This window comes from Pipistrellus hanaki, assembly GCF_964339955.1.
Source record: "Pipistrellus hanaki genome assembly, chromosome: 10".
NCBI classification, from domain to species: domain Eukaryota; kingdom Metazoa; phylum Chordata; class Mammalia; order Chiroptera; family Vespertilionidae; genus Pipistrellus; species Pipistrellus hanaki.
This window is the reverse complement of record NC_140512.1, coordinates 71677638-71748151: the sequence shown is the minus strand read 5'-3', so window position 1 is coordinate 71748151 and position 70514 is coordinate 71677638.

The following is a 70514-nucleotide window of genomic DNA, read 5'->3' as shown; positions in this document are numbered from 1 at the left end:
GCGAGTCTGCCGTGCTGCCACCTCCTAAGTGACTTCCAACAGCACCGAACGGCTCTCCTCTCCCCACTCCGCTCAGCAGCGGCTGTTCTGTGCGGGTTTCTATGAACACCTTGGATTGCAGCGAACCTGGGCGTAGCAGAGAATGGTCCCTGGGACTCACAGACCGGGACCTCCGCCCAAGAGTCCTTCCCCGTGGAGGTCAGTCCTTCCCCGGGAGACCAGCACTGCACAGCAGGCACGGCCACGCTCCGCCCCTCAGGGCGGCTCCGCATTCACGGCCCTTGCCCAGGCCTCCTCCTCTCCAGAGCTTCCAGGGACGTTGAAGAAAGGAAGAGCTTGATCATCTTTTAAAAAGAGATAAGGCAAAATAAATAAATAGGTAAACAATGAAAAGGAGAACTGGACTGAACACCTGGGCCTGCTGTGAAGCTGCTTTTTCCTCAGGGAGTGAGGCTGCTGGTGAGTGGCTGTAGCACAGGCGCGCTGGCGGCTCCAGCGGCTCTGCTCGCACAGCTGTGTGTCTCAGATCCTCCACTCGAACCCTGCAAGTGAGCAAGCAAAAGCCTTGTCGTCACTATTGTTTCTGTATTATTATTCTATAAAAATATTTTTATTGATTTCAGAAAGGAAGGAGAGGGAGTGAGGGATAGAAACATCAATGGTGAGAGAATCATTGATCGGCCGCCTCCTGCATGCCCCCCACTGGGGATCCAGCCTGCAACCTGGGCACGTGCCCTGACTGGGAATCGAACCGAGACCTCCTGGTTCATAGGTCAACACTCAACCACTGAGCCACACCAGCTGGGTCTCTGCATTATTTTTAAGCTGACTTCTCAGAACTAACTATGAGTAGCCTGAAGGTTCATGACAGGTAGGAGGAAATCAGTGGGAGTGCCGGGCTGTTGGCCACCTCCTGCTCCAGCACCTGCCCCTGGCTGGGGCCCTTCTGCCGTCGCGCTGGCCCAGGGGGGCTTTGGCACTGGAACCCTGGCTTAGGAAATGGAAGTGCTTTCAAGATTGCAGGCAGGCCCTGAGAACTCAGGGGCGGCCTGCTCCGTGGTGCTCTCCCGCTCCCCTCTGTGCCTGCTTCAGCATCGACTCCTGTCTGCCTTCCCCTGTCTGCCGCTTCATTGTGTACCACTGACCAATGTTTCCCCAAAACTCTACGTAAACACCCAGCCTTGTCAGAATGCCCCATGGACACAGATTTGAGCTGAGCGTCTCCTAGCTGTGACTTTGCGGGTATGAATAAGATGCAGAGCATCTATTTGCAATAGCAGGCAAAACACAGGATTTCGAGAAATTGAGTGAGCGCTAGGCTGCATATCCAGCACTGTCTTCAAAGTACAGAAGATTCATTCAATAGCCCACTCCCCATACGGTAGAAGAGAAATGTCTGGTTTCAGCACGGACAGTCTCCTCTTTGTGGAGATAAGACCGGATATTTGATATTTACCACTGAGTACATTGCTCTGTGTCTAGAAGATTCTTCCTCTGAGAAATAATTGTGTTGGAAATGCAGAGATGGGTTATAGGTACAACTTTTCATTAATCTGAGGGATTAGTCATCTGTTAGTACTTGAGGAGTTACCAGGCACTTCATGGCTTGGGAAGAGTGACTGTTACCTTGCAGTTTCCGTGGGTCAGGGATACTCAGCTGTATTGTCTTCTCTGGGTTTTCCAGGCTGCAGGTGGGGCATTGACTGGGACTGTGTCTCATCTGAAGGCTTGAGTGGAGACAGACTCATGCCCAGCTCACTCACATGCTGCTTGTTGGTGTGATTCAGTTAAAGGGAAGTCGTGGCTGGACGCATCTCTCAGTTCTTGGCCATGCAGCCTGCTTCATCTTGGAGCACACCAGGTCAGGGGGAGGGCTGGTGACCAGGTCAGGGGGAGGGCTGGTCAGCAGGTCACAGGGGAGGGCTGTTCACCAGCTCAGGGGGAAGGAGCCACCCGATGGCAGTCACTGTCCTTTGTACCCTAAGCACAGAAGTGACTTTATTTTATTTATTAAGGTGCAATCACAGGATGCAGCCTCACACAAGAGCGCAGACCCCACGAGGGTGTTGGAAGGAGGCTGGCCAATGTAGTCCACCTTTGGGAGCAGCTGCCCGCCCTGGCCTGCCTGCCCCCACCCTCAGCAGGAAACACCCTGCGCTCACCTGGGGCTCGGCAGCTCCCCTGGCCAAGAAGGGAGGGGCTGCCTATGCCTGTGTTTGCACCTGAGCCTCCACCGGAGAGCGGAGCACTTCGAGCTGACCAGTCGGATACCAAAGGTCTCAAGCAAGCGCTGTCCTCGGGCCAAGGAGCCCGGGAGCCTCCCGCTGTGCTTGTCCAGCGGAGCAGCTCTTCAGGCCGGTGGTTAGTGGGACTGAACCAGTCTCCACGCAGCCTGCACATTGCCATCGGAAAGATGCTCAAGGCAGAGGGGCTGCGCCCTAACCTTCAGGAGGCTTGGGGACCTCCTTTGCTGAGACCCCCAGGCAGCTTCCCCCCTCCTCCAGGCCAGTCCTCTCCCCCCACGCCAGACTTGGCCCCTGCTGGGCTCTGCCGGTTGGCTCTCCCACAATCCAGGGCTGACACAGTCACTGCTCAGTCCCCAAGCTCAACGTGTTACTGGGCTACATGCTCACACACACACACACACACACACACACACACACAGGCAAAGGCCAGTCAGAGGTCTGGGGGCTTGTCTGGGGGCCTAGACCCCCACAGCCTGGGAAATGCCGAAAGGCAGTATTTTCCCTGATAATAGCATTTTGCTTTAGGCTTTGAGAGGGAGCTTTAATTCTCTGCTTGTCAGCTAACTGAAACACCTGTGTGTGTGTGTGTGTGTGTGTGTGTGTGTGTGTGAGAGAGAGAGAGAGAGAGAGAGAGAGAGAGAGAGAGAGAGAGAGAGGAGAGATGGAGGGGAGGAAAAGGTGAGTCAGCCACCTGAGCTGCCTGGTCAGTTTGCACTTGATAATCAATGATGCTCAGGTGACCCCGAGGCTGAATGTTCACATACATGTGACGAGCAGACAGATCACACATTGACAAGCACGCCTGGCTGAAGGCGCCCGTCTGGCTCAGGACACTCCCTGGCCAGCTCTGCCGCTCCGGTTCCTTGGGGACAGTCAGGCCTGCGGGCATCGGTGGTGATGGCATTTTTTGGAAGGTACCTCAGTCAGGCTTGGCTCCCAGCCTTCATTCTGGCTGAGGAAGTCCCTCTGCCTGCAGCCGGCTGCCCTTGCCCTGCAGAGAAACTGGCCGGCACCCCCTACCGGTGCCCACACTGCCAGAGGCGGGCCTTCCTGGTCAGGGGCGGGCTGGGAGGGGAGGCTGGGAGGAGAGCTGCTCTTCTCTGGGACAGACGTCTGATTCTTTCCTGCTTCGCTCTCCACCCTGTGGGTCAGCGGGAAGAATTCTGCCTTCCCAGCGGCCCGGCATCAAACCTCCGTGGCCAGCACAGGGGAGCCGTGTGCACAGCGAGGCCATGGAACGCAGAGGACGCTGGGAATCCGGTCCCTGCACCGCCCCCTCCTGTCCCAGCTGCCTGCTGCAGACCCCGGTGGTCCCTCTGGTATCAGTCCTCAGCTCCTCTCTGTAAGGACCGGTCACCCCGGACCAGGGCCCAGATTATGACCTGCTTTCCCCTCTGTGATGCCCTCCCTCCAAAGCAGCCACATGCTGAGTGGCGGGAGCTATGTCTCCAGCATAGAGATCTGGGGGATATAATCCAGCTGTGACCTCAGGCTTTTAAGAACAGTAGATTTTATAGGGAGGCAGGGGAAATGGGTGTTTCTGAAGCCTGATGGGCCAATATCACTGCATGTGGGGGACCAGAGGGGTGGAGAGTGAGGCCGCCTGGCTCAGAACCCAAACCCCACACCCACAGAGCCCTGCCATCTCCAGGAGGGCCTCGCTGGGCCTCTGAATAGGGGAGCAGGTTTCTTCTGCAACCAAAACACCTCGGAGGGAAGCCTTAATGAGCAGGCGCAGCCTGGCCTGACACCCATTATGAGGAGATACTAAAACAGAAATTAAAGGTAAAGTCTATTATATCAACATATAATCTGTTTGCAGTTTGGAGTAATGACAGTGTAAAACCTGTCATTTTGGGGCCAAAGGCAATAGCAGCATTAAAAGGGGAAGGCGATCAATCCAGGCATTTCCTGTGGAGGCCGGCCCAGCCCCCGATGGGTGGCAGGTGTCAGTGTGCAGCCTCCAGAACGTTTCCGAAGCACGGTGGCTCCACACCCGTGTGCATGTGTGTCTGGTCACACGCATCCCATGTGCCTTCATGCAGCCGTGGCCCGTGCGGCTCCGTGCTGGTTCCCACCATCGTCAGCTGTAACAGCGACCTCACGAAGGCCTCACAGAACTGGAAGTATTTGCAGCAAAGAGCCCAGCACGTGACGATGTTAGCACGTAGGTCCCAGGGAAGCATTGCAGATCCCGATTCTGCTAACATTGTCGTCAGGCCCGTGGCATTGGGGTTCGCGGGGAGGACTGGTCCTGCAGTGCAGGAGGGTGGAGCTGGAGCCCAAGGCCAGTCCTGTGGCCCCTGTGCACCTGCAGATGTCAGCACAGACAGCAGGCTGGGTGGGGCAGGCTGGGAGGAGGGTAGGCTGGGAGGAGGGTAGGCTGAGGGAGGGCAGGCTGAGGGGGGGCAATGAATTACACACTGAGGGCTGCTTAACAATTTAACAAGCTTGCTCCTAAGAAATATGGAACTGTTTGTGCAAAGTAGCAGCGTTTTGAGGATGTGAAGCATGGGCGGACTGGGCCAGAGAAACCGGGGTAGCCTCTTGCATTACAGCAGGGAGGCGGCCAATAGCTCACTGCCTAAAGCTAAGGGACCAAGGAGATCTGAATGAGACCGGATATGGCCGATAAAGCGGAAAGCTGTCGTTTTCTAACGACCTTTTGAAGGCTGAAAAGTAAATGAAGGAGTTCCTCCGAATTAGTGCGCCCTATAGTAGCGTTCCAATGATGTTGGCCATACTCACCACACAGGCACTGTCACTATAGGGTGATGGGCTCCGCGGCAAAGCAGGCAGGCATAGGTCAGAGCTTGTGTTCCTACCCATTGTGCTGAAATGCACGGGTTTTGAGGAACTTTGCCCCCCCTGCTGCAGCGTATCCAGAACTGGGTCCACCTGTAACAATGGTTAGCGCCTGAAGGTAAAGGTAGTGACTGAGAGAAACTGTAAATCCTTTTCTGCCGGGTAATGGTCACCAACCTGTCCGGAGAAGTTAGCAAGTGCACCTTGCCAACTCGTTGGTCGTTGCCAGACCCGGTCTTGCTGAATAGCAGTAAATGGCACTACAATAAGGTCCGGGTCTCGGCCCACTAACTGGCCTGATCGTAGGCAGGCTCGGGCTATTAGCTGGGAAACTGAATCATGGAAAGAAGTTAAAATCTCAGAAGGAGAATGAGCCAAATACAGCCATTCAACAACTCCAGGAGCTGGCCAATGACCCAGTGGTGTGTGTGTCATGGGGAAAATTAAAGCTGTAAAGGGTTTCCCCCTGGATCTTCCCATCGGAGGAGGTGCGCGCTCTGCCAGGGAGAGCACCGGCCCCGCTCCTGCAGTGCGGAGCCTGGTTTAGAGGCCAGGCTGCGGCCGTGTCCAAGAGCAATGACTAACACATGGGCTCCAGCACTACAGCCCTCCACAGGCCTCCCGCTGACCCTCAGTGCTGGCTCAGGCCAGCCCTGCTTGACGAATGGTGCCCAGTATTCCCCATCGCCGGACCCGAAGCCTGCTGCACCAAGGGCTGACCGGCTAAAAGTCCCTTTCTGGACAGGAGGGCAGAAGGAGAATTTGTGCTGTTTTTGCTTCTGGTAAGACCTGAATTATAGTTTTGTTTGTGCCATTACTTTAATTTCTCCAGTATAGTCCTGATCTATCTCCCCAGAGAGAACTTGAAACCCTTTCAATGTTGAAACCCCTCTCCCTAAAATTAGTCCCATCATGCCCGCAGGCAGGGGACCAGGCCTCCCGTGGCGTTCTCTCAATGCTTTTCTCTCCTGCACCTTGGCCCATTCCCTGGACATAGGCCGGTCCAATATCAGCACAAACATGAATAAAATACATCAATAATAAGTAATCTCCAGGTGAGAGACAAGCCTCTGCAACACCATTAAACCCTGGTGACCTTCCAGTATCCTCTAGTTCCCCCGCCACAGGTCAGTCCTAGGCTTAATCCTATAGCCGCTCCCCATAGGGGGCATCTCCTGGGGCTGGGACGGCTCTGAGCCACCAACCCAGGCACCTGGGGGTCTGCTGAGGCGAGGTTGGCACAAGGGCCACCGGAAGAAACCAGAACCCCTCAGCGCTGCTGACCTGCTGGCCCCCGGGAAGGGCTCAGCGGGGCGAGTGCAAGTCACAGGAGGCTGCACTGAGCTCAGCACGAGCGCCTCTGCCCGAAGACGGTCCCCCCGCAGCCCCGCCCTGACCTTGAGCCCTGTGCGGGAGGACGTCTTCCCCCTGAAATGAAAAAAGCTTGCCGGCACCCACAGCGTCCATGGCAGGTGAAGCATCACATAGGCCCATGCAGAGCGTTGCTCAACACACACTACCTGAAATTTGAGGATAAAAGAGACAAAATACCAGATAAGATGGTAAAATCAGCTCTCCTGGTTTGCTTCAAGAACCCAGCCTTTCGAACACTTAGCTTAAGTCGGAGAGTACTCATTGAATATGCAAATGAACATGTGGCATGTTTAATCTCATTTCAACACGACTGCAAGAGCTTTAAAGAGCCCGTGACATGTCCAGCGGCGGCTCCCTCACAGAGCCTGCAGTCCATCCCCAAACAGAATGACGTCTGTTCGTCTGAACGCAGAGCGGGTGAGGTGGGGGATGCCGAGCACATTAACACGTGAGTAACATACTGTACAGGTGCTGTCATTTTGTGTGTCAAAGAGAAAGAATAAGAGGCAGAGAGAAGTCTAGAAAAATATGCCACAGAATGGAGAGAGCTACATTGAGGGTCCTGTTTATTTTCCTGCTAATGCTGGTCTTATTTCTCACATTCCTGTTAGGAACAGAGGAACACTCATAACTATGACAAACATGTACCAAGAAAACATGGGATATGAGTCCATACTGTATTGTGCTGTTGGGTCCAAAAACCTAAGTCAATAAAAGTAAAAAAAAAAAAAAAAATTAGCTAAAAATGGATTTTGCCAGAGATTTTTCTGTCCACCGTCTGTGACCTCAACACAAGTTACCAATGGAATTTAACCCTCCAAATGGGTTCACAGCCTGTTTTCTGGGATCCGTTTTGGAAGGCCGTTCGGAACCTCAGTATGGAGCTGGTTCTGGCTGCCAGCCCTTCGGTGAGCGTTGAAGAGTGACTGACTAAACGGGGCCAGGAGGGTGGAGTCGGGACCGCGGTGGGACGGAGGAAGCCGTGTAGGGAGGTTTGCAGAACGTCTGAACAGCCTGCAGGGGTGGAGGGCAGACACTGGCAGAGGGTGAGGGAGGTGAAGCCAGTGTTCTCAGGGGACCAGTGGGGCAGATGGGGTGTGGGCAGCTGGATACCTGCCCTGCCTGGAGCGGGGCTTGGGTGCCTATCCAAGAAATGTGTGTGGTTCCCCTCCCGGCAGGTGTGTGTGGTTCCCGGCAGGTGTGTGCGGTTCCCGTCCCGGCAGGTGTGTGCGGTTCCTGTCCCGGCAGGTGTGTGCGGTTCCCGGCAGGTGTGCATGGTTCCCATCCCGGCAGGTGTGTGTGGTTCCCATCCCGGCAGGTGTGCATGGTTCCTGTCCCGGCAGGTGTGTGCGGTTCCTGTCCCGGCAGGTGTGTGCGGTTCCCGTCCCGGCAGGTGTGTGCGGTTCCCGTCCCGGCAGGTGTGTGCGGTTCCTGTCCCGGCAGGTGTGTGCGGTTCCTGTCCCGGCAGGTGTGTGCGGTTCCCGTCCCGGCAGGTGTGTGTGGTTCCCGTCCCGGCAGGTGTGTGCAGTTCCCATCCCGGCAGGTGTGTGCGGTTCCTGTCCCGGCAGGTGTGTGTGGTTCCCGGCAGGTGTGTGCGGTGTCCGTCCCGGCAGGTGTGTGTGGTTCCCGTCCCGGCTGGTGTGTGTGGTCCCCATCCCGGCAGGTGTATGTGGTTCCCATCCCGGCAGGTGTGCATGGTTCCTGTCCCGGCAGGTGTGTGCGGTTCCCGGCAGGTGTGTGCGGTGTCCGTCCCGGCAGGTGTGTGTGGTTCCTGTCCCGGCAGGTGTGTGCGGTTCCCGGCAGGTGTGTGCGGTTCCTGTCCCGGCAGGTGTGTGTGGTTCTCGGCAGGTGTGTGTGGTTCCCATCCCGGCTGGTGTGTGTGGTCCCCATCCCGGCAGGTGTATGTGGTTCCCATCCCGGCAGGTGTGCATGGTTCCTGTCCCGGCAGGTGTGTGCGGTTCCCGTCCCGGCAGGTGTGTGCGGTTCCCTTCCCAGTTAAGCTCTCCTTACTCCCCATGCCAATCAAGATCTAGACTGAGTACATCAAACTGATGATCCACAGGCCACATTAGCCCACAAGAAATATTTTTGCGGCCCAACCAATATAACGGTATGTGAGAAACGTTTTAATGAAAATGTCATAACTTAATTTTTACAATATGCTGATATACATAATTATTAACAACGAACTACAATGTTCGCTAATGACTAATGATTATAATAGTGTTGCATTTCCCTTACACGTCTTATGTGCTGGCACACCATTTCTCTCCACTAATACCGGCAGCGAATATTTCAGTAGCTGATCGATGGCCACGTCATTAGTCTTGTACTGACTTGTTTGGTGTGCACAACAGGAAATATTTCACTTTCAGAGAACAAGAAAAATAGATTTATTTGCATTATGCTTATTAATTTATTCAGTGTCTGGTAAGTTAATGTTCAAGAAAAAATATTAATTTTTATTAAAGTATTCTATTATTTTATGTTAATGGTTGCTCACTTATTTCAGCCCTTTGTATTCAGCATGTCTCTATAGAAATAAACCTATGCTTCTATGAAAATTGAAGCCTTTGTTGCTTTTTTTGGCCCACATACACTTAAACCTTGTTTATTTGACAGTGTTAGCCTGTGAGTCTGACATGCTAGATCAAGATGTTTTTTATCATCTTCGCCACACACACACACACACACACACACACACACACGTTTCCTGGGCTCCGGGCTCAGCGGACAGGGCTTAACCGTCAGCAACAGGCACCAGCGGAGAGGAAAGTTGAAAAAGTCAGGCCTGATTTAGCATCCAGACAGGCATGTCCTTACTGTCCCCTCAGCCAGCCCTGGGACCCCCAGCTTAGAATGAGTTCAGTTAAGACAGAAAGCAAAGTTGCGTGGTAAACAGAGAAAAAGAAAAAATAGTTGGTAGGCAGTCTGTAATCTGTTCATATGAAACTCTTTTTGTAATCCTCAGCTGAGGATATTTTTATTGGCTTTTTACAGAGAGTGAGAGAGAGGGGAATGGGGAGGGGACGAGAAATATCGATTGATTGCCTCCCACCCTCATCCGACCAGGGTTGGGAGTGAGCCTGAGACCCGGGCATGTGGCCGTGGCTGGGATTGAACTCTTTACCCTTTGGTGCTTGGGCCAACACGCTAACCACTGAGATACACTGGCCAGGGGAATCTATGAAAGTCTTAATGTGAAAAAACATAGTCTTCTTTTCTAGTTAGTAAAACATGATATTAGTATGGTGAACAAGAATTCCCTGTTTTTAAGGCTTTTTAAAAATATACAAAGGGGTTTGGGTCAGACCCTGACGTCTGCTTCTCAGAAGGGCTTTCTTAGACTCCAGACCTAGGAACTAGGAAACAAGCATCTTGTGTCCAAGGAGCATTCCCCCCACACCCAGGGGTCCTCAGGCACCTTCTCTGCCCTCACAACCTCACCGTGGGCGGCTGGGGCCAGGAGGGCGGGGATGGGGTGGAAGGACTCTTATCTGTCTCCTCTGTCGAGGTCCTTGGTGTGAGTAGCGCCGCCCCCATCCCCACAGGTACGAAGCTGCTGATGGGCACAGCCTGCTGGCACACTCCTGCTGTGGGCGCTCTGCTCCTCCACGCGGGCACCGGAGAGCGTGGTCCCAGGAGGTGAGCAGCCGCAGCCGCCGGCTCCGTGAGGCACAGTCACGACTGAGCTGCCGGCATCTGCTCCCACAGAAGCGACCTGCTGCTGCCTGCAGAGGCCACTGAACAGACGCCTGCTGAGGACAGGAGCGAGCAGACAGCGGCAGCGGCCGGCGCCCCTTCTGTACACTTAAAACGCTTCTGAGGCTCCGGATGGCGCACACCTGCCGGCTAGGGGAACGCCGCTGGAGAGGAGCCGGCAGGAAGGGAAGGACTGGGAGCTGAGCGCATGGAGCTGGCCATCCTGTCAGGCATGGGTCCGTCTCCCAGTTCCCGCCTGCCCGTGGCCCGGCAAGGCTCTACGGCTGCGTGTCCCTGAGTTTTAAGCAGAAAACACCTTTGACTTTCAGAGCAAATGCTTGAAGATGTTCCGGAGAGTGGCTTCCCGAACACGTGGTGGATTCAGCTGCCGAACCCGCGTCGCATTTCCAGACCCAATGTTCGGTGTCACGTGTGTGTCCCCCTCCCGCCCTTCTCGTAGGGAGGAGGACCCCATCCACAGCTCCCAGCTCCTCGGATGACCTCTGGCCCCGCTCACATTCCCAGCCCCGCAGCAGGGAGAGGGGAGGGGCGCCCAAACCTCAGCCCTGGGAACCCCCTTCCCTGCCCACACATCCCTTTCAGGCCGGACAGCCGCCCTGGCACTCCTCAGCAGCCTCCGGTCTGCCCACACGGCAGCCTGGCCCTCGCTCGGAGCCATAGTGTGGGCGAGGCGGGGTTAGAAACGCTTGTTGTCGGGGGGATTGGGAGGTGCAATGACTGTTTGATTCTTAAAACTCACCGTGGGGACCAGACTCCGAGCTCGGGCCGGTCTGCGGACAGCGTGGGTCTCCGTGCCCTGCTTCTGAGGAGCAGGTGCCTCTCAGAGCTCCCTGAGGCCGCGAGGGGGGGCACGGGGGTCCCGTCCCGCGGAGTGCCCAGTCCGGAGGCACGGCCGGTGGGGAAGGCTGCAGGTGGAAGGGGCAGCTGCCCAGCTATCTTTCCTGGGAGCCGTGAGTTCAGGAAACGAAGGCGGTGGGACCCAGAGGCCTTAGGTGCCACCGTGTGCTGGCGGCGGGGGGAGCGCGTGGCTCTGGGTTGTCAGCCGGGGTCACCAGCCTGGATCCTGCTAGGCGGCCTGGGCCGCGGAGTCTAAAGCCCTTTCCTACGGCGGTGGAGCCAGCCAGGGGAGGTGTGCGTTCATGCAGGTTTTTGCCTGTCCTGTTATTCTCAAGGTGGGCTTGATAGGAAAACAGCCATGGGTGCAGTAACGGGGGAAGTAACTTCCCGAAGCCATGGAAGCAGGCGTGGAGGCTGGGGTTCCCGTCTGGCTGCCTGTCTCTCTCCTCCTGGGGAGCAGACACCTGAGACAGGTGTGAACCGGGAGTGAGCACATGCACTGAGCAGGTTCCCACCGGCTAACCCTGTCACTGTGGGCTCTGCCTGTACACATGGGCTCCGAGATGGTCATTACATTTCTGATTAAAACTTGTAACTCCAGCCCGGCCGGCGTGGCACAGGGCTGAGCATCCACCTATGGACCAGGAGGTCACGGTTTGATTCCCGGTCAGGGCACATGCTCGAGTTGTGGGCTCGATCCCCAATGTGGGGCGTGCAGAAGGTAGCCAATTAATAGTTCTTTCTCATCATTGATGTTGCTACTTCCCTCTCCCTTCCTCCCTTTATTAAATATGTTTAATAGAAATATATTAAAACAAACAAATTAAAGAAAAACGTCTTGTAATTCCTTGGGTGTGTAGGCTCATTGTAACTCTCACCAGATGTTCTGTTCCTTTTTTAAATCCTTACCCAATCCATGTGTCTCTCTCGAATCGATGTTTCTCTCTCTCCCTCCCCCTCATCTCTTCCCCCTTCCACTCTTTCTAAAAATCAAAGGAGAAACATCCTCAGGTGAGGCTTAACAGGTGTGCATTTTTTGGGTGAGGATGGGCACGTTCCTCCCGGGGGAGCGGTGAGGGTAAAGCACAGGACACCGCAGGCCCAGTGCTGCGGGCTCTGCAGCATCCTCATGGCCCGGCCCGTGGGCAGGCGTGGCAGGCGGCTGTTCCCTGCGTGACGTGGCAGGAAGACGGGCCATTCAGGTGTGATTGGGCTGAGATGGCTCACTGTGGGCGGCTGACAAGCTACTTCATGAAGGATTTGTCTTCATTATGTCAACGCCCTCAGGGCTGGTGGTCAGGCAGAGGGACTTGGGCCAGGCCTGGCTGTGCCATGGATCCGGCGGCGTCGGGGTTTCCCCCGCCTGCTCGCTCACTGTGCCCGGGCCGTGGAGGGAGGGTGCTGTGCTGCGGCTCAGAGTCATCTCTCGCACGTGTCTGTGCGGTGTCACTGTCAGACCTCTCCCTCCGGGAGGCCTGGAGGGGACGTCCACGGGCAGGCCACCGTGTGCTGACCTGGCACACTGACGGCGAAGGCCACGGTGCCGGACCGCACGCCGGCGGCTGTGGAGCCGGCCGGGAGATAACGTGCCCACACCAACCCACGGGCCTGCAGCCTGGAGCCGCCTCGCGGCTGAGGTCAGGAACCCTGTCCTGGCAGCCCCGGCACAGGGCGCGCACCTCACTCACCGTAACCGTTCGGTTACTCACTCACTGGCTGTGTTATGATTGGGTTTGACTATGTGCAATGGCCAGAATCGGTAAGCAATCGCTTCTTGTCTTCTTTCTTTGTGAGTGCAAAGAGTCCAAAGCTAACTTAGGAGTGAAATAATGCTTTTTTGATATTTGAAAATGGAAATGCTTTGTGGATCTGCAGGTTCCTCGATGTTTCTGGGTAAAATGTGTCGTGCAGGTTAATGAGTGGGGCTCGGTCTGGGCCCAGATTACCAAGAACTGGACCCTGGATGCAAAGACTGAAACTCATTCCTGAGAGCACACTCCTACTCACCTTTTGGATCATGAAGGCTTCCTGGTGCCAGATGCTCTCCACCTGCCTCCAGGGAATAAATTGCTTCTTCAGAAATCTTAAGATCTTACAGAAAAGAATCCAAAGTTTCTGTGATTTTAAATACCCGTATTTTCCAGTGTATAAGACGACCTCCTAATTTTACAGTTAAAACATAGGTTTAGGCCTATATTCGCTGTATAAGACCACCCCCCACTTCAAAGAAAAGACTTACTTTGCCGTCAAGATCTGCAGGTAATTTTTGTGCAATTTTGGTCTTTTGCCCCCGATTTTCGGTTGACTTTTTTTCGTTTCAAAAGTCGTCTTATAGGCCGGAAAATATGGTAGATGTTACGGATTTGTTCAAATGAGTTCCTTATGCCCTGAGATGAGCTCACTCGGTGACGTGGCTGCGTGCTGCCCCCTCGCAGGACAGGGCGGGTGAGCCGTCGCTGACCGGTGGTTTCCAGGGCCAGCGGGACACTCCCCTCTGAACGCCCTTGGCACGCTCCGGTCCCTCACGGGTTAACTGCGGTCCCATAAATAAATGATGAGTGCGTTTTTAGAGCACTTTGCTGAGAACGAGGATGGCAGAAATATCACAGGCCTGTCACATCGCATACAGCTCAACCACTCCCGGCCCTCTGCGGGGAACGCTGCGGGCCCCCCTGGGCCGCGTGAGACGGGCCCCGCCGATTGGCTGCCGGGAGGAAACGCGCGGCCGCTGCTTCTCGGAGGGAAGGGCCTTCATCTCCCGATGGCTTGTTCTCTGCACGCCGAGGCTGGTCCGGCCGGGAACACACTTCGCAGACAGAGATCATCCATTAGGGCCTTTAAAAGTGGAGATAATATCATTTTTAATGCGGGTTCCATTATGGAGAAAGCCGCCCGGACGGGAGCTGCGTCTCCGCGCCATCTGCTCGCTCTTCGGCCGGAGGCCTCGTGGGCTAATGCGGAACCCCACCCGGCCTTAGCCGGCGCGGTTCGGGAGATTGCACAAAGGAAGTGATTCAGGACATTACGGTCCAAGAGGAGGGGGAAATCAATACCATCGCCCTCAGACGGCAGCCTGGTCACTGCTGGGAGCCAGCGGCGTCCCGGCTCCGTCACCGCGGCCCATCAGGACGCAGCCCTTTCCTGACCCGCGTGCGCCGGCCTCCGGGAGCACAAAGCCCAGCATCAGGGTTCACAGCTCTCTGCGGCCGCCGCCTGGAGCCCTCAGCGAGCTCCGCCCGAGCCAGGCTGCTCTCCGAGCCTCACTCTGTCATTGATGAAAGCGAAGCTCCTACCTGGTGGCCTGGACTCTCTGGCCCTGCGGAGAGGGTGTGAGGCGGTAACACACAGGGTACAATTCCAACGTGTCCACACGGCCTACGTCAGCCCCTTTCTTCAGCAATGTGTATGAGGCCTCGCCTCGAAAGGCCTTTGTGCAGAGCACCTCCCTTCGGTCATGCTCTCTTGCAAGTTAGAATGTCACCCAGGTCCCGGCGGGTACAGGACAGAAGCCTGTGAGCCATAGGAGTGCTAGTCCAGGGTGCTCGGGCAGGAGGGGTCATGGCCAACCATTTGCACCCACCAGGCCAATGGGGTCCCACAGGAAGAGTCTGGACAGGCTGAGTGTCCCAGGGTTCTGCTCAGGTTGGGTGCGCGGGGCTCCCTGCCTCACCCCTTGTCTGGGGAGCAGAGCCCTGGGGGTGAGAACAGGAGCAGGGATCAGAACTCAGGTCCAGGGTCCTGGGACACCCGACCCCGACCTGGGGTCTAGGTCAAGTGGAGAAAATTTCCCCAGAACTTGGACAACAGGGTCCAGGCAGCCAGCGCCAGAGCACGAACTGCAGTGACAGGGCAGCTCCCCGCTCCCCTGGGGGCAGCTCCCCCCCCCCAAACCCGAGGCCCCTGCTTCCTGCTCCTCAGCCATGGACAGCCAGGCGCTGAGCCCAGAAAATGTCGAGAGAGTGGAAGTGTGGGGACATCTCGGAAACTTGCTCTGGGACCTGGCCTTTCTCCAGGGTGAGGAGGAGCAGCTGTCCAGGTGCGATCCTCCCGCAGGCGAGCCGAGGGGTCCCAGTCGCCTGGTAACTTGGGCACCTGGCCTGTTCCCTTCACAGGCCACAGAGGGGGCAGAGCACTGCCTGGGAGACGTGCTGGAAACCTGGGCATCATCGGTCTACGTGCTTGGAACCAGGAAGAGGCGGAAGGTCCTCCTGGGGTCTGCTCCCAGCCCCCTGTGAGCCACCCCTCCCCCCGGCCCCCTGTGAGCCACCGCCCCCCCCCCCCCCCCCGGCTCCCTGTGAGCCACCCCCCCCTCCCCCCAGCCCCCTGTGAGCCACCCCTCCCCCCAGCCCCCTGTGAGCCACCCCTCCCCCCAGCCCTCTGTGAGCCACCCCTCCCCCCGGCCCCCTGTGAGCCCCTCCCCCGGCCCCCTGTGAGCCACCCCTCCCCTCCCCTCGGCCCCCTGTGAGCCACCCCTCCCCCCCGGCCCCCTGTGAGCCCCCCCCCCCCCCCCCCGGCTCCCTGGCAGCGGCAAGGAGCTGGGAGCCTGGCTGCATGGAAGCTTCTCTCCGGAACCCGCCCGCCGTCCCCTGGTGACCAGGAAGTGGGCTGGCCACTCCAGACTCAGCGCTAGAGGCCGGGTCCTCGGGGAGCCTCCTTCTCGCTCTTCCCCAAGAGGCCGGGGTGCCTGGCCAGTGTGCTCTGTGGTTGGAGTGCCGGCCAGGGCACCTTACATCTATGTCCCCCCCACCCCCACCCCACTTCTTTCCTCCCCTCCACTCTTTCCACAAATCAGTAAAAATGTCCTGGGGAAAGGTTAGCAACAACAGCAAAGGCGGTGTGAGCCTGGTGTCGGGAGGTGCCCCATGTTGGCTCAGGCTTCCTTCTGCCACAAAGATGGAGGCGGGGAGGCGGCCGTGCGACTCACCAACTTCTCTCCGGGAGCCCCCTCAACACCTGGGCTCCAGACCAACACCCCACTGTCAGGTGTGCGCAGCCTCCACGGTCCACCTTGTGCCCCGCCATGGGTGCCCAAGGACTGAAGGCACTACCGGTGACCGGTGCCTGCCCTGGGCCCGGAGACCAATCTGCCGAAGCAAAGCCAGGACCACTTGCTGGTGGACTGGACTAGTGTCCCCTGAGTGGTCCCCTCATCCACGGGGCACAGTCTGCTCTCTCTTCCTCCCGCTGGCGCCACCCTAACGTGACCAAGCTCCTGCTGACAGCCCCGATGTGTCACTTCCTCAGGAGCGACAAGAAGCCAGCGTCCCACCCAGCGTCCCTCCCAGCCTGACACTCTCCCCCAGGCCAGGGCCCCTGGCTCCTGGTGTCCCAGCAGGACCCAGCCCAGTCCTCCCTGACTGAAGTCACAGGCTCCGCCCTGCTGCGGCCGCGGCGGGCTGGAGCGAGGGGCGGGGGAGCCGGCCATCCTGTCACCCACCCCACGTCTCCCTCTCCAGGCCGTGGTTGCTCTGCTGGGCGGTGGCCCACGCTTCGGTTCCCTGGGAGGTGGTTCTCGGTGACTCTCCCATCAACTTGCCCGCTGACTGTGTGACAAGGACCTCCTGGGACCCCCTATTCCACCACGTCTTTCCCTTCTATTTGGAGGCAGAAATCTTCCCCCAACAGGGGTGAAATCAGCCCTGTTAGTCTTCAGCGGGAACATCTGTGCCCGGCCCTGGTGGGAGGTCAGTGAACTAAAATGTCGTCCTGATACACCCAGGTTTGGCTTCAATCCTGGTCAAAACACATCAAGAATCAACCAATGAAATGCATCCATAAGTGGAACAACAAGTTGATGTTTCTCTCTCTCTCTAAAATCAGTAAGAAATAAATAACAAATAAAGTTTTTCGTACCCAAAAGAAAACTCCTTTCTTGAGCATGACACTCTCTGGGACTGGAGCCCTCACTGCAGGAACAGGACACCAAGCCCCAGAACTTTCCGGCAGGTTTCAGCGGGAGGCAGCCACCTCCCCACGCCACGGTGTGACCCTGGGGGCCACTGTGTCACATCCGTCTCCAGTGCCTGGTGACCTGGTGTGAGGTGGTGGAGGGCGGGACATAACGAGCAGCCTTGTCCCATGAGATGGCGGAAAAGGCCGCAGTCGGAGGTGACGCCCCAGGTGGAGGTCCCAGGAGGCGCTGCCACAGCCGTGCTTCAGCGCCACGAAGGGAGGCCAGGCCCGGTCGGGAGGCGGGACACGACCTGCAGATGGACCTGCCGGTGCCTCACGCAGCGACCCTGAGTGAGGGCAGCGCTGGGTCAGCCTGCCTGGGGTGAGGAGAGTCCAGCGGACCTTGGCACGGTGGGTCTGCACGATCCGGCTCTCCTGAGGGAAGAGTGTGAACGTGGAGCTGGGTTATTGCAGCCAACCCCCTGGGCCCGCCGGTGCGTGTGGTGCTGTCGGTCCCCGGGTGCTGCCCGCACCACTATCTGAGATTCAACAGAGCCGACTGCCAGCAGCGCGGGCACCAGAACGCCCCCCTCCTTCCCCCGCCCTGTCCGAGGTCACCGGAGGGTCTCCAGTGCGGCCCCTGTCCTCTGAGCGGCACTGGCCTGGCGGCTGCTCACTGGGTCAGCTCCGGAGTCACGCTGCCCTTTCTCGGAGCCCCGGGAACTCGGCTGCCCTCCTGATCCATGACGCCCAGGACTGAGGGCTCTTCCTCAGCTGCGATCCACAGCTTCCTGAGGACGGAAGCAACTGGAACCGCGTTCTAGGTCTGACCGGTGTGCAGCGTCAGGAACCGTGAAGCAGGGGCCGCAGCCTGGTGCGCGTGCACAGAGGCTCTCTGTGCAGGGGCCTCGCCGGGGCCGAAGCGACCCTGGGGCAGGGTCCCCTCTGGGCGTGGAAGGGTCCCCGGCAAGGAGAATGGGACGGGCACTGAGAGCAGGCCCTTAGCACACACCCTGTGCTCCGGATTCCGAGTGCACCTGGGGCTGTTGGCAAGACATGGGCATCCTGGGGAGTGAGCTCTGAGGCCAGGCCCCCTGGCGTCCCCTGGCGTCCCCAGTGCACAGGCCTCTCCAGCCCTGGCACGGAGTCTGGACCCACCTTTGCGTGTCCCCGGGGGATGTGTGTGTCTGTCCCCGAAAACAATTTGGTGCTCTCTGCTCCCTGTCAGGTTCAGGGGGTGGGGAGCAGGAGGCGCCTGTGGCCCGCCCTGGGCGGCGGGGGGACTCACAGACCTGGGGGGGGGGGGGTGTCTCACAGGCCGGGGTGGGGGGGACTCACAGACGGGGTGGGGGGGGACTCACAGGCCGAGGGGGACTCATAGGCCAGGGGGGGCGACTCACAGACGGGGGGGGTGTCTCACAGGCCGGGGTGGGGGGGACTCACAGGCCGAGGGGGACTCACAGGCGGGGGGGGGGGGACTCACAGGCCGAGGGGGACTCACAGGCCGGGGGGGACTCACAGGCGGGGTGGGGGACTCACAGGCTGGGGTGGGTGGGGGACTCACAGGCCGGGAGGGACTCACAGGCGGGGCCGGGGGGGGGGGACTCACAGGCAGGGGGGGGGGACTCACAGGTGGGGGGGGACTCACAGGCCGGGGGGGACTAAAAGGCCGGCGGGGGGCTCACAGGCAGGCTTGCAGGGGCCGAGCCAGCAGCCCTGAGGGCCTTGGCCCAGTCACTATGGTCCCTGCAGAGCCGCCGCCCTGAGCTGTGCGGGGAGAGAGGAGACTGAGTCCGGACAGGCTGACAGGAGAGGGACCCAGGCAAGACGCAGAGGCAAGAAGCTCAGAACCCTCCGGGTCTCCTTCCTACTTCCAGCAAGTGGCCAGGAAATCCTCCGCAGGGACCCCTCCCCCCAGGGGCCCGTGGACGACATCAGACCCGTGTCTGGGCAGTGATGGGAGCTGAGAGAGGTCCTCCCTCCCACCCGCACCCACCGATTGAACGCGGAGCCAAGGCCAGGCCCCCCGCAGGTGTGGCTCCCGCCCGGAACCGGGGCAGCTTCTGGACGCTGGCGTGTCCTCCCTTCTCCACTCAGAAGTGCCGTGTGTCCCGGGAGGTCCGCCAGACCCTGTGCTCCCGCGGGGTCGGGCTCGTCCGCACTTCCAGGCCAGGCGCCCCATCCGGCCTCCACGCGGGGGTAGCTCCCACAGCCTGGCTCCTGAGCACACGCCGGCTGAGAATCCCGGGATCAGCGTGCAGACCGCTAAGTGGCATTTCGCTCCCATCCGCCCCCTTTCATCTCGGGCGGGATGTCGCCTCCGCCCTGAGCCGGGGCCTGCGCTGCGTCTCCGGCGGGACCCGCATTCGCAGCGCGGTAATCCCAGTAAACAGTCATTTGCTAGATTATGAAGACAGGGAGATTTTCTTGAAGTGCCGGGATTCTGAGCAGGGAAGCCAACAGTGGGAGACACCAGGAGTTCAAATTAATAAAAACAATCATTTTCTCCGCAGGGCGAGCAGCTCGGTGAACAATGGGAACGGAGACACTGCGGGGAGCATCAATTACGCAGACTCTCGGCTGGGGGTGGGGCGAGGAGCCCGCCTCCGGGACCCCACCGAGTCTCCCGAAGGTCCAGGCCGGGGGACGGGTCAGCAGCTCGGCGCCCTCCCAGACGGCACACGGCCGACGCCAAAGTGGACATTGGGAGGTGGTGGGATACACAGGGGAGGTGCTGGGAGAGGGGACACTCTGAATGGGCTGCCTGGTCCCAAAAAGCACGTGGAGCTGGGCAGGCCCCCAACTTCCATGAAAGACCATCAGAAATACCCTTTCCACGTTTCTGAAAGCATTTTCCTATTGAGGGGAAAGGATTCCTTTTTCTTGATAAAACATTATAGCCGACACTCCTTCCCCGTTTTGCCATTGTCTCTGCTTTTCCCCCAAAGGGTGGCTTTCCCACTGCAGCCTCGCCTGGGCTTCGAGCCCTCTCTCAAGCTTGCATCTCAGCCCTGTTTTCTGGTTTTGTTTTGCTTTTTGTTAATCTTCACCTGAGAAAAATTTTCCCATTGATTTTTTAAGAGAATGGAAGAGAGGGAGGAAGGGGGAGAGAGAGAAACATCGATGTGAGAGAGACACAGTGATTGGTTGCCTCCTGCATGCCCAAAGGGGCTGAGGATCCAACCTGCAACCCAGGTATGTGCCCTTGACAAGGAATTGAGCCCACAACCCTTTGGTGCGCAGGCCAATGCTCTGTCCTCTGAGCCACACCAACCAGGGCTCATTCTCTGTTTTGAGCTAAGATGACAGCTAAAGTTCACAGACTAATTCATGGTTGTGTGTCTGTCTTCCTGGCATTAATGAGACTCAGGTCTCCCAGGTGGGAGCATTTGGGGACTGTGGGAGGGGCCGGCAGGAGGACTCAGTGTCCTGCTCACTGGGCCACACCTCACTGCTGGGCCTGCCAGTGTTTCTAAATGTCTACAGCAGCCACACCCTGATTTTATAGCTGTTTGGGTCCTTGTCATTGACACTGATTGGCCAGCCCTGACTATAAACCCGGCCCCTGGGGGACTGCCAGCCAATGGGCTTCCTCTGGGTGTGGACCGATGCTGGAGAGCCTTGGTCCTCCCCTCTGACTGAGGAGACATTTCATCAGCTCCTCCCACTGAGCAGCCAGTGGGTCTTGCTTTAGCCCAAAATGCCATGAGTGCTGTCAGCCTGTCTCTCTCCTTTTATAAAAGAATTCTTACTGGAATCAGGGGCTGAAGTTGCAGTGATTTATACTCCCCAAGGTCAGGGTCCGTGTGGTTCAGGTTGGATCACACCTGCTGCAGCTCGGGGCACTCACAGCTTGTCCCTGCTTGGAGTCCCACGTGTGATTAGAAATCATTCCCTCTGTAATCCCGGCCTTTCTGGAATCACCTAAGCCCTTTGGTACCATCAGAGGACAAAGATGAGGCTGTGCTGGTGAGTAGACGTAGGTAAGAGCCATACCGGTCAATTAACCCCATGACGAGATCACTTGATTATCTTTGCAGCATCCAGTGGTGCTAGCTATTCAGGAGAATTTACACCACAGAAATGGGCAAAAGCTACAGATCAGTCCCTCCAGCCCCCACCCCTACCCCCACCCCTGAACCCGTTCATGTGCACATCTCGGCCGCGGCCAATGCCACGATGGCCCGGGTGTGCCGTGGACTGGCCGCACCACGCCCGCTCCACCCAGCAGCGCCGGCGGGAGGTCTCGAAGGGCTTGATTTGCTCTATGCACATCCGTGTGAAAACAAGCTGTGCAATGACAGGCCTCTGCTTATTCCTGAGATGTCAGCATCACTCTGAGCCGGCTTCCTGAAGGCATTAGCTCAGGATGGAAGGTGAGGGCAGGCAGCGCTCCCATGGTCCTGAGCTCCCATGGAATCCATGTGCCCTTTCTCCTTCACCACCCGGGCCTCGTGCCCTGGGCCCTCTGGGCCAGGCGGCCCTCGGAACGGATAGACGAAGGTCGTTTTGTTCTCCGAGAATTCTTGGGATTCCTTAACACCCTCTACTTTTGTTAATTTGATCCAGTTAATTAAAGCCAAGTAAGTCTGGTTCTTGCCCCTAAGTTGTCTGGTATTTGGAATGGGTGCATCTCCATTCGGAGCGCCCGGCCCCTCGCCCACATGCTGTTCTTGCTGAGCTGCGTTGGGTGATTCCTCCCTTCCTGCCTCCTCCGGGCAGGTTCCCATGAGCTAGCTCCCGCAGACAAAAGCTCCGCTGTGCTCGGGGCCCAGGGTCTCATCATCTTGGGTTCGATGCCTCTGGGAGTTTAAGGAAATTCTCCTCCTTTAATTTTGGGTTGGTTAAAGGAAAAACCACCGCTTTCTATTTATAGCTCCACAGCTCACCAGCATAGCAAAGTGTGCCAGAACCAATCAGCGTCAGCGGGGCACCCACTGCCCACACCGACCAGCCGCCCCTGATGGACGAGGAAGCAGGAGGAGACCCTGCCTGCCTGGCCAGGCCAGCAACCACGTCCTGGGGCAAATGGCACCTACGGCCTCACCTGCCCCCGCCCCATCCTGTGCGTCGGAAGGTGTGGCTGTAACTTCCCTCAGCTTTAGGGAGTTCATACATGGAACCACTGCTGTGAAAGTGAACATTCGACATCATGGATCAGGCCTCACGTGGCGCCCAGAGGAGGTGTGTGTGAGCTGCAGTCCGGAGACCAAGCCAGGGTCTCGACCCTGAACATGGAGCGGCATCGATGGTGCAGCGGCCTGGAAAGGGGGACAGACCTGCCACCTCCAGCCGGCGACCTCAGTCTTCACCCTGCACGTCCTCAAACACAAACCCGAGGAGCTCACTGGAGACCTGGGGCTCAGGGTCTGAGTGGGACCCGCCGGGACAGTGGCTGGCTGAGTCGCTAGGAACCAGCCCAGGAGTGGGGGTGGCGGGCGGTGTGGAGAGGGCGTGGCTGGGGAGGGGGAGGGCTTGCAGGTGAGCTATGGACGGAGGAAGTCAGTGAGCACTCAGCAGCCCCGGGACACAGGAGTTGGGTGGCCCTCCACGTGGCCAGGGCAGGGTGAGGTCACAGCCAGCCTGGCGTGGCTCCGGCAGGAGGCCTTCCTGAGCAAGGCAGCCTGTGTCCCACGACAGCTGACAGGGATGGGCCCCCTAGGGCCCTGCGCCCGCTCGCACCCATCACAGCCATGGGGTCCCTTGGGAACGCCCGCCCACCCCACTGCTCCCCACCGTCCCTCCCTCCTCGTCAGCTTCGCTCAGACTCGTGCTTCCTTGCTTGGAAAGTTTTCAGTGACAGTTGACATTCGATATTATATTAGTTTCGGGCACACAGCAGAGCGCTCGGACGTTTGCATAACTTACTACAGGGTCCCTGACACCGCGCTGTTATTCCCATGTCACTGACTGTTCCATCCCTGGGCCTGTTGCTTTAAGGCAGTTTCACTTCTAATTCCTTTACCTTTTCCACTCACCCCCAAACCATCCCACCTGGCAGCCATCAGATTCCACTTGGGTATTTTATTTATCCAGAGAAATCCACACACTTTAAAAACTTATCTGCTCCTCTATGTTCACTGCAGCATTGTGTACGACAGCCAGGAATAGAAGCGAGGCAAGTGCCCAGCAGCAATAGGTGGATAAAGAAGATGTGATGTATCTATAACAATAAAAGCATAATATGCTAATTATACCAGACAGCTGAATGACCTTCCGGACGTTCTTCTGGATGACCTCGGGACGAAGCCGGGGCTGCCAGGCCCGAGCACCTTGCATGAATTTCGTGCACCGGGCCTCTAGTATTTCTGTAATGGAATGTGACTCAGCCATAAGAGGAAGCAAGTCTTACTTTTGCCACAGCATGGATGGACCTAGAGGGTATTGTGCTGAGTGAGATAAGTCAGACAGAGAAAGATCTCACTTAAATGTGGAATCTAAAAAACATAAACTAGAAACATGTTTTCTTACAGTAAATCCAACCACCCTCCCCACAGCCCCCAACTGTGGTGCCACTTCACCAACTGGGCAGCACCTGCTCCCTGCGACGCCCTCCTCAGGCCATCAGCACCTCTGTGTGTCCCGTGTCCTCAGGGGAAGGCACACGGCATCATCCAGAGGGGGGATGGAAGCTGGTTTCTCCGGGACGAGCCGCGAGCAGGCCCCTTGAGGACTGTAGGGTGCGGGCAGCCCAGCCCCCGAGCAGCGGGGGCGGGACTCCCAGACGCACTGGGTCCCAATGGAGACTGACAGGCTCCTGGGCACGTGAGTCCCCACACGGCCCAGGCGCTGGGTCCCTGACAAGCAGCAGTAAGGGAGGCACCGGAGGGTCCCACCCGCACCAGGGCCCTGGGGCGCCGGCAGGAGGGCTGAGAGCTCAGAACTCGCGGGGCCCACCCCAAGGGCACACAAAGCCAGGAGGACAGAGCAGGAATTCGTGTCAGGAACGCTGGCCTCTCGGAGCCTTTCGCGGTGCACGGCGGTGGGTGGCGGCTCCTGCAGCGTCGCAGGTCCAGCTCCTGCATCGGTCAGCGATCACCGGGGCTCAGCAGCATGGCACGGTCTGGATGGAATGCAAACAGGGATGCTGCGTCCAGGCGGGTCCGACGGCCAGGCTCCCGCAGCGAAGCCCAGGCACCTGTGCCCACGGGAGGCACAGACGCAGCAAAGCCACAGCAGCAGCCTCTGTGTGTCTAGGTTTTCCTTCACCTGCGACCACCTGGGCATGGACACAATGTTTGCACGCTCACTCCGTGGATGACGCACCAGGGCAGCTGGGGGAGGGACGCCTTCACCCGAGGACCAGGACCCAGTTCCTCCAGGGTGGGGTGTGGGAGGACCTGGCCTGTAGCAGTGACAACTTTGTATTCTTGTTTCTTTTCAGAAAACGTGTCCTGTGCCCTCACCACACCTCCATCTGGAGGGACGATAGGCAGGTGTGACCCCCCCCCCCCCCCCCGGTCAGCACTGGTACTGAGCGGAGGCCAGGATCCTTGCAGACCGAGCCGGCCCATCTTAATGACCAGGCCTCCCCGGCAGCTGTGTGGGCAGCGAGGGTAACGCCTGACACTGCTCGAGGCGTTCAGTTAGAATATTTCACTCAAAGGCCAGTGGTCTGCACAGGACATCATCCAAACGAAGTACAATTCTTCTATGGATCAATATGTGTGTTCTCAACAGGTTTCCCGAGGGGAAAAACGAGAAAAAAATGTGAAGTATGGGCACACATGTGTGCCCACATGTGTGTGCCCAAATGTGTGTGCATGTGTGTGCTTCTGCATGCATGTGTGTCATGTGTGCACTGTTTGTATGCACTTGCACATGTGTTTGTACTTGCATTTGTGTATATATGTTTATGCTTTTTGCATAAGTGTTTGCATGTGTGTGCATTTGTGTGCATTTGTGCATGTATGTCTGTAAATGCACGTGCATTTGTATGTCTGTGTGCATGCTTGCAGGAGTGTGCTTGCCTTTACTGTGGTTTCCAAAATGTCTTTAAATAAAAACTGTTCAGGCTCAGTCTGCTTCGCCTGGGCATTGCTCTGGCCGAGTTCACACCTGAAACCTGCTGCCTGCTTCTTGGCAGTCCTTCCGCCCGGCCCTCCGCCTGTCCCTTGGCCCGGCCCTCCACCCAGCCCTCCGCTCGGCGGCTGCAGGGGAGCAGGAGGGTAAGCTCACCGCGCCCCGTCCTGGGGCCTGAGGCTTCCGCACCGAAGCAGCAAGATTGATGCCCTTCTGACAGAATTTAATAAGCTGGCTTTATAATAAATATTTAATTTTCTTCATAAAATGTGTCTCAGTGGGAAGCCTCTTTCCTTGACTTACCTAAACATGATTACTTTAAAACAAGCTCCCAGCACAAAGAATTTATTATGTCAACTTGTGATCTGGTTTTTACCAGCCTTGGGGGGAGGGATTAACTTCAAGGTCATTTGGACGTTCAACTCATTTTTAAAAAATATATATTTTATTGATTTTTTACAGAGAGGAAAGGATAGAGAGTTAGAAACATCGATGAGAGAGAATCATCGATCAGCTGCCTCTTGCACACCCCTACTGGAGATGTGCCCTCAACCAAGGTACATGCCTCTGACTGGAATCGAACCCGGGACCTTTCAGTCTGAAGGCCGACGCTCTATCCACTGAGCCAAACCGGTTTCGGCCGTTCAACTCATTTTGAGAAGCAGAGTGATCAGTTCCGTCTTGATTTGTCTTGTTAGGAGGACAGCTGACCACGAGGCCTTGGCAGGCCCCGTGGGCCACGGGACGTGTCTCCCTGGGGTTCTGAACTGACTCAGCAGCGGGACCCTTCCCTGAGGGACCCAGTCCCGCTCCTGACGCCCGCACGGTGGCCGGCCGGCCGCTGGAGTTCCCGAAGCTTCTAGCTTACGTCCCGGCGGTCAGCCTGAGAAGGGAGTGGGTTCTGTGGACTCTCTCTGGCGAGGCTGGAGGGGACCATTTGTGGAGACGAGACAGCCAGGCAGCGGTGCTCCCACACGCCCGCCGGCCATCGCACTGAAAGGGACCGTCTTTGAATGACCCGCACAGACTCCCAGGACGGCCCCCACGGAGAAAACGGCTTCTGCACTCAGTGCAGGCGCCCACCCCCATCCTGTCCCAGGGCTGGCTCGGCCCCGGAGCCGGTCCTGGTTCCAGTCCCAGTGCCGGTGCCGGTGAGGGGGGCAAACAGTGCCTGGGGCCAGCGAGGCCCTGCAGACAGACAGACAGGGGTTGCGCTTTGCTTCTAAGTAAGTTCTGGAATCAAAACCCGACCGGGAGTCGGTCAGGATGAGGCATGGCTGAGGCACAGGCACAGGTGGTGCCGGGCTCCTGCCAGGGATTCTCATCCAGGGAGAGCGTCGCACTGTCTGGCGGCTCCCGCGGCCGCCCCAGAGCCAGGCAGCACGTGGGTCTAGTGAGCCCTGTGAGCCCTGTGGCGCTGCCACTGCCTGTGGGCAAACCCTGCCCGGGCGGGGCTGGCCGCCTCGGGGAGTCTGGGTCCCCGGCCGTGTCCATTGGCCTGTTCTAGGTCCAACCTGAAAGTCAGCTCCACGGTGTGTTTTATTAAAACCCTCCATGTTTGTGTGATTTTCAAGGATGGCTATTTCTCTCTGAGCCTTCCGCTGTGTGTTAGGTTCCATCCATCTGAGCTCGCGCCGGTGAGCAGCAGAGGGTGTGCGTGCACGCCCGTCCAGCCACTGGGAAGCCGCCCTGATGCCCACTCAGGCCAGGTCCCCTCAGTCCCACCTGCCGCTCAGGGCTGGCCTTCGGGGTCCACACTGGATGTTGGGGTGTGGGTGGATGAGGAGACAGACATGTGCGGCTTTCCTCCCTCGAGGACGTCCATGTGCGATTGTAATGAGTGATTTTCTCTTAAAATCGACGCGTGGAGAGGAGCGCCATGAGCCGCCCGTGGCTGGGTCTCGCCTCACGGAGGGAGGAGCACAATGACTCCATGTCTCCCGACACCCGGCGTGGAGATGTGAGGAAGGAGGGAAGAGACGCGGCCGTGGCCCTGTCTCTGGGAGGTGCCCCCACTTTGTGGTTAGACGACCCTTGCCATCTGGGAGTCCGGGGCCAAGGGTCAGAAGGCGACAGCGTTGACACCAAGGTGTGAGCGAAATTCCTGTCTGCTTTGACAAAAACGAGTCTTCTCTGTCTGGGGCTCTGTCTCCTCACCTCTGACTCCAAAACCAGAATGCAAATTTCCCTGCAAGCAGGACGCTCCGGGGCAAAGGCGGGCTCCTGCTGGCCTCGGTGGGCACTGCCACTGGCCCTCGCTGGGCTGGGCGCTGGGCAGGCTGGACCGGAGGCCGGGTCCTGTCCTGTGCACTTTTAGACTTAGGAGATCTAAAACCCTGAAGTCCGTCTTCTCCTATCGCAAACGGAACGGATGAGCTAGTTCGTTGTTTGTTACGGTGCCTTCCCGGGCCCCAAGCCACCCGTGGGGACACTGTCACGACCCCGAAAAGCAGCGGCACTCAGCAGGGTTTTGTCACCGGGCGGCCGCGGGGCCGTGAGACCACAGCCTGGCCGTGGGAACGGCGGGCTGCTCGCTCCCCCGAGGCTGCCTGGGCCCCCACACGTCCAGCGGCATCGGCGGCGGCCGAGAGGCCACATTCCCCAAGAGGAGCGCAGAGGAGGCCGGGGCATCTCGCTGCGACGGCCGGCATTGTGTCTTCCCCGGCGAGGCTCTCTCACTCGGCCGGGGCGCTGCTCCGCCCAGACCGCCCTGCTCCTCGGTTGTGGCAGGAAACCAACAGACTCACTGGTTTCTGACTGCATTCCCAGGAGGATGGCATGTGCTCCTTCCCAGGTCTTGCACTTAGGAGAAGAGGTTCCGGAAACATCCACGCCGTAACCCAGGGCCCGTCTTGTCTGGCGGACTCTGGGAGGCTCTGGTGGTCACACTCTGGACGTTGGTCCCAGAGGGACTGCCCTCCCCGGGGGGAAGGCTCCGTGAGGTGGCCTTCCCAGCACCCCCGCTGCCTCCCCCTCTGCGGGCAGACACGCCACTCCTCCGCTGCCTTTCCCACCCGCCCTGAAAAGGTGCGGCTATCGCTGACCAGCCAGGTCTGAGCATTTGAAGCCAGGTCAAAGGTCAAGGGATGAAGCTACAGAAAAGGATCAGCACCAGCCCTGAGAAGGGCAGCGGACGGCCTTCCTGCCCAGCACGCCTGGGGCAGAGCTGGCTGGGCAGGAAGATGCCTGATGCCCATAGAACCTAACGGACAAAGTCCCAGGCCGGGCCTCGCTCTCTGAGCCACGCCCGAGGAGTTCCGCACCTGCGTGTGCTCGGCCGGCCTATCCGTGTGCCTGCAGGCCCAGCGTCATCCTGCTCACGGGTTCCTGTGGAGACCCCCAAACAGTGGACACGGATGTGCTTTGCAAAGTGAATGTCCAAGCTGAGGCTGAAACCGTTCACATGAGAATGAATGACGGGGGAGCTGTGTGAGCAGCAAGCGATTCCACCCTCGGGCCCAGGCACCTCGATGCCAGAGGCCGAGCACCAGGTGAGGATGTAGGGCAGGCACGAGTGTGCAGATGGTTTGGTGTGTTAGAGGGAGGACGGGGGCAGCCACGGGGATGATGGAGGTGGTTTGGTGTGTTAGAGAGAGGACGGGGGCAGCCACGGGGATGATGGTGGTGGTTGGTGTGTTAGAGGGAGGACGGGGGCATCCACGGGGATGATGGAGGTGGTTTGGTGTGTTAGAGGGAGGACGGGGGCAGCCACGTGGTGGTATGGTGTGTTAGACGGAGGACAGGGGCAGCCACGTGGTGGTTTGGTGTGTTAGAGGGAGGACAGGGGCAGCCACAGGGATGATGGAGGTGGTTTGGTGTGTTAGAGGGAGGACAGGGGCAGCCACGGGGATGATGGAGGTGGTTTGGTGTGTTAGAGGGAGGACAGGGGCAGCCACGTGGTGGTTTGGTGTGTTAGAGGGAGGACAGGGGCAGCCACAGGGATGATGGAGGTGGTTTGGTGTGTTAGAGGGAGGACAGGGGCAGCCACGTGGTGGTTTGGTGTGTTAGAGGGAGGACAGGGGCAGCCACGGGGATGATGGAGGTAGTTTGGTGTGTTAGAGGAAGGACGGGGGCAGCCACGGGGATGATGGAGGTGGTTTGGTGTGTTAGAGGAAGGACGGGGGCAGCCACGGGGATGATGGAGGTGGTTTGGTGTGTTAGAGGGAGGACGGGGGCAGCCACGGGGATGATGGAGGTGGTTTGGTGTGTTAGAGGGAGGACGGGGGCATCCACGGGGATGATGGAGGTGGTTTGGTGTGTTAGAGGGAGGACGGGGGCAGCCACGTGGTGGTATGGTGTGTTAGACGGAGGACAGGGGCAGCCACGTGGTGGTTTGGTGTGTTAGAGGGAGGACAGGGGCAGCCACGGGGATGATGGAGGTGGTTTGGTGTGTTAGAGGGAGGACGGGGGCAGCCACGGGGATGATGGAGGTGGTTTGGTGTGTTAGAGGGAGGACGGGGGCAGCCACGGGGATGATGGAGGTGGTTTGGTGTGTTAGAGGGAGGACGGGGGCAGCCACGTGGTGGTTTGGTGTGTTAGAGGGAGGACAGGGGCAGCCACAGGGATGATGGAGGTGGTTTGGTGTGTTAGAGGGAGGACAGGGGCAGCCACGTGGTGGTTTGGTGTGTTAGAGGGAGGACAGGGGCAGCCACGGGGATGATGGAGGTAGTTTGGTGTGTTAGAGGAAGGACGGGGGCAGCCACGGGGATGATGGACGTGGTTTGGTGTGTTAGAGAGAGGACGGGGGCAGCCACGGGGATGATGGAGGTAGTTTGGTGTGTTAGAGGAAGGACGGGGGCAGCCACGGGGATGATGGAGGTGGTTTGGTGTGTTAGAGGGAGGCCGGGGGCAGCCACGGGGATGATGGAGGTGGTTTGGTGTGTTAGAGGGAGGACGGGGGCAGCCACGGGGATGATGGAGGTGGTTTGGTGTGTTAGAGGGAGGACAGGGGCAGCCACGGGGATGATGGACGTGGTTTGGTGTGTTAGAGGGAGGACAGGGGCAGCCACGGGGATGATGGACGTGGTTTGGTGTGTTAGAGGGAGGACGGGGGCAGCCACGGGGATGATGGAGGTGGTTTGGTGTGTTAGAGGGAGGACAGGGGCAGCCACGGGGATGATGGAGGTGGTTTGGTGTGTTAGAGGGAGGACGGGGGCAGCCACGGGGATGATGGAGGTGGTTTGGTGTGTTAGAGGAAGGACGGGGGCAGCCACGGGGATGATGGAGGTGGTTTGGTGTGTTAGAGGGAGGACAGGGGCAGCCACGGGGATGATGGACGTGGTTTGGTGTGTTAGAGGGAGGACAGGGGCAGCCACGGGGATGATGGACGTGGTTTGGTGTGTTAGAGGGAGGACAGGGGCAGCCATGGGTGTGATGGAGGTGGTTTGGTGTGTTAGAGGGAGGACGGGGGCAGCCATGGGCCTGGAGAAGGTGGTTTGGTGTGTTTTCTAACACCAGCTTCTCAGGGGACACTCCCTCAGCCCTGTGTCTATTCTCTCCTCCCTCGTTCTGCCTCTCCCACCTGCCCCCCCAGTTCCTGGGACTCCTTGTGGGGGACACCAGAGTATAGGCCACCCCGGTGACAATGGCCAAGACCTGAGCTGCCCAGAGCCTCACTCTGTCCCCGGCCACGCCTCTCTCCCTCTGCCTGTCTGTGTCTGAGGACAAATGCCTCCCCTCTCTCTTCTTCTCTCCTCCTCTTCCCTCTCTCCTGCTCCACACCCCCATGCCTCAGGCCCAGGGCCAGGCCAGGGCAGGTCCTCAGCCCCTCTGGTTATGAGGGGAAAGGCAGTCGACGCGGATTCTCTTTCCAGAAACCTGGCTGCACATCCTCGCCCCAGAATTGCTACTGTTTCCTTTCCGATCACTGACAAGACATTAAATAAAGGAGATTTCGTGTCCCGTTTAAATGCAGCTTCTGTGATTCTGATGCACCCACAGCTGTCCGCGGCCACACGGGGACACGCGGAGCGCGTGGGCCTCGCTGTCTGCCGGGCTGAGGAGCGGGGGTTCGGATATGTGTGTTCACGCTGGGGCTCGCACTGCGCACGCCCCTCAGCCCCACTCAGCACCCCCTCACTGCCGCGTGTCCCGCTCCTGCGGCCGCTTCCTTCCTGAGGACACTGGCACCGGCTCTCCCTGAGGCCGCGACGCGGTTAACAGGAAGGACTGACCTCATGTTTTTATTCGGAACCGCGGGCACCAGCTCTCAGGGCGGCGTCCGGGCTGGGAGGAGAGGGGTCACCCTGGCGTGTCACTCTCGGTGCGTTTCAGAGTGAACAGAGCCCCAGAAGACGCCGGGGGATTAGGAAGATGCAAGTCTTCAGGGCAGAGGGCTGCTGGGACGCCCCTCGTGGAGGCCTGGCACGGCGCTGCTCCCGACCCAGGAAAGGCCCCGATCCCTCACAGTGCCCTGCACCCAGGAGGCACCCGGAGGCCTGGCTCCACAGGACTCTGCCTCACCCCTTCCTCCTGGTGACAGCTCCAGGCCTCCACAGCCCTGCCAGCAGACACCCCGGTGCTGCGGGCAGGATTGGGGGCCCTGCTGCCTCCTGAGGGCAGCTCCCTGGGCCTGGCGGGAGGGTGGACACGAGCGCCATGGTGGCCATCCGTGCGCAGGGCTGGAGCTCCACCTGTTCCTCTCAGGAGGCTGTGCTGGGACCTCGCTGCGGCACCTGCCGTGCGCCCAGGCCAGACCAGGACGGTGGCGGCTGGAGGGCGCGAGCTGCCTCCCTCCTGGAGGCTGGGGCCTGGGACCCGGGAGACCCGGGCCCTTTCTCCCAGGGCCCCTCCGGGCGCAGGGACCTCACACTGTCGCCATCTTCTCACAAGCACCCAGTCACCCTGAATGAGGCACCCTCTGGCCTCACGTGAGCTGAGCCGCCTCTTCAGAGGCCCAGCTCCATGCAGCTGCGTGTGGAAGTCCTGGGCTGGCGTCTTGTCTGGAGTCGGAGGATGCATCAGCCGCAGCACAAGCTGAGCCCACGGGACGGAGTGAGGATGACTCCCAGCCAGAGCGGGGCTCCCCCCACCCCCTGCCCTGGGATGGGCATGTCCCTCATCCCAGGCCACCAGCTCACAGCCTCCCCGGTGAGCTCTCCCAGGGAGGAGCGTGGAATCAGCAGACTCCCCGCTAGGGCCGCACCCAGCCATTTTTATGAAAAAGGCCGTGGAACGCAGCTGCCTTATTCACTCACCCGGACTCCGCTGCCCCGCCCCCGGCCGAGAGGGGATGGTGACCCCAGAGCCTGAGGCACCTCCTGCCAACCCCTGCGACCCCTGGGCGGCGCGAGTGCGAGGTGCTGGTTTGGAGGGAGGGTGGCAGACGCAGCACCGACTCGCCAAGTCGTGGAGGAATGCCCAGTCATTTGCGGAAACGTGTGATGTGGTTTGCAGTCTGTGTGGCAGCGGTGGGGAGGTCAGAGGCCACAGCCATCTATGTGGCTCCAGGATTCGCAGCTTCGTGCGATCTCCCCTTCCCACCCTGTTCGGCCCCCCGCCAGGCGGGAACCCGAGGCCCTGCCTGTGGGAGGGGCATGGCCATGCTCAGCCAGGAGGAAAACAGGCTGCGGGGGATGTGGAGGTGGGGGGGGCCTCACACTGCCCGCCTCCTGCAGACCAAGGCCCCCGTGGAGTGCCCGCTGAATAAAGCCCCAAAGCCGATGCCAAAACTAGCCTGTGTTTCACTTCTTATGGCACTAAAAACCCTCCAGTTCTGAAAAAGAATCGGTAAACTCATCTACGTTCCTAGTTACTCTTCAGAGAAGGTGAGGAAATCGCCCGGTAGAGGCCCTGCTCCTGGGCCCAGTCTTGCAGCTGCGCTCGGAGGAAGGGCATGGCCGGCCGTGGGTGACAGGCCCCTGAGCCTCTCTGGCGGCAGGTCCACTGCCCGGCGCCCAGACGGCCCCCAGGGCAGTGGCAGGGAAGCTGTGTGCCACCACCCGCCTGCCCCTGGCCAAGGACTGGGCCGTGAGAAGTGGTTGGGACGCACTGTGTCTGAGCTGAGCCCGGGCGGGATCAGACGGGAAGCCCGCCGGGAACCTGTGAGCCTGTCCCGCACACATGGCACATCCGTGTCACTCTGCCCCCGAGGGCGTGGGCGTGGGGCTCTCAGGTCCATGGGAACAGCACTTCCTGTGCCGCCATTCCACCCGAGAACTGGTTCCGTCTCTGCCACCACAGCGGGGAGCCTGCCCCGTTGGCCAGAACCTCACACGGTGGAGCCGAGGGGAAGGGGGGGAGGGTGCGGTGGAATGGAGGAGGTCCTGTCCGTGCCGAGCCCGCCCTGCTGAGCCTCAGCAAGGGGGCGGCAGAGGGAACCCCCTGGTTTCCAGCGTGCGTCCTCCTGTGGATCCCCTGCGGACCTGGGGGACAGGGAGGAGGGAGCACCCGTGTCCACGGGGAAGTCACAGGCGGGGGCGAGGCCCGATATGGAAAAGGGCAGGACTGTGACCTTCCCCCATGCACCCAGAGGGGTGGGTGACAGGCTGTTGCCCCCCAGCCAGACCTCCAGGAACCCGTCTGGCTGTCCTTCCACACATCAGAGACCGAGGCCCGGGCAGGAGCACTGGCACGTGAAGAAGTGGATCTCAGACGGACCATCAGACCTCACCTGCCCTCCTGCCCACCCCGCATGCCACACCTGTCAGCTACCGCCAGGACAGAGACCAGTAAGAAAGGAGTTTCCGCCCTGGCTGCTGTGGCCCAGTGGGCAGTGTCGGCCCGCACACAGAAGGGTCACAGGTTTGATCCCTGACCCCGGTCGGGGGCTTGTGTGGGAGTCAACCAATCTATCTCTCTCTCACATCTGTTTCTCTTTCCCCCGCCCCCTGTCCCTCTCTCCCTTCCTCTCTCTAAACATTGATGGGCAGACTGTCCCCAGTGAGGACTGACTGAAGAACAGAAGGGTTTCCTGGAGCAGAGCCTCCGATGCCCTCACAGGGAGGTGTCCGACAGCGAAGGCAGCGTGAGCGCCAGTCTGAGGGCCCCGCACAGCCAACAACCTGGGCTCGTCCCTGAGCATGGGCAGGAGCGGGAGGGGCCGGAGAGGAGGCCCTGGCGCAGCCGCCCACCCACCGCCAGCGGGAGCAGCGCACGGGCGCCTGGGAACCGGCCGCCAGGCGTCTGTGCATCTGGGGACGGTGACAGCTGGTGTGCACCTCTAGTGGGGCTAGAGGAGTCCTTGCAGGGCCGCCTGCAGGCCACTCCTTCCTGAGTGAGCGCTTCACCTAAAGGAGGGGCCCAGGTCCCAGGACGCCCCTCAGCAGAGCGGTCCCAGGACGGCCCGCAGGGCAAAGGAGAGGGCGGCTGACTGGTGGGGGCAGGGGGCTCCTAAACCCTCCTCATCGATGATGCTGGCCACGTGCAGACTGTGCTCGGCCTGCAATGCCGGGTCACTCCCAGGCCTGGAGCGGGGAGGGCTGGGCAGGGCACGCAGCCTGTCCGAGTCCACAGCCAGGACACGGCGGGAGGAGCCCAGCCTGCGGTCCCGGGACAGGCCTCGCAGACTGCTCCCTCCACACGGCCTGGCGGAGCCGGGAGCCCTCTGTCCAGGTCCTCACGGCTCACCACCGTCTGCGGCGCTTCCTCTCCCCGGTGCCGCCGGAGCCAGGCGTGGCGTCTCCGAGGACACGCGTGAGCACCGCGTTCCGCAGGGCGGTGGAAGGCCGGCGCCCGAGCCCTGGGACGCGGACTCCTTCTCAGCAAACCCTCCCGTGGCGGCCGCGCAGGCTCCTCCTCAGGCCTCAGCGTGTGCTCCCCGCGGGGCTGGTGCCGGCTCTGGGCGCGGGGCCGGGAACCGGCTGATGTGTGGCGGAGAGCCGGCCGGCAGGTGCTCTGCGGGCGGCCGCCCTCCTGTTGCTGCGGCTGCATGAAGGCTGCTGTCCGGAGTTCCGGACTGACGTGAAGCCCAGACGAACGGAGGCGGACCTGGAGCAGCGGCCTCGGCCACCCTTCCTCTCTGCCCCTGGCCTGGGGCCGCCCTGGGCTCGCAGCCGTAGCTGGCCCGGTCCATCCGGCTACTGAGCCGGCTGTTTGCTGTTCGCACCGTGAGTAGTAAGAGCCAGGCTGACAGTTGCCAACAGGTTCAACTTGGCTTTGGGATAGGAGCTCCACGGGGTAAAGCCGCTCAGTCCCTCCGGTCCCGGCAGAGGCAGAGCTGCTGAGAACCTGCTGAGAACACTCCCACCCTCCGGTGTGGCCGCCAGCGAACATCGCTCTGTCCTCTGCTTTCCCGCGACCTCAGCGACGGACCAAGACAGCGTGCGGGCACCCTCCCTGGGGTCAGCACGTGGAGCAGAGCCGACCTGGGGCCCTGCCCGAGACGGGGTCCTCCACAGGGAAATGACAGGTCTCCTGCCACTAGACGCCTGGCGCCCACACACGGCGGGCTTCCTCGATGCCCAAGCTCCTCGATGCCTGGGTTCCTCGATGCCCAAGCTCCTCGATGCCCGGGCTCCTCGATGCCCTGGCTCCTCGATGCCCGGGCTCCTCCATGCCCTGGCTCCAGATGCCCTGGCTCCTACATGTTACGAGTAAACTGTACCCCTTCTTTCTCGGCCCTCTCTGGGGTGCAGGCCGGGACCCAGGGTAATGAGGGGACTGATTCAGGTCAGACGTCCCACTCCACGGCTCCAGAGTGATGCCAACACAAGCACCCCCTCCCCCTGACGCGGATGGGCTGGAATAGGTGGGCAGTGTGCTGTGAGTCTTATTTCCTGTGGGTGTGGACGGTTCACAGAGAGGGCTGAGGGCCGGGCAGCCCCCTATCCCCTGTCCCGAGGCCCACTCTATGCACAGCAGGCTGCCCTGCTCCTGCAGAGAGGGCAGGCCCCGCTGTGAGGATGCGGAGCCACAGCTGGAGGGGGACTCCAGAGCCCGGGGGGCACAGCCGGGGACGCAGTAGGACAGTGCTGGGGCGAAGGAAGCTCCAGAGGAGTGCCATGCAGAGGCTCTCCGTGAGGAAGGGCTTACCGGGCACAGGCGGGCACCTGGCCCGTCGCCCGCGGTGGGTGTGCGGGGACAGGCCTCTGCACCAGGTGGGGCTCAGGCACAGAGAGGACGTGGTGGAGGCCAGGACGTTGGCGGGAAGGGTGGGCAACGTGTCCTCGCAGGGACCACAGCAAGGCCCTCCGGACGTGGGAGCCAGGTGCACGTGGGCCTGGAGAGGGTGTGTGTGCGGGAGGAGGCCAGCACTGCAGGGTCTGGTTGGAAGCATCAGGATAACTGGGTCTAGGATGGCGTCCTTCAGAGCTTGGGATAGGAGCGCCAATGGAACGACCAATGGAGGCGATGGAGGCAGGCGCTGCCCCCGCGGTCCCAGGGCCCACGGCAGACCCTGAGCTAGGATGTGGTGGAGCATGGAGCTTTATGCCTAACAGGGATGCGTGTTTTACTTTTTTCTGTGTCAGGTCTCCTGCTGAGTCTAGATGTGAAGACAATGGTGATTAATATCCTATGTAATAAAAGCCTATATAATAAAAGCCTGTATAATAAAGGAGCAGCCACCAAGCAGTAAGGAGCAGCGAGCAGGCGGTCGGACATCTCCCGAAGGGCCCCAGACTGCAGGAGGGTGCAGGCCGGGCTGAGGGACCTGGGCCTCTAGTTAATAATAATACCGTAGCAACAGTAGCAGCTTCACCATCCCCGGTAGCTGTGATGCACCGGCGCCCTCAGAGGCATCTTCATGCATCACCTCCTGTCCCGAGGCCGGTGCTGTCATCATCCCCATTTGCAGGTGGCAACACTGAGGCGCAGAGAAGTCGGGGCCTCTCCTGCTGCTGCTCACGCAGAAGAGAGGGGCCTGGTTCATCCTCGGGCTGTGAGGACGCGGGGCTCGGCTCACGTGGGGTGTCCCAGGGCCCTGCGCCGGGTCCTATCAGATGAGGCGGCAGCAGGACGCCGGACCTGCTGCAGAGCCCTCCGCCACCTCAGGGCGGGCGTCACAGTCCTGACTTCACAGGTAGCCAGACTGCACCCCGGAGGGACAACTGCCCACCCCAGGCGGGGGCCTCCGGCGTGGGGCTTCCCTAGACGCTCCGTGGCAGCCACCGCGATCCCCAGGGGACCGGAATGCTCGGCGCCCATGTTGGAAGCCCTGCCTGTCAGGAGCGCCAGGGCCACACCCGCCTCCTGGGTGGCAGCGGCAGATCGCTGGGGGAAACAGGAAACGGGCAGGCGGCTTCCACCCGGCACCCATAGCCCTGGGTCAGAGGCTCCCAGGATCAAATGCAGAGATTCTGCAACAACGCTGATGATTATTGTTATTATTGGTGTAATAGTCAGCTCTGAGAGCATGCAATAGCTATAATGATAGATTCACAAATGTTGGTGAGGCTTGCTTACTGTATCCCCTTTCATCTCAGGATATCAAAGTTCCGTGCAAATATTAATTAAGTCCTGGGAAATAAATACCACTATCTCAGGGTCTGGAGGGGGGAAACTGAGGTAGCATGAGGTCAGGTGCTTTTTGATGGACCACCCAGAGGCAGGAATCAAATGAAGAGGGAGGTTTTCCCCAAAACTCCTTTCTTCCAAACCCTTGGGCTGGAATATTTGTGTTAAATTCCTGTAGGTGCCCACGGCCCATGGAGCAGTTCCCGAGGTGAGGGGAGCCGCCTGCTGCACTCAGATAGGCGCTTCCTGCCGGCCTGAGGGCAGCGCGGCAGCACGGACCATGCCTGCAATGTCTGGTCACTCAGCAAAGCTCCTGGCCCAGAGCAGTGGCGGGGCCCTGGCCGGGCCCTGAGCCAGCCCTCCCGGGGATACCGGCGGCTCTGGGTCAGGAAGAGCAGAGCTGAGAGGGCCTTCCGGGGAAAGAAGTCAGAATGAGAGTGAGCAAGCTGGCGCTCTGGGCCACTCTGACGAGACCTCCGGGTGTGAGCTGGACATGGGCTCGCTGGGACGGTCCGGGATCTTCCTTCAGCTCCGCGGTGCCGGAGCAGGGCGGGCTTGGTGATGGACAGGCCGCCGTCCCCTGCAGCTCCTGCAGGCGATGGCTGCCCCTCCCCCTCCTGCCCCCTCAGCCCCAGGCCCCGGCCTCGGTGCCCAGCATTCGTGCCCGGGCGCTGCCTGCGCTCACGGGCGGAGCAAGTGAACCAGGAGCAGGCCTGGCACCGCGGGCCGGCGACGGCACAGCCACGGGCGGGCCCGGCCACTGCTTCTCTGCCGAAAGTCCAGCAGCGGCTCGGCGGGTTCCCGCCTGGTCTTTTGTTTTTTAGTGATTTTTTAGAGAGAGAGGAAGTGGGGAGAGAGATCGATTTGCTGATCCACTTTTTGATGCATTTGATTGGTTGAGTCTTACATGTGCCCTGACCAGGGGTCAAACTGCAACCTTGCTCTACCAGGATGACGCTGTAAGGCACTGACCCTGCCAGGCGCCCGGGGGAGGGGGGTGTGGTGAGGGCTGGTGAGGAATGGCGTCGTATCTTTAATGGGAAGAGGGCGTGGAAGTGGGACCCCCTGACCTCCCCCTGTGTGAGTGCCCCCACTTCCCTGCAGAAGTGGTGTGGACTCCGCCGCTTTCCGCCAAGCCTGTCCCACCGGGGGTGGAGCTGCCTGGCCCACGGCCTCCTCCGGGGAGAGCGGCTGTGAGCACGCTCCACCCCCGCCTCTGAGGGCCGCTGCTCAGAACTCACAGCTGCTGCCGCCCTTCCTGCTGGGCCTCCCTCCTGGGCCATGAACGTCCACCCGACACATGTCCATGCCCACGGTCTCTCCACGATCGCTAGGAAATGAGGAAAGGAGACAGAAGACTGGCTTGGCTGGCAGCGATCCGCAGTTTGTAGATAAACATGAGCAGGCGGCACCCACAGCCCTGGGCCCACCCAGCTCAGGGCCCAGCAAAGCCCTTTGGGGGACCCAGGGCCGAAACCTAAGTTCCTGTGGTGGCCTCCCGCGGTGGCCCCTCAGTGACCTTGCACAACTGGGTGACGAAATAACCAATGTACAGACTAAGGTTCCAGAAGATTCTCCCCAGGTCGGCGTGGGGCTGAGTCCAGATCCTCTGTCTCCCAACCCGCCCAGCCGCCCGCTGGCGCTCACAGGCAGCGTGGGACTTACGGTCGGATCATTCAGGGAGCAGCACTGGGGTGGGTGTGCAGACGGCTGACCGGCAGGCTCTGGTCCCGCTGCGGCCGAGGTGCTCATGCCTGCATGTCCAGCCCGGCCTCCTCTCCACTGACGGGACCGGCCCCTCTGGGCCCGAGACGTGTGCTGGTGCTGCTACCGCCCCGCCGCGGCGGCAATGTGCTCCCCACGCCAGGCTGCACCGCGGCGGGACCCGCTCACGCATTAGACACACGTGACAATACTGCTGTGCTGGGGTTTGCAGATAACACCCTCTTCTTTAATGACAACCTGCCTCCGTGTGACTCCTGAAGCAGGCAGTCCCTCCGGAAAGTGCGCTTGAGGTGGCTGACCCCAGCTGTGCCGCTGACTGTCCCCGCTGCTGCCGAGGGTGTGTGTGTGTGGGGTGGGGGGGTTTACGGCGCATTGCCCACGGCTCACACTTGCCAGATGGGCAGGAGCTGTGCCAGAGTGAACCTCGTGCCCTCTCATGAGGACACCCACGCCCTTCACCGCCGCATCTCCGATTGTGCACCTGACTCAGCACCAGCGTTCCCACATCGCCGTCGTGGGCTTCGGGGGGGCCAGCCACCTGCACCCCACGCAGTTTTCCGACCTCAGCCAACTCTCCCGCCCGGGGCCTCCTCTCCCCAAGCCGCAGCCTTGGACCGTGCTCAGCATCCTTGCGTCCTCCAGCAGAGGTTCTGGGTATGGCTGCCGCCGAGCGCCTCTCCCCTGCTCAGCAGCCGCGTCCATGGAGGACCCCTCTGCCGGGCCCAAGCACCTGCCTGCCCTCCGGCTTCTCAGGACGCCACCCCACAGCCGAGACTCGGAGCCCTCACATCGCCCCAGTCATCTCCATTTCCTGCTGGCCCTTTACTAGCAACGTCTGCTGACCTTCACCCTCCACTTCGCAGCCGCGGCCATGTCTCTGGTGAGATGTGTTTGCTGCGGCCTTCACCTCACCTCCTCGCCTGACCTCTGAGCACGGGTCAGGCAGGGCGTGTCACTGTGGCCAGCAGGACCACCTGTCACCAGGCCGCCCCTGCCACCTGGGACGTGTCCAGAGCACACCCGGGCGTCTCCCTTCCGCACCTTGTAAATCCACGGCGTCTGGTGGGCAGTGGCACCCAGAGGAGGCCTGGCCACAGCACCTCGCCATGGCGTATGGACGGGCAGGACCAGGCGTCCCTGTGCCCCAGCCCCAGTGCATCGGAAAGTTCTCTCTGACCAGGGAGACTGTCCGCTCGGGAGGGGGGCGGGGGAGCTCCATGGGCCACATCAGCCAGGCAGGACTGACACAGTCACCCAGCCTGACCGTAGCACCACCGGGGCTCGGGGGAAGGGGCTGTGTTACTCCAGGTGTGCGGGGGGCGATGCCCAGAAGGAGCCACGGTGGCTCGCAGTGGGCATCGGGTCCCTGGGCCAGGAGCCCAGCAAGGAGGGGACAGCCACAGAGATGGCCGCCTGCCCCGGGGCCAGACCCGAGCACAGGCGCCGTGCTTGCGGAGCCCGAATTCAGTGACACTAGAACCTCTCCTCTCGGGAAATCAGTTGATTGCCCTCTGCTCCAATCAGAGGCCCCCAAAGGCATCTGGGAGCGCTGCCGCGTCTGGCTCCCGGCCGCAATCACTCGTCTGCACCCTCATCAGCAACTCGCCCTTCGGCTCGAGTGGCGGGCTCAGATCTCAAGAGTTCGGTTTTCTTCACACACGTCCTCGCCAGCGTGCCTCCGCCAGACCCGCACACTCGGTGCCCATCGCCACCCCTACCCTCGCTGGCAGCCGCAGGACCGCAGGAAGGCGCGGTGCTGAACAGAGGGGAGTGGGGCGGGGTAACCCCTTCTGTCTCCTTGGGAGCACTTCCCAGCCCTTCCCAGGGGCAGGCCGTGAGAAACACCCTGGTCTGTCCGTGGTTTCCAGTCCAACAGCTGCAGGCCTGTACTGTTCACACCTCACTGTGCACACCTCACTGCCCACCCTCACTGTGCACACCTCACTGCCCACACCTCACTGTCCACATCTCACTGTCCAGACCTCACTGTCCACCCTTCACTGCCTACACCTCACTGTCCACCCTTCACTGCCCACCCCTCACTGCCCACCCCTCACTGTCCACACCTCACTGTCCACACCTCATTGTGCACACCTCACTGTCCACCCTTCACTGTCCACACCTCACTGTCCACACCTCACTGTGCACACCTCACTGTCCACACCTCACTGTGCACACCTCACTGTCCACATGTCACTGTGCACACCTGCACTGTCCACACCTGCACTGTCCACACCTGCATGTATTTGCACTGTCCATACCTCACTGTCCACACCTCATTGTGCACACCTCACTGTCCACCCTTCACTGTCCACACCTCACTGTCCACACCTCACTGTGCACACCTCACTGTCCACCCTTCACTGCCCACCCCTTACTGCCCACCCCTCACTGTGCACACCTCACTGTCCACACATCACTGTGCACACCTCACTGTCCACACCTCACTGTGCACAACTTACTGTCCACACTTCACTGTGCACACCTCACTGTCCACACCTCACTGTGCACACCTCACTGTCCACACTTCACTGTGCACACCTGCACTGTCCACACCTGCACTGTCCACACCTGAATGTATTTGCACTGTCCACACCTCACTGTACACACCTCACTGTGCACACCTCACTGTCCACACCTCACTGTCCACACCTGCACTGTCCACACCTGCACTGTCTACACCTGCATGTATTTGCACTGTCCACACCTCACTGTACACACCTCACTGTCCACACCTCACTGTGCACACCTCACTGTCCACACCTCACTGTGCACAACTCACTGTCCACACCTCACTGTCCACACCAGCACTGTCCATACCTGCACTGTCTACACCTGCATGTATTTGCACTGTCCACACCTCACTGTGCACAACTCACTGTCCACACCTCACTGTCCACACCTGCACTGTCCATACCTGCACTGTCTACACCTGCATGTATTTGCACTGTCCACACCTCACTGTGCACACCTCATTGTCCACACCTCACTGTGCACACCTCATTGTCCACACCTCACTGTGCACACCTGCACTGTCCACACCTGCACTGTCTACACCTGCATGTATTTGCACTGTCCACACCTCACTGTACACACCTCACTGTGCACACCTCACTATCCACACCTCACTGTCCACACCTGCACTGTCCACACCTGCACTGTCTACACCTGCATGTATTTGCACTGTCCACACCTCACTGTCACACCTTACTGTGCACACCTCACTGTCCACCCTTCACTGCCCACCCCTCACTGTCCACACCTCACTGTGCACACCTGCACTGTCCACACCTGCACTGTCTACAACTCATTGTGCACACCTCACTGTCCACCCTTCACTGCCCACCCCTTACTGCCCACCCCTCACTGTCCACACCTCACTGTGCACACCTCACTGTCCACACCTCACTGTCCACACCTCATTGTGCACACCTCACTGTCCACCCTTCACTGCCCACCCCTCACTGTCCACACGTCACTGTCCACACCTCACTGTGCACACCTGCACTGTCCACACCTGCACTGTCTACACCTGCATGTATTTGTATTGTCCGCACCTCACTGTGCATACCTCACTGTCACACCTTACTGTGCACACCTGCACTGTCCACACCTCACTGTCCACACCTCACTGTCCACACCTGAATGTATTTGCACTGTCCACACCTCACTGTTCACACCTCACTGTCTGCCACTGCACTGTCCACACCTGCACTGTGCACACCTCACTGTCCACACCTGCATGTATTTGCACTGTGCACATCTGCACTGTGCACACCTCACTGTGAACACCTGCATGTATTTGCACTGTCCACACCTCACTGTGCACACCTCACTGTCTACACCTCACTGTGCACACCTGCACTGTCCACACCTGCACTGTCTACACCTGCATGTATTTGCACTGTCCACACCTCACTGTCACACCTCACTGTCACACCTTACTGTGCACACCTCACTGTCCACACCTCACTGTGCACACCTGCACTGTCCACACCTGCACTGTCCACACCTGCACTGTCCACACCTGAATGTATTTGCACTGTCCACACCTCACTGTTCACACCTCACTGTCTGCCACTGCACTGTCCACACCTCACTGTGCACACCTCACTGTCCACACCTGCATGTATTTGCACTGTGCACACCTCACTGTCCACACCTGCACTGTGCACATCTGCATACAGTTGCACTGTGCACACCTGCACTGTGCAAACCTCACTGTCCACACCTGCATGTATTTGCACTGTGCACACCTCACTGTCCACACCTGCACTGTGCACATCTGCATACAGTTGCACTGTGCACACCTGCACTGTGCACACCTCACTGTCCACACCTGCATGTATTTGCACTGTGCACACCTCACTGTCCACACCTGCACTGTGCACATCTGCATACAGTTGCACTGTGCACACCTGCACTGTGCACACCTCACTGTCCACACCTGCACTGTGCACATCTGCATACAGTTGCACTGTGCAGGATGTTGAAGAGGCTGGAGGTGATGACATGTGGGACCCCGTGTGGAGCTCACATTCTCGGTGGGCATATTGAAGTGACACTGATTAATCCGGCCTCTGGAGTTCTGGGTTTTTCTTTTCATGGCACATACTTATTCATGTTGGTCTGAAGTTCAGCCTTAGCTGGACTTCCTCCGTTTGCCTGGAACCCTATGGGAAGACACTTCAGAACCACACTGATGCAGGGCCCGGAACGGTGACTCCAGGGGCCTGCATTGCTCCCCTCAGAAAGGCCTGTGGCCGACGCCCAGAGTCACTGAAACGTGTCGTCCGTGCTCTCTAAGGGACCCTCTCAGCCTGCTGGCCCAGATCCTCCCGCTACGGGAGGCGAGGCGGCCGCACCGAGGCTGAGGGAGGCCTCAGAAGACGCGCTGCTGGCACACGGGACTCCCCAGAGCCGGTCCATCGGAAGCCGGAGCGTGCAGGCCTGACTGCCCAAGGCTGTGGGAGTGAATGCAACTCAGTTTTAGGTGTCACTTTTCTTCCTGAAGTTTAGGACATCTTATCAATGAGGCCATAACATTTCTTGTTTCAGGTCTGTCTGGCCTGAACGCATTGCATCTTATGAGAATGTGTAAGTAAATTTGCTAAGCCTCTGTGAGCAAAGACCAGCTTGCTTTTCCTGTATTTGTGACTCAGAGAATGCTTTTGAAGACCCTGTTCTGTTTCTCCCCTATGACAATGACACTTTCCTGTTCCCATTGTGGTTCTCAAGGCCTCCTGATCAATCGGCAGAACACTTACATTTTTACTTCTCAGAACACTTACATTTTTACTTCTCTTTATCTGTATTGTTTCTCACGCGACTTTGGTCTCCCCGGCGATGGGGCGGCGAGGCCAGCCTGCAGGCTCCCTCTCGGTAATACGTTACCTATTACATACCACTGAGGCCGCTCCTGCCGTAAGCCTGTGTCAACATTATCTCAGGCCTTCCATAAAGCACTGCAGTAAGACATTAAAAATGACAAAAATGCCTTTAATCTGTGAGCAAATGCAGCCACCCCGGCGGCATTCGCTGCACAGTGAGACCGACGCTGCCCGGACCGGTCACCACTGGCGGCTACTCTGCGGCCAGAGGGACGTTCCTCCCGATAGATCATCAATAACAGGGGGCGTTCTCGGGGTCTCCCACACAGGAGGGATATCACAGCATCGCCCCTCCTTCCTTTAGGAAAAACAGCCCGTTTTAGATGTGGAGAGACATCCATTCGTCAGTCAGCAATGCCTGCTTGGCTGACGCAGAGGAGGCGGGAAAGTGCTGTCCCCCGTCTGTCCAACAGCAGCTGTGCAGTGGCCCTCGGAGCCGTCGCTGGCCTGTGACCCCAGGAGACGCGGACCCTGCAGGAAGCAGGCGGGGAGTCCATGGCCCCACAGAGGTCTGCGGTGGGAAGGCCGGTGCGGGAGGCAGAGGCGCCCTGCCTGAGCGGAGGGCGACGCCCGCTCTCCCCCGCCCCTGGACGGCGGGTGGCGCGGGCAGAGGAGTCTCTTACAGTGACCTCAGTTCTAGCGTGAACCTGAGAGCGCTGGCAGCGAGCGGGTCCCAGCGAGCAGCCAGTGGAGCTCCGTCTGTTGGAAGAAGTTTCGGGAAGGACGGTGTGCTCAGCCCTGGGTCTCCCCGGACAGTGATGCTCAGACACGCCCCCGAGCTGCCAGGGCTCAGGTCAGCAAATGGTTAAAGTCTACCTTCCGTGTGGTTAAAAACATTATCACGGAAACGGTTTCTGAGTGTGCGGGTCCGTGGCGCCGAGTGTACTCGGGCTGCTGGGAAGCGGATCTCCAGAACTTTCCATCTTGCAAATCTGCAACTCTGCCCACTAAACACAGCCTCCGTCCCGCCCGGTGGGTCCGCTGGCCAGCAGTGGCCCAGGAGGCCCTCGGAGAGTGGCCTGGAGGAGCCGCCCCAGTGACTGCTCTGCCTCCGTCTCGAGGCGATGGATCCGCAGGCCCATTCCTATAAACCGAACAGAAGGCGGGAGGCCGCAGACGGCGGTGTCCTGGCTTAGCGAGCGCCACCGGGGAGGCCGCCCTCGCCCAGCAGCCCCCTCGCCGCAGCCTGAGGCAGCACCCGGGCAGGCTCCCGGCTCGGCGCTCAGTCGGTGCTCGGTAAAGGGCGGCGGGTCCGGCATCGCCCTGGGAAGCCGGGTCCGGTTCGGGTGGGTACCTTCTGGGTTACGTCTCAGCCATAAAGAGGCAGGTGGCACATGTGTATTCCCTCGCTCTGGTGCAGTGGCTTTTATTCTGGGCCACATATGAGCTGCATCTGGAAAACTCTTCAAAAATGCCAAGGCCGAAGCCCCAGCCGACGGAACGCACGTGACCCTCGGCACAGTGTGCCTCCACCATGTTCCAGAGCCGGCATCCTCACCACGGAGCCGCCGTCCTCACCACGGAGCCGCCGTCCTCACCACGGAGCCGCCGTCCTCACCACGGAGCCGCCGTCCTCACCACGGAGCCGCCGTCCTCACCATGGAGCCGCTGTCCTCACTACGGAGCCGGCGTCCTCAACACAGAGCCGCCGTCCTCAACACAGAGCCGCCGTCCTCACCACGGAGCCGGCGTCCTCAACACAGAGCCGCCGTCCTCAACACAGAGCCACCGTCCTCACCACGGAGCCGGCGTCCTCAACACAGAGCCGCCGTCCTCAACACAGAGCCACCGTCCTCACCACGGAGCCGGCGTCCCCACCACGGAGCCGCCGTCCTCAACACAGAGCCACCGTCCTCACCACGGAGCCGCCGTCCTCGTCGTCACCACGGAGCTGCCGTCCTCGTCGTCACCACGGAGCCGCCGTCCTCGTCGTCACCACGGAGCTGCTGTCCTCACCACGGAGCCGGCGTCCCCACCACGGAGCCGGAGCCATGGGCCAGCGGGCGCCACGGCCGCCAGGGAGACAGCGGCCGTGCAGCTGCTCCCACAGGGTGCGCCTCGCCCCGGGGCTCCTCGGGGCTCTGGCGAAGGGGCCGGCACCGTCACCTCAGATCTCATTATGACAAAATGTTCAGAAGCAACTTCCGGGTTTGTGAGAGACCGAGAGGGGGCACCGGGAGGGACAGGCTCCGTCGGAGGAAGGCTGGGGGCGAGGAGGGAACTGTCGGGAGCTGTCGCTGTGACGGCGTTTGAACACAAGGTAAAGAGGTTGTCGCTGTTTTACCTCATGTTATTCCAAGTCCATATTTTGTCTGCAACGGATTCTCATTTCTCTCCTTTTGAATTGCCCACGTGTGAAGAAGGTGGGCTGGCTCGCAGCCTGTTCCCCACCGCTGTGGGGCTGCCGCAGGCTCCTGCCATTTGTTATTCATCCGAGAGGTTGCCTCTCAGGGATTTAGTCAGGTCCCCGTTGTCTTGCTGTCTTAGGAAAACATCCCTTTCTCTCCCTCCCGCGTGGCTAATGGGTCCTGAGTCCTTCCCAGGAGTTCTGTTTGCCTGTTATTCCCGGAGAGAATTCCCTGGCGCTGGCACGGCAGGCTCAGGCCCCACCGTCCTGAGGATGCCTCACCGTGCCAGACTGTGTGGCTTCCTTATCTGCGGGCAGAGAACGAGGGCATCTTTTTCTCCCCCTTTCCTATTAGCCAATCTCCCCAAGCATTAAGCCTGGCTTCACCGTCCGGGGGCCTCACGAAGTCCCCCTCCTCACGGGGCCTCTGCCGACCCCCTGCCCGGACTCGGTGGCCCTGCGAGCAGCAGGAATGCATGTATGCCCGTGCATTCCCTAAGTCTGTTTTTATTTCTCATTTTATGGGAAATGCAGGGGTAATCCCTTTAGAATTCCCCTCGGCTTACACTCAGCCCGTTCTGGCCCTTCCTCTCGAGAGCACTTCAGGCCGCCTAAGCCCACGTCCAGCGGGGAGGCCCCTGAGCCCACAGACGAGGCTGGAGATAGCGGGAAGCTCAGGAGTGAAGCTCCGGCCGCGCGCACCCTCAGTCCGTCACAAAGAACGCGCGGTCCGCGGCGCTTCAGCGGGGAGAAGTCTGGCTGGCAGGCCTGGCCGTCGATCCCACACCGGCCGTTAAGTGTTAACGCAGTCAGCGGGGCCCTGCCGCCCACGTGCTGGGGCGGCTCCGTCTCCGGGGGAGATCCTTCTCGTTAACCTGATGGGAGGGCTCGTGTCCGGGAGGAAAAGCATCCGCTGGTGACAACGAAGGGCCCATTTCTGTGCCCCGAGGACCCTGGTCCTGCCCCACGGGTCCCCGCGGACGCAGGAGAGGGGGTACCGAGCAGGCTGCTGGCGGGGGTGTCCCCGCTCCTATTTGAATGCCACGACAAAAGCAGAGCCGGGCACGCCCAGCGGGCGACGGGTTTGCAAAGGGGCCCAGGCAGAGCCCCTGCCCAGGAACTCTGTAAGAGACAGATGTTTAGACCATGCCTCAGCCTTCAACACCCCGCTCCCCACTCTCCTCCTGCCCTTCCCTCTCCGCCCCGCCCACTCTCCTCCCTCAGGCCTGCTTGCCTCTCCCCCCAGCCCCTCAGCTCTCATTGGTGGGGGTGGGAGGTATGGGTGTGGGAGGGGTGGGAGGGGCAGGAGGGGTGGGGGTAGGAGGTGTGGGTGTGGGAGGTGTGGGTGTGGGAGGTGTGGGTGTGGGAGGTGTGGGGGTGGGAGGTGTGGGTGTGGGAGGTGTGGGAGGTGTGGGGGTGGGAGGTGTGGGAGGTGTGGGGGTGGGAGGTGTGGGGGTGGGAGGTGTGGGAGGTGTGGGAGGTGTGGGTGTGGGAGGTGTGGGGGTGGGAGGTGTGGGGGTGGGAGGTGTGGGAGGTGTGGGGGTGGGAGGTGTGGGAGGTGTGGGAGGTGTGGGAGGTGTGGGGGTGGGAGGTGTGGGGGTGGGAGGTGTGGGAGGTGTGGGAGGTGTGGGTGTGGGAGGTGTGGGTGTGGGAGGTGTGGGGGTGGGAGGTGTGGGAGGTGTGGGTGTGGGAGGTGTGGGTGTGGGAGGTGTGGGAGGTGTGGGGGTGGGAGGTGTGGGAGGTGTGGGAGGTGTGGGAGGTGTGGGTGTGGGAGGTGTGGGTGTGGGGGTGGGAGGTGTGGGTGTGGGAGGTGTGGGAGGTGTGGGTGTGGAGGTGTGGGAGGTGTGGGGGTGGGAGGTGTGGAGGTGTGGGTGTGGGAGGTGTGGGAGGTGTGGGTGTGGGAGGTGTGGGAGGTGTGGGTGTGGGAGGTGTGGGAGTTGTTGGAGGTGTGGGGGTGGGAGGTGTGGGTGTGGGAGGTGTGGGAGGTGTGGGGGTGGGAGGTGTGGGAGGTGTGGGTGTGGGAGGTGTGGGAGGTGTGGGTGTGGGAGGTGTGGGAGGTGTGGGTGTGGAGGTGTGGGAGGTGTGGGAGGTGTGGGAGGTGTGGGGGTGGGAGGTGTGGGTGTGGGAGGTGTGGGAGGTGTGGGGGTGGGAGGTGTGGGAGTTGTTGGAGGTGTGGGGGTGGGAGGTGTGGGTGTGGGAGGTGTGGGAGGTGTGGGGGTGGGAGGTGTGGGAGGTGTGGGTGTGGGAGGTGTGGGAGGTGTGGGTGTGGGAGGTGTGGGAGGTGTGGGGGTGGGAGGTGTGGGGGTGGGAGGTGTGGGGGTGGGAGGTGTGGGAGGTGTGGGTGTGGGGGGTGTGGGAGGTGTGGGTGTGGGAGGTGTGGGAGGTGTGGGGGTGGGAGGTGTGGGTGTGGGAGGTGTGGGAGGTGTGGGTGTGGGTGTGGGAGGTGTGGGTGTGGGAGGTGTGGGAGGTGTGGGTGTGGGAGGTGTGGGTGTGGGAGGTGTGGGTGTGGGAGGTGTGGGGGTGGGAGGTGTGGGTGTGGGAGGTGTGGGAGGTGTGGGAGGTGTGGGAGGTGTGGGAGGTGTGGGAGGTGTGGGGGTGGGAGGTGTGGGTGTGGGGGGTGTGGGAGGTGTGGGGGTGGGAGGTGTGGGAGGTGTGGGTGTGGGAGGTGTGGGAGGTGTGGGGGTGGGAGGTGTGGGTGTGGGAGGTGTGGGAGGTGTGGGGGTGGGAGGTGTGGGAGGTGTGGGGTGGGAGGTGTGGGAGGTGTGGGTGTGGGAGGTGTGGGAGGTGTGGAGGTGTTGGTGTGGGAGGTGTGGGGGTGGGAGGTGTGGGGGTGGGAGGTGTGGGTGTGGGGGGTGTGGGAGGTGTGGGGGTGGGAGGTGTGGGAGGTGTGGGGGTGGGAGGTGTGGGAGGTGTGGGTGTGGGAGGTGTGGGAGGTGTGGGGGTGGGAGGTGTGGGAGTGTGGGGGTGGGAGGTGTGGGAGGTGTGGGAGGTGTGGGGTGGAGGTGTGGGGGTGGGAGGTGTGGGTGTGGGGGTGGGAGGTGTGGGAGGTGTGGGTGTGGGAGGTGTGGGTGTGGGAGGTGTGGGGGTGGGAGGTGTGGAGGTGTGGGAGGTGTGGGGGTGGGAGGTGTGGGAGGTGTGGGGGTGGGAGGTGTGGGAGGTGTGGGAGGTGTGGGAGGTGTGGGGGTGGGAGGTGTGGGGGTGGGAGGGTGTGGTGTGGGAGGTGTGGGAGGTGTGGGAGGTGTGGGAGGTGTGGGGGTGGGAGGTGTGGGAGGTGTGGGGGTGGGAGGTGTGGGAGGTGTGGGAGGTGTGGGGGTGGGAGGTGTGGGGTGGGAGGTGTGGGGGTGGGAGGTGTGGGTGTGGGAGGTGTGGGGGTTGGAGGTGTGGGTGTGGGGGTGGGAGGTGTGGGAGGTGTGGGTGTGGGAGGTGTGGGTGTGGGAGGTGTGGGAGGTGTGGGGGTGGGAGGTGTGGGTGTGGGAGGTGTGGGGGTGGGAGGTGTGGGGGTGGGGGTGGAGGTGTGGGAGGTGTGGGAGGTGTGGGTGTGGGAGGTGTGGGTGTGGGAGGTGTGGGAGGTGTGGGAGGTGTGGGGGTGGGAGGTGTGGGAGGTGTGGGGGTGGGAGGTGTGGGTGTGGGAGGTGTGGGAGGTGTGGGAGGTGTGGGTGTGGGAGGTGTGGGTGTGGGAGGTGTGGGGGTGGGAGGTGTGGGTGTGGGAGGTGTGGGTGTGGGAGGTGTGGGAGGTGTGGGAGGTGTGGGGGTGGGAGGTGTGGGAGGTGTGGGAGGTGTGGGGTGGGAGGTGTGGGTGTGGGAGGTGTGGGGGTGGGAGGTGTGGGTGTGGAGGTGTGGGGGTGGGAGGTGTGGGGGTGGGAGGTGTGGGGGTGGGAGGTGTGGAGGTGTGGGGGTGGAGGTGTGGGAGGTGTGGGAGGTGTGGGGGTGGGGAGGTGTGGGGGTGGGAGGTGTTGGAGGTGTGGGTGTGGGAGGTGTGGGAGGTGTGGGGAGGTGTGAGTGTGGGGGTGGGAGGTGTGGGAGGTGTGGGGGTGGGAGGTGTGGGTGTGGGAGGTGTGGGGGTGGAGAGGTGTTGGAGGTGTGGGGGTGGGAGGTGTGGGAGTTGTTGGAGGTGTGGGGGTGGGAGGTGTGGGTGTGGGAGGTGTGGGAGGTGTGGGGGTGGGAGGTGTGGGAGGTGTGGGAGGTGTGAGTGTGGGAGGTGTGGAGGTGTGGGGGTGGAGGTGTGGGGGTGGGAGGTGTGGGAGGGTGGGGGTGGGAGGTGTGGGAGGTGTGGGAGGTGTGGGGGTGGGAGGTGTGGGTGTGGGAGGTGTGGGAGGTGTGGGTGTGGGAGGTGTGGGTGTGGGAGGTGTGGGGGTGGGAGGTGTGGAGGTGTGGGGTGGGAGGTGTGGGGGTAGGAGGTGTGGAGGTGTGGGGGTGGGGGTGTGGGAGGTGTGGGAGGTGTGGGTGTGGGAGGTGTGGGGGTGGGAGGTGTGGGGTGGGAGGTGTGGGGGTGGGAGGTGTGGAGGTGTGGGGTGGGAGGTGTGGGGGTGGGAGGTGTGGGGGTGGGAGGTGTGGAGGTGTGGGTGGGAGGTGTGGGTGTGGGAGGTGTGGGAGGTGTGGGAGGTGTGGGGGTGGGAGGTGTGGGGGTGGGAGGTGTGGGTGTGGGAGGTGTGGGTGTGGGAGGTGTGGGGGTGGGAGGTGTGGAGGTGTGGGGGTGGGAGGTGTGGGGGGGAGGTGTGGGGGTGGAGGTGTGGAGGAGTGGGGGTGGGAGGTGTGGGAGGTGTGGGAGGTGTGGGGGTGGGAGGTGTGGGGGTGGGAGGTGTGGAGGTGTGGGAGGTGTGGGAGGTTTGGGGGTGGGAGGTGTGGGTGTGGGAGGTGTGGGTGTGGGAGGTGTGGGAGGTGTGGGGGTGGGAGGTGTGGGGGTGGAGGTGTGGGTGTGGGAGGTGTGGGGGTGGGAGGTGTGGGAGGTGTGGGTGTGGGAGGTGTGGGTGTGGGTGTGGGAGGTGTGGGGGTGCGAGGTGTGGAGGTGTGGGGGTGGGAGGTGTGGGGGTGGGAGGTGTGGGTGTGGGGAGGTGTGGGAGGTGTGGGGGTGGGAGGTGTGGGGGTGGGAGGTGTGGAGGTGTGGGTGTGGGAGGTGTGGGGGTGGGAGGTGTGGGGGTGGGAGGTGTGGGTGTGGGAGGTGTGGGAGGTGTGGAGGTGTGGGGGTGGGGGTGGGAGGTGTGGGTGTGGGAGGTGTGGGAGGTGTGGGGGTGGGAGGTGTGGGGGTGGGAGGTGTGGGGGTGGGAGGTGTGGGAGGTGTGGGGGGTGTGGGAGGTGTGGGTGTGGGAGGTGTGGGAGGTGGGGTGGGAGGTGTGGGGGTGGGGTGGGGGGTGTGGAGTGTGGAGTGTGGGTGTGGGGGTGTGGGAGGTGTGGGTGTGGGAGGTGTGGGAGGTGTGGGGGTGGAGGTGTGGGGGGTGGGAGGTGTGGGTGTGGGTGTGGAGGTGTGGGTGTGGGAGGTGTGGGAGGTGTGGGTGTGGGAGGTGTGGGTGTGGGAGGTGTGGGTGTGGGAGGTGTGGGGGTGGGAGGTGTGGGTGTGGGAGGTGTGGGAGGTGTGGAGGTGTGGGAGGTGTGGGAGGTGTGGGTTTGGGAGGTGTGGGTGTGGGAGGTGTGGGGTGGGAGGTGTGGGGGGTGGGAGGTGTTGGAGGTGTGGGGGTGGGAGGTGTGGGGGTGGGAGGTGTGGGGGTGGGAGGTGTTGGAGGTGTGGGGGGGTGGGGTGGGGGTGGGGGTGGGAGGTGTGGGGGTGGGGTGGGAGGTGGTGGGGTGGGAGGTGTGGGGGTGGGAGGTGGGGGGGTGTGGGGTGGGAGGTGTGGGGGTGGGAGGTGTGGGGGTGGGAGGTGTGGGGTGGGTGGGAGGGGTGGGGGTGGGGAGGTGTGGAGGTGGGGGGTGGGGTGTGGAGGGTGGGGGGAGGGGTGGGAGGTGTGGGTGTGGGAGGTGTGGAGGTGTGGGAGGTGTGGGTGTGGAGGTGTGGTGGGTGGAGGTGGGGGGGGGTGTGGAGGTGTGGGAGGTGTGGGTGTGGGAGGTGTGGGGGGAGGGTGGTGTTGGAGGTGTGGGGGTGGGAGGTGTGGGTGTGGGAGGTGTGGGGGTGGGAGGTGTGGGGGTGGGAGGTGTGGGAGGTGTGGGAGGTGTGGGTGTGGGAGGTGTGGGTGTGGGAGGTGTGGGTGTGGGAGGTGTGGGGGTGGGAGGTGTGGGTGTGGGAGGTGTGGGGGTGGGAGGTGTGGGTGTGGGAGGTGTGGGGGTGGGAGGTGTGGGAGGTGTGGGAGTTGTTGGAGGTGTGGGGTTGTGAGGTGTGTGGAGGGAGTGTGGGTGTGGGAGGTGTGGGAGGTGTGGGTGTGGGAGGTGTGGAGGTGTGGGGTGGGAGGTGTGGGGGTGGGAGGTGTGGGTGTGGAAGGTGTTGGAGGTGTGGGTGTGGGAGGTGTGGGAGGGGTGGGGTGGGAGGTGTGGGAGTTGTTGGAGGTGCGGGTGGGAGGTGTGGAGGTGTGGGTGTTGGAGGTGTGGAGGTGTGGGAGGTGTGGGGGTGGGAGGTGTGGGAGGTGTGGGTGTGGGAGGTGTGGGGTGGGAGGTGTGGGGGTGGGAGTTGTGGGGGTGGGAGTTGTGGGGGTGGGAGTTGTGGGTGTGGGAGGGGTGGGAGGGGTGGGGGTGGGAGGTGTGGGAGTTGTTGGAGGTGCGGGGGTGGGAGGTGTGGGTGTGGGAGGGGTGGGGGTGGGAGGTGTGGACGTGTGGGTGTGGGCGTGGGGAGGTCTGGCGGGGGGTGGCGTGTTTCTGCACAGCCAGCCTGTGGGGAGCCTGCTGGCCTGGAGTGACGGCCGGCCTAGCCCTCCCGGGACTGTGACCGGAGGCCACCCTTTCCTGCTCTCCTTTCTCTCGGGTGATGGAGGACAAGGGCAGGAGCAGAACCTGTGTCCCCGGCCTCACGCCGCCCCCCTGGCCGTCCAGACGTGGCCTGCGGCTGCAGGAGCACCACCCCCGGGGCCTGTGCCAACGCCTCCACTGGCGGCTCAGCTGCCACGTGCCCTGACGGCCAAGACCGGTCCCCTTGCCTCCGGCCATCTTTGCCGCCAGCGGCAGCCACAGCCGCTCCGGGCACCGAGGCGCAGAGTGTGCAGGGTGAGAGCTCCGGGCCCCCTCAGCCTCGCCGGGCCCTCGCTCCAGGGGGTGGCCGGGCCAGGCTCACCGTCCAGGTCAGGCGGCCTGCAGCCAGGAAAGGGCGGTCCCCATCTTCCGGAATCCCCGCCCGTCCCGCGGACAGGGCCCCTCCATCACGCTCCCCACGGCCGCGTAGGCAGAGTGCCGGCTGTCCTGGGCGGCGCCGACCGGAGGCAGCTTTGCAGAAGCGCACAGACCGGTCCCGTCCGCCACGCTGCCCACCTCAGTGCCATCTCCCTCTGCCAGGACACGCCCTGCCAGGGGACATCTAAAGGCCACAGGGCCGGCCAGGCTGGAGCGGTGAGGAGGGCCAGCCCCTCGGTGAGGTCTGTCCACCCCCGGCCCCGCAGCCCTGGCCGGCGGAGAGCATCTCCTCTCACCGCGCCACACAGCCCGCCCGCCCGCCCACCCGCTGGGCCCTCCACCGACTGTGTTTAGGATGGAGACACCTAGCCCATTGTTTGGGCTCAGACTGCTTCTCCCAGGCTATGTTTGCCTAAGTGCATAGCTGGGAGTAAAGAAACCACCAGGCCCGGCTGGTGTGGCTCAGTGGTTGAGCATCGACCTCTGAACCAGGAGGTCATGTTGAATTCCCTGTCAGGGTGCATGCCTGGGATGCAGGCTCATTCCCAGTAGGGGGCGTGCAGGATGCAGCAGATCAATGATTCTCTTTCATCATTGATCAATGATTCTCTCCATCATTGATGTTTCTATCTCTCTCTCCCTCTCCCTTCCCCTCTGAAATCAATATATATATATATATATATATATATATATATATATATATATTTTTTTTAAAGAAAGTGTCTGACCCCATGGTTTGCTCCCTGAACAATGCAGCACTCCTGTGGGGGAGGGAGCAGAGGTGGGGGAAGGGAGCAGAGGTGGGGAGGGGAGGGAGCAGAGGCCGCGGGGGGGAGGGAGCAGAGGCCTGTCGGACCCGCTCCTTGCTGTGTCGCCTGTGCCCCACCGGCCCTGCAGCCGCCTGCCAGGAGGGCTGGCTTAGGCTGAGGTGCGAGGAACCGCAGGACTCGCTGACGACGCTCCTGGGCCACGGGCCTCTCCGGGGAGCTCCAGCCCTGGGCCTGCGGCTTCCGTTGCCATGGCACCCAGGGCCTAGGGGGCTGGCTTGCTTGGTGTTTGTCTTCTCTCACATAAAGGCACTCAGAGGACCATCGCTGAGAGGGTGACAGCAGCTCGGGACACATAGGGGAGCCAGAGAGAGTCACCAGGGAGCCCATGGAAACCGAGCCGCCCATACCTCCTTCCAGAATGTTCTCTGCAGCCTCCTCCCTCCCCTGCTGCCTGGGGACAAGCCGATGGGTGAAGCCAGGTCGGTCGATGAAACAGATGTGGGACAGGAAGTCCAGAGTCGAGGGGGACGTGAACGCTTCTCCTGAAGTCGCTGCTGACTTACTGCGGGGTGCACACGGTGGCTCTGCGAATGGGCCCGGGTGGACCAAAAAGAAGCCCCAATGCAGACCCCCCTGAGGCTGCTACACCAGCTGCCTCCACCCAGGTCCTGCAAAAAGACGTCCCCAACCTGGGAATGTCCGGGTGACTTTCTCCTGGACTCAGGCTCCTGGGACCTTTAAATGTCTCCTCCCCCCGCACCTCCACCTCCACCCCTCCGGCAGCCTCCTCTCTCCCGGGGAGTCTGCCGCCATCACCAGCCCGGTCGCCAGGACCCGCTCTTGTTGGCATGTGTCCCGGGCGTGGGCACGGGATGGGCAGAGCCTGGCATTTCCCACCCTCACTGCGCCTGTTGGGGGACCCAGAGCCGCCCTCCTGGCTTGCCGCCTCTCGGCCTGTCTCCTCTCCAGCCTGCTCTCAGGCCCTCGGATTCACCTGGGGGCCCTTTGGCCTGAGTCCAAGGTCACTGGGCCAAGACCAGGTGGAGGTTTCCATCCAGGTGCTTACTCAGGAAGTGGGCGGGAAGACCTGGCTGCTGCCCTCCCCCCTGCTCCTGACCTGTCACTCCCTCCCACCGAGTTTGCACACCCACGTGCCCAAGTGGAGAGCAAGTCCTGGGGAGAAGCTGGGAGAACAGGGAGCCTCTTCCCTCAGCTCCACTCACACCCTGGGGGCAGGTCCTCGGGCCGCTGGCTTCCTGCCCTGGCGCCCAGGGCCAGTGCGGACAGCCCCACCATCACCACGCCACCTCCTCCCTCTCCCCTGGCGCGGCGCTGCCCCTGCCCACCTCCCGGGTCCTGAGCTCAGCGAGCGCACGTACTTCCTCCAGCACCGGGCCCTCGGCCACCACGGGGCAGCGGGCAGTGGGCAGCGGGGCAGTGGGCAGCGGGCAGCGGGGCAGCGGCCTGGGACGAGTGCTCGTTCACCTGGGCTCCCGTTAGTCAGGGGCCAGTGCCTAGCAGGTGGGCTCACGGGGTGGCGCTGAGGCTGCACCCCCAGCCCACGGTCCCCTGTGCTTCCCAGGAGCCTCTGCTCCAGGCCTTCCACAGGGCCTGCTCCCCGGGCCCAGGAGCAGGCACCTTCCTGTCGGCCAGGGACCCTCCGCCCGTGGCTCAGTGTCACGGGCCAGGGCCCACGAACACTGTTTTCAACCGTCCTGCTCGTGGGCTCCTGAGCCCAGATTGGAACTGCCTCGGAGGTGCCGCCTCTGGACTCTGCATTGAGGGTTTGTGACCGGGCCCCGCCCTCCGTGGTGAACACGCTGTGCACTTCCCACAGGGAGCGCCCCTCTCTCAGAGCCCGGCCCGCTCCCAGAACAAGGCCCCGACCTCCGGCAGCGTCGGCTTGCCGGGTCCACTGTCTGGAATCCAGCTCACCCTGCTGGGGAAGGTCGGGTGGCGGAGCATTGTCCTGTGCCCCTGAGGATTGCCGGTTCCATATCCAGTCAGAGCATATGCCTGGGCTTTGGGTTTTATCCCGTCAGGGAACGTGCAGGAGGCAGCCAACGTTTCTCTCTCACATCAATGTTTGTCTCTCTCCTCTCCTCTCTCTAAGAATGTCCTTGGGTGAGGCTTACAAATAATCCTGTATAAAAAAAGAGTAATGTGCAAATTGTCCCCTTGACTCAGGGTTGGACCAGTTTGACCAAGGGGCAGGGTTAGCCAACAGCCCACAGCCTCTCCCCTGGCTAACCCCACTCTTGATCGTCCCCCCACCCCCACCCGATTGGGGGCAGTGCCAGCAACCCCTCCCCTTCCCCCCTCCTCCCCCGGGCTGGCCCAGATAGGGCCAGGCTGGCCAGACTTCACCCATGCATGAATTCGTGCACCAGGCCTCTAGTAATAATAATAATAAATAACATTCAACCCTGGCCAACCTTATTGCTTAGCATCTTATTCCATTTTAAGGGCATGGGAAATAATTATGTGTTTAGTTTTTTAGTAGTGATTTCATTTCAGGGTAATTTTTTTAAAAAAATTTAAATTATAGAACTATTACCATTTTTATTTTCATTTCCTTCTATTTTTTTTTTTCAATGCCACATCTAAAAAATCCCCCTGACATCTCAAAAATAAGTAATAGGCTAATGGCTTCCCGAAGCAGATTATTGGGTTATGGCTTCTAATAGGATATGCCTGTGATGGAGCCGTGCGTGGAGTCATGCTCACGGAGTTCGCTTTAGAATTCAAATGTATTTTGAGCTCATGACGTGGGGTTTTGCCAAGAGGAACTTGAGAAGAAAGGGTTTGTGACGGCAGCCTGGCTGAATGTTTTCTAAAATGCCGGCATCCCAAGACCCTGGTGACAAGACCTAAAATGTTAAGAACATTGTTCTGGCCCCTTGGTGACTAGGATACTAGCTGTCTCAGACTTGAGGCTGGAAAAAAGATTCGGGCATTAGAGGTTTGGACATGGAGCCGTTGGTTTGCCTGTCAGTATTTGATTTGTGCTGCTTAATTAGAATTGGGTACAAGAAAAACGGGAAAACTTAACTGATCCGTTGCTTGAGTGTTTTGGTTTTCCATTCATGGAAATTCTACACACAAGACATTAGCCTTCATGTTAAAGAATAAAGATAGGCTGGACTAACGAGCTGCGGGTTCCATTCCGGCCAAAAGCCTGACCTGGGTTGCAGATTCGATCCCGGGAGTCCCTGTCAGGGCACCTGTGGGAGGCAACTAGTCAATGTGTCTCTCTCATATCGATGTTTCTTCTCTCTCTCCCCTCCCTCTTTTCCACGCTCTCTAAAACTCAATGGGGGGAAATAAAAACATAAAATATAAAGATATTGATAGATGTCATATCTGTGCGTGTTGAAGGAGGCGGACGGACAGTGGTGGCCACTCCTCTCCGCACTCACACGCCTGTCGGGTAGTTCTGTGACCCTGGCTACCTCTGTCCAGCACGAACCACAGACACTGCTCTACCTTTTCCCGTTTTGTCTGGCCTCTCTCTGGCCTTTCCTCCTGCGGTAATGACTGCCCCCGTGCCCTCCAGTCCAGAAAGACCGGGGCTCTGCGTGGGAAATCATGATGCCCCGTGTTGGAGAATTCGTAGAGGAGGCTGTTGTTTGTTTTGAGGAAAAGAAGCTTCGTTGGTGGAATCGGCATCAGAGAAAGGAAGAAGACTCTGGCTCAGGAAGCCACGTGAGCCGGATGTCCCCACCCTCACGCTCTCTTTGACCAATCTGTTTCCACGACGCCCTCGACAGGCACCCCGGCGTTCCAATGGCATCCTCTGCTCCTGCTGGCCAGCGTCCACTGCCAAGGTCAGGTCACTGGTTTGAAGTTGAGTCTCATCTGCTCTGACGAGTGGACGTAGCTGAGTGAGCAGGACGCTCCGTCCAAAACTGAAGGTAATATCTGTGGATGGCACTTGGGAAGGTTGGCGCAGGCCCACCACACAGGCATGGTGTTCGCTGGACTGTGGCTGGTTTGGTGCACGTTGGCGGTTCCCATCTGTAAAGGCTTCATGAGATAATGCAGTTGTGCTAAGCTAAAAAAAAAAAAAAAAAAATCCCAGCTTTATAAATCGGAGAAATTGATCAAATTAAAATCGTCCTGAGAGAGCTCAGTGGACTCCATCCAAGCCGGGCTGCCTCAGGGGCTTGCTGAGAACACTGGCCACTGCAATAACATTAACAATCCTCTATGGGTAAGTCCACGGTGGAAGGGCAACTGTGTGGGCATTAAATCATCTCCTGACAATAGGTTTGACCTTTAGAAACAGCCAGGAGTTGTAAGCCAAAGAACATAAAATATTTGTGTCCTACCAACATGATAGAAGAAAGGAGAAAGACACGTTCCTGCACTTCTCTGCTCACTCGTGAGGTTTGGGATGTTTTGGCTGTTCCTGGCGGTGCGTGTTTCGCGTGTGTGAATTGTCTTTTCCTGCCTTTTGACTCTTATTGATCATGGGCTTTTCACGGGGCAGGCTCTTAGCCTTCTGGAGGCTCGTTTCATTCACTTCGTCAGACTTGTTTGTTGTGTATTTTGTTACCTGCACTTTTACTCACCGAAGTTTATATCGCGATCTGTTGTCAGTACCGACAAACACGGGCATCATTTTGGGCTGCTTCCTCTATTCCAGTCTAAACGATGAGGCTCTACGTTACTTGCAATGCTTGACTGGGTCACAAACATAACTGGCCACACTGAAGCCATTTAGACAAACCCTAGTCTGGTCCTCACTCTCCTGAAGCGATTCCAACACACCGACCAGGCATCTTCTCAGCAGAGTCCCCTGAACAAGTTTGCCCATTTCCTTCAGCCCTGAATACTCTCAATGTTTTGGTTCTCTTCCAAAGCGAGGAAACCAACACTGCCCTGGCTGATCGTCTGGGGTCAGAAGTCCTAGCATCGAGGTGTTGGCGGGGCCCTGGTCCCGCCAGGGCTCTGTGCACTCTCCAGAGGGGCGTCTGCGTTCCATTCCTTGTCACATCTTCCTCCATCGTCAACAAAACAGCCAAGTGTTTTCTCTCTCCCATCTCTGCTTCCACTGTTACATCTCTTTTCCCCTCCCTGATGCTCTTGCCTCCCACTTACAAGACCCTTGTGACTACACTGGACTCGCTCAGGTAATCCAGAATAATCCCCATCTCAAAATCCTCCACAGCGACTCTGCCATAGAAGGCAACACAGCACAGGTGTCGGGACTAGGGTGTCTCATTATTCTGCCTCCCACACTGGGCAAGGCCCTCAACATGACCCCTTGGTCTTTGAGCTGCCTTGTCTATTTTAATAAACTGGTTGTTCTAGATGAGTGTTTCCCAAACTTTTGACATATGTGTACCCCTTCTATAATTTTCGTAATGCTGAGTACCTCTCGTACTCATGAGAACGTAGAATTAGGTGCAGCTAAGCACGATGCAGTGCATATCCCCACCAAACTCCGGTGCAAGGCATACCCCCACCAAACTCTTCCCATACTCCTGGGGGTACGCATACCACACTTTGGGAGACACTGTTCTAGATGAAACATTTTTAAGGATTTAAAAGCAACATCGAAAATGCCTATAGGGTTAGGGTTTGACTGGACTGTGTACATGTGTTAGTAATCCTCACCCAAGGATACTTTTTCCATTGATTTTTAGAGAGTGAAAGTGAGGAGAGAGAAACATTGATGTGAGAGAGACACACATCAATTGGTTGCTTTCCACACTCTCTCAAACCAGGAACAGGGATTGAGCCTGCTACTCAGGTACATGCCGTTGACCAGAAATCAAATCGGCAACTCTTTGGTGAATGGGCCGATGCTCTAACCACTTAGCCATTGCAAGCTGGGTTGGACTGCGTACATTTTAAAAGAAATGTGCTATTGTTCCTATCTCAGTCACATCCTTCACCTGGTCTCTTGCTTTGTTTATTCAGGCGGCTATTTCTTTTTGCCCCACTTCCCATTCTCTGGAAGAGATGAGTGCTGCCATGTGTATCTTTTGCTTCCACGAAAAAGGGCACTGTTTCTGTGTGTGGGTAAATGTGTCAAATGTTGCCATGGATCTCAGTCCTTATTCTTTTCACATGCAGTATATTTTATTTTATTGATTTGAAAGAAACATTGATTTCATGTCTCATTTATTGATGCATTCATTGGTTGATTCTTTTTTTTAAATAAATCTTTATTGTTCAGATTATTATTGGTGTTTCTCTTATGCCCCCACCATAGCTCCCCTCCACCTGATTCTCCACCCCATCCCATGCCCCTTAACCCCGCCACTGTCTTCATCTATAGGTGTAAGATTTTTGTCCAATCTCTTCTCACACCCGTCATATCTCCTTCCCCCTGAGAATTGTCAGTCCACTCCCTTTCTATGTCCATGATTCTATTATATGCACCAGTCCATTCTGTTCTTCAGATTTTTTATTCACTTGATTTTTGGATTTACTTGTTGGTAGGTAAGTATTTGATGTCTTTCTGTTATTCATAATTTTTATCTTTACCTTTTTCTTCTTTTTCCTCTTATTAAAGAATACCCTTCAGCATTTCATGAAATCCTAGTGGTGATGAACTCCTTTTCTTGTCTGTGAAGCTCTTTATCTGACCTTCAATTCTGAATGATAGCTTTGCTGGGTAGAGTAATCTTGGTTATAGGTTCTTGCTGTTCATCACTTTGAATATTTCTTGCCACTCCCTTTTGGCCTACATAGTTTCTGTTGAGAAATCAGTTGACAGTCTTATGGGTACTCCCTTGTAGGTAACTAACTGTTTTTCTCCTGCTGCTTTCAAGATTCTCTCTTTGTCTTTTACCCTTGGCATTTTAATTATGATGTATCTTGGTGTGGTCCTCTTTGGATTCTTCTTGTTTGGTGTTCTGTGCGCTTCCTGAACTTGTAAGCCTATTTCTTTCACCAGGTAGGGAAAGTTTTCTGTCTTTATTTCTTCTAATAGGTTTTCAATATTTTGCTCTCTCTCTCTCTTCTTCTGGCACCCCAAAAATTCGAATGTTGGTACACTTAAAGTTGTCCCAGAGGCTACTTACACTATCTTCATATTTGTGGATTCTTTTTTCTGGTTGGGTGCTTTTTGTTTCCTCATATTTCAGATCTTTGGTTTGATTCTTGGGGCACGTTGATCTACAGTTGAGTTTCTGTATATTATTTATTTCAGACAGTGTATGCTTAATTTCTGACTGGTCCTTTTCCTTTTTTTTTTTTTTTTTTTTTTTTTTTTTTTTGGCATTCTCATTAAGGTCCTTGAAGGTCTCTTCAAGTTTCTCAGTGGTTTTTAGAAGATTCTTGAATAACCTTATAAGTATTGTTTTGAACTCTGTGTGATCCAGTAGTTTGCTTTCCTCCATTTCTTTTATTCATGACATGTTTCTGTGTCTCTGCATTTTAGCTGCTTCTCTGTGTTGATAGAGTGGCTTTGTGTGGTAGGTGACCTATAGGGGCCAGTAGCTCAGCCTTCCCAATGACCTGAGGTGGGTGCTCTTGGTACATCCCTTTGTGGACTGAGTGCAAAGTCTTGGTGTAGGTAAGCTTTGATTGCTGTTGGTACACTGGGAGGACCTTCAGGCCAATTGGCTGTGAGGACCCACTGTGTCTATAATGGAAGAACTGCTGTGCTGGATACATGCTTATGGTGCAGGCCTTGTTTCAGTGGGGCTTTGGTGCTTACTGAGTCCGCCTCCCAAATGTGTCACTTATGCATGTGAGGAGTTGAAATCTGGTGTCTCACACTGACCACTAGGTACACTGGCTTCTGGATCTCCAATGGGGTACAGGTCAGCTACTGTCTGAGGCCACCCTGCAGGAGCTACAGCGAGAACCACAGTCCTCTCTTCCCTGCTTGGAGCTTGGAGGCTTTGGAGCTGTCTGCACCAGGTTGCAAGTTTGCTAGGTTAAACTGCAATAGGGAAGGCCATTCATATGCAAAAGTCGCTGCTTGGAGCTTGGGTGGGCTTGTAGGTTGAGTGGGGTGTGGTCTCAGGGCATCACCAGGCGAGGGCGTGGCAAACAGCAATGGCTGCCAACCCGCCAACCCTGCACTTCTGACCACATCCCTGTGTCCCTCGCTCCAGCACAGCAAGCAATTATTCCCGCAGGTGGCTCTGCAAGCAAGCCACCCTCACTTTCCGACCCAATGGCAGACAGTGCAGCTTCTCCCTATAGAAGGTTGGGTCCCCCACGTCTCCCCAGAAACTGAATTTCAGAGAAATAGGGAGCTTGTCTCCCTTTGGATTGAAGAAAGCAATGCCCACTGCCAACCCAGATAGTGTGCTCCTCCGTTACCTCAGCTTTTCAGAGCTTGTGCCCTGAATGCTCTTTTTTCTTTCCTTCTAGTTGTAGAACTTCCACTCAGCCAGCTTTCCCATGGTTCTGGGTGATAGGTGTTTTGTTTTTTAGTTGTAGTTTTGAAATTTTTGTGCAAGGCAGCAATTTAGGTGTTTACTTAGGTCGCCATCTTGGATCTCTCTAATTGGTTGATTCTTGTATGTGCCTTGACCAGAAATCAAACCTGAAACCTTCAGCTGAGCTACCTGGCCAAGGCTCACAGATAATATATTTTAAGACCTATTTTTGTTGTCTACATATTCAATATTCTAACAAAAAAGTATTTTATGTCATGCATCCATCACACAACCCAGTGAAGGACAACCAGGCATTTTGTTTATATTTTATATTTTTACTACTGAAAATTGGATCCTTTTCCCATTACATTTTAAATTTGTTCTTTGTATCCTATATGTAAGCCCTCATTGTATATTTATTTTATACTTAACAATCTCAGTTACTTCATTCATTAGTTCTAATATATTGTTTTTACCTGATTACTTAAGTTTTTAGAAAATATTTGGTTCATTTATAAGTGATTGAATTTCTTTCATTGTGTGCTCATTTGCTGAGGCTGTCATAACAATGCACCACAGCTGGGGCTGCCAAAGCAACACACCACAAGCTGGGCCTGCCATGACAACACACCACAAGCTGGGGCTGAGGCAGGGGCCCACCGCCTCTGGTCTGGGAGCTCTAAGTCCAAGGGTAAGATGCCAGCAGAGTTGCCTCCTTCCCTGGAGATGGTCCCGGCTCCTCACTGGGCTTCTGGCTGTCTCTGGTCATTGGGATGCACCTTGCCTCACAGCCACATTAGCCCTCTCCGCCATCATCCTCATGGCATTTGCCCTCGTGCGTCTGTCTCTGTACCCAAATTTACCCATTGTAAAGGACATTTGTCATATTGAATTAGGGTCCACCCCAATGGCCTATATAAACTTGATCATCTTCAAAGACCCCATTTTCAAATAAGGTCACGTCTGGGTATAGGAGTTGGGATATGAATTTTGGGGTGACATAGTTAAACCCATAATGCTTTGCAATATTTATAACTACAATTCATTTTCTTATTTTATTGCTTTGTTTTGGACTTTAAGAGTAATGTGGGCAACAGTCATTACAGCAGCCGTCTCCGTGTTGTATTCTGAAGATAAATGGGCCAGTCTGCCGTAAAGCAGAAATGCTGGCTGTGCTTTCGGCGAGTCTGTCCCGACATCAGAGATATATTCCTCGTTTATTAAGAGGGTTCTCCTCTTCTTTTAATCAGGAATGGGTGTTTTTCATCAGTGCATTTAAAACATCAGCTGAGTTTATGATTCATATTTTTGAAGTACCTGCATGTTGAATTATATTCACATTTAACCTAAAATAGAACCAATCTTGCATAAAAAGCTTAAAGTGCAATTTGTTCTTTATGTGCTATTCTTCCAATATCATCCCAAGTTCATCTTTATAATATTTTACTTAAGATGTTTGCATCTGCACTGGTTAAAAGATTGGTTTGTAGGATTTGGCATGTGTTCTTTCTTGAAGTTAATTTTTGAGCATTTACAATATACCAAGAAATAGGCTAAGTGATATTGCATGCATCATATGACTCAACTCTCATGTTTTCTCTCATTTTATAGATTCAAGGAAAGGTTAAATTTCTTGCTTAAGAATACAGCTAAGTTAATGGAACATTTTTCTTATTTTGATTTACCATGTCTTTTTTCTTTCTTTTCTTCCTTTATGCCTATTTCCTTCTCTTTCTTTTTCTTTTTGTCTTTTCCTCTTCCTACTCTCCTTCCTCCTCTTACTATCTTATTATGTCTTAATCCCTCCTCCCTCCGCCTTCCTTCCTTTCCTTTTTATGTGTATGTTGTGGTCCTACTATACAACCTGAATACATTCTGCTTTTGCCAAATTAGATATTTTATTTATGGCATAATATTTTATGCATTTTAGCAAATTTTCCATGGATGTTGAGAAAAGTATATTTCCTGTAGGATATTAATTTCTATATTAAATTATTAAACCATTCTTAATTTCTTTACTCGTCCTTTCTATTTTTTTCTTCAAAATTTGCTTCATCTGCCCTGGCCGGTGTTCTCAGTGGTTAGAGTATTATCCTGCACACTGAAGGATTTGGGCTTTGATTTCCAGTCAAGGGCACATACTTGGGTTAAAGGTTCGATCCCCAACCCTGGTAAGGGTGCATGTGGGAAGCAACCAAATGATGAATCTCTCTCTCATTGATGTTTCTCTCTCTCTCCCTCCCCTTCCACTCTCTAAAAATCAATGGAAAAAATATCCTCGGGTGAGGATTAACAAAAACAACAAAAATTTGCTTCATCTGCTGAAGGTGGGCAGAAATACTGATATATGGAGTCTTCTATTACATTTTGTTTCTGTCCTGTCTCTTGAGTTGACAGCATTGATGTATCCACCTGCAGACAATGTAATGCTTAAAAATTTGTACCAATGTGTATCTTTCTTCTGATGGTATCTTAATGTAAAATATCATCTCTGACCTTTGGTGCCTTTACTGTATGGTCTACACTCTACAGCCAGCGCGTTAATTCTACGGCCTCTCTTTTCTAGGAGCATGTCACTTCATCCACTGCTTTCTAGTAGCACGCGGTTGGGCCTGGACAGTCACCAGGACAGTCTTTATGGCAGTCACCAGGACAGTCACAGGACAGTCACCAGGACAGTCACAGGACAGTCACCAGGACAGTCACCAAGGTAGTCACCAGGACAGTCACTAGGACAGTCACAGGACAGTCACCATGGCAGTCACCAGACAGTCACCAGGACAGTCACCATCGCAGTCACCAGGACAGTCTCCATGGCAGTCACCACAGCAGTCACGAGGACAGTCACCACAGCAGTCACGAGGACAGTCACCAAGACAGTCACCAGGACAATCACCATGGCAGTCACCAGGACAGTCACCAGGACAGTCACCACGGCAGTCACCAGGCAGTCACCACGGCAGTCACCATGACAATAGTGACAACAGTGACCAACCTGGCCTGCTGCCCTCTTCCTGGCTGGGCACGCCCTCCTGGTTCTTGGGATACCTTCCCTGAGGATTCCTTCAGCCCAAAGTCGTAGGACACGTGGGAGGTTGAGGGCACCAGCAGGGCTGAGAGCAGTCCGGGTGCAGAGACGGGAAAGCCACTGTATCTGAGGAGCAGCCAGTGCTGAGACCGAAGTGCCACAGAGGGCTGGGTTTGGTGGGAACCCCACCCTCCCGCCTGCACCTTCTTGTCCTGCCACCCGCTGGGCACCGAGAGGGCTGCTAGTGGCTCGGGCCCCTGTGGCTGGCCCTGGGGACCCTGCAGGCAATGGCCAGAGCCTGTGCGTGTCCCCTGGTCCATCTTTCTGAGTCCTGGGGGCTGTCTACCTCCCACCACTTGCTGGCTCCTGGCCAGCTCTGTGTGCCCTGAGGTGCCTAATGGCCACACACAACCACTGCCATGGGTCCTGGCCCTCGGCTGGCTCCACTTGGACTCCACACTCCATATCTGTTGCCACCGCACCCGGCACTTCACCACTCGCCTCCCTGCTGAGTGGCATCGGTGACACTCAGGAAGCAAGGTGGCCTGAGGCATGCTCACCATGCTGCCACTTAGCAGCCACCAAGCACAGCCGAGTGCATGGCCAGCCGTTTGGTGAATGGGGCTGCGGGGCAAGTGGGGACCGCAGACGGGTTGTTCTCCATCAGGAGAGGAGAGAGGCTGCTGGCGGGTCACAGTCCAGAGAACCTCAGCGTCGCTGTGTCCTGGTCAGTGTGACAAGAGCACAGGCCACCCGAGGGGCCAGGGTCCCCCACAGCATCCAGACCACCATGAGGGCTACTCACTGGGGATGTGGGAGATTACTTTTAAAAATAACACAAACTCTAAATGCAAAACTAGCTATGAAAGTGAATCTTCATTTAGAATGAGAAAAGACTCAGTGGATTAGACATTAGCAGACACCACAAAATGGGAGAGCAACGTATTTTGTTACTGTTGTTAATCCTCACCCAAGGGTATTTTTTCCATTGATTTTTAGAGAGAGTAGAAAGGAGAAAGAAAGTGAGGGAGAGAGAAACATTAAGGTCAGAGAGAGACATCAATTGGTTACCTCCCACACATGCCCTGGTGAGGGCAGGAATCAAACCTGCAACCCAGGTGCATGCCCTTGACCAGGATTGAACCCGAGACACTTCAGTGCTGGAGCTGACTGGCACTCTAACCACTGAGCAAATGGCTGGGGCCAAAAGCAACATACATCTTTATGAACTCATCACCCACCTTCATAGCACTGTTTTCTACAAAGTGCCAGTCTCTGTCTGCTTATGAGTACCTCCCCCTGGGAGCCTCGCTTCCTATTACATCTCCATTTTATTACAGTCGATGCAAAAAAAAAAAAACAGAATTTACAGAAATGTCAGGCATACACAGGAGGGGTTCAAATGCATTTTAGAATCACTGCTATGCTCGGCCAGCATGGCTCAGTGGTTGGGCATTGACTTATGAACCAAGAGGTCAGGGTTCAATTCCCAGTCAGGGCACATGCCTGAGTTGCAGGCTCAATCCCCAGCAGATTAATGATTCTCTCTCATCATTGATGTTTCTATCTTTCTCTCCCTCTCCCTTCCTCTCTAAAATCAATTTAATATATATATATATATATATATATATATATATATATATATATATATATATATATTTTATTGATTTTGTACAGAGAGGAAGGGAGAGAGATAGAGAGCTAGAAACATCGATGAGAGAGAGTCATTAATCAGCTGCCTCTTGCACACCCCCTACTGGGGATATGCCCGCAACCAAGGTACATGCCCTTGACCGGAATCGAACCCGGGTCCCTTGAGTCCCCAAGCCGACACTCTATCCATTGAGCCAAACCGGTTTCGGCTATTTTTTTAATTTTAAAGAGAACATCTGCCGTGCTCTGTGAGGCTATTTAATGGAGTGATTAAACTTCTTATTGACATATTTTTTAATATATTTTATTGATTTTGTACAGAGAGGAAGGGAGAGAGATAGAGAGCTAGAAATGTCGATGAGAGAGAAACATCGACCAGCTGCCTCTTGCACACCCCCTACCGGTGATGTGCCCACAACCCAGGTACATACCCTTGACCGGAATCGAACCCGGGACCTTTCAGTCTGCAGACCGACGCTCTACCACTGAGCCAAACCAGCTTTGGCTTATTGACATATTTATAAGGGCCCCAGACCCATATTTCTGTAAGCTGTCGCACTGTGGCAGGGCAGTTTTGCTTGTCACTTATGGAAATCAGAACCACCGGGGTGGGACACGCCAGTTGCACAGGATGTGCTACGATACACTGCAATGCCAAAAGTGTGCAGCACCACGTGGCCACCCCAGTTTATTGCGTTTCACACAGTTTGTAGCCAAGTAGTCAAAAGAATATTAACTCATGTAAGTTTGTGTGAGCCTTATTGGAAAGTATCTATACTAATAAAAGCCTAGGTGGCTATCATGCCCTTGTGCCCTCATGCCCTTGTACAATGCCCTCACATCATCACAAGATGGCCACCACAAGATGGCCACCACAAGAAGGCTGGCAGGGGAGGGCAGTAGGGGGCAATAAGGCTGGCAGGGGAGCAGTTAGGGGGGATCAGGCTGGCGGGCAGAAGTAGTCAGGGGCAATCAGGTAGGCAGGCAGGTGAGTGGTTAGGAGCCAGCAGTCCTAGATTGTGAGAGGGATGTTTGACTACCAGTTTAGGCTTGATCCTGAGGGGTCCCAGATTTGAGAGGGTGAAGGCTGGGCTGAGAGACACCCCCCATGCACGAATTTCGTGTACCAGGCCTCTAGTTCTCTCTCTCTCTCTCTCTCTCTCTCTCTTTCTCTCTCTCTCTCTCTCTCTCTCTCTCTATATATATATATATATATATATATATGAAAGCCTAAGTGACTATTACAACCAAATGACCAGAATAACCAGTGACCAGTCACTATGACACACACTGACCACCAGGGGACAGACACTCAATGCAGGGGCTTCCTCCTAGTGGACAGTGTGCTCTCACAGCTAACCTCCCGCAGCTGGCCAACCTCCCTCGATCCCTCCCCCACTTAATCCCCTCAACCCCCTCGGCCAGCTCCAATAGCCAGCCAGGCTGAGGGACCCCACCCGTGCACTAATTGGCCTCTAGTATTCTTATCAAGAGAAGTCCCATCCTGACCAGCCTCACTGATCACCATGCTGCGAGGCCTGGGGTCGCAGACTCTCATAGACAGGCCCTGGCTCCATGTGTTCTGAGTCTTTTCCTCCTCCAGTTCCTCCGGCACAGACATCGGGGACCCTGGTGGAGCTGGGGACTTATTTTCATAATAAATGTTTAAGCTCCATTGTGTATTTTGTACTGAGAGCACACCTCCATCAGACAGACCACAGCCCAAGTGCGCTCAGTGGCCTCCTGGCTGGCAGCTGTGGAAACGGACGGAGCAGCTGGACCCTCCACAGGACACACACATGATGTGCTACCTTGGGGTCGATGCCTGGTACCCCAGGATACCAGCTCACATGGTTTGTAGAACAGTGGGCAGACACCGACAGATGTCACCACAGCCCAAGCATCCAAAAAGTGGGGGCAGGGGCCCTCACGTCCTCTTCTACCCACTCTTGACTTACTGAAGGTCAAGAGTGAAAGCTCCACGTGGTCTGGACTGTCTGCACCGGGTATAAAAATAAGGGTTGGCCCCGGTGTTTTGGACATCCAGCCATCTTTTGGGGCCCTGAAGTGTTAACTCGAGTGATATTTTAGTGATACTGAGTGACTGCCGTCTCAGTTTAGTTTCGAGAGATACTCACAAGCGAGCAGGCCCCTGAACTCTGTGATTGTGAGAGCCCTGGGCAAGTTAAAATCCAATGTAATTTATCTTGTAATTAGGCTCACGGAAGCTCTTCTTTTCTTAATTTAGCACAGATTAATTTCCATACTCTGCTGGAGACCTTTGACATGAGGCCTCTGATGTTAGCTGTTAGCTTACTGCTGACCTGATCCTAACGCCTCCCCGGATGGGCCACGCTCCCTGAACGTGGCAAAAACAACGGTCCCTGATTTTCTGGCTGGCCTTGACAGCCATGCACGGCGTTTGGGGACGTTTGGTGTATTAATTTCACCGCCGACGTCCTCTGAGCTTTCTCTCGCATTCATCTTCATCTTTCCTCTGATTTCACGTTATGTCCATGTCACACAGCGGCCTCGCAGCCTCTCCGGAATGAGTCGGTATTTTAATTAATTGATTCCATTTTGGTATCATCCAAAAAGTGAAGCTGAGTGCTTATTAAGCATGCCAAATTATAATGCGGTTCATAAATTTATTCTGAGAATTGGCAGCTACCCATTAGCCCTGAGCACTCACTGACTCACTAGTAAGGGAGAGGGA